Source organism: Acinonyx jubatus, chromosome B4 (assembly GCF_027475565.1).
Source record: "Acinonyx jubatus isolate Ajub_Pintada_27869175 chromosome B4, VMU_Ajub_asm_v1.0, whole genome shotgun sequence".
Taxonomy (NCBI): Eukaryota; Metazoa; Chordata; class Mammalia; order Carnivora; family Felidae; genus Acinonyx; species Acinonyx jubatus.
Genome location: NC_069387.1, coordinates 3,087,467 through 3,159,555, shown reverse-complemented (window position 1 = coordinate 3,159,555; position 72,089 = coordinate 3,087,467). Strand labels below are relative to the sequence as shown.

The following is a 72,089-nucleotide window of genomic DNA, read 5'->3' as shown; positions in this document are numbered from 1 at the left end:
AGGGCAATAGGAACAGTGTTGGACACATCTGGGATGTTGGAAACAAAACCGTTTTCCAACCTTCTGATTTTTCATTTGTGTCTTGATTTGAAAGTACTTCTAGATGAGCAGGAGGGCTGACAACCTCCCACCGGCTCCTTGAATCGGGATGGAAGATATGAAGCTCTTCTCTCTGCCACAGCCAGGAAAAGACGGAACATGATCAGCTGCTCTACGACCGACCTTGAATTAGTCTAGATCAAATAACTGTGGAGCAGATAAATTCATTTGGTTAGTAGGGGTCCGCCTGGCAAGGTATTTATCCTCAAAGGCTCATTGGGAAGCCTCACTGCTTAAAAGTGGATCGTTATGGAGATTAATTTGAAATATTTTAATGCCTACATGAGCACACGCCCTTGACCCTTTAAAAATGCTCCATACTAATTCATCACAGCCATACTCCCGTATTTGTGGGTCACAAACTGTGTCCTGATATATCACAGTATGAAGTTCTTTACACGTAATATCTCATTTAGTTCTTGCAACGCCTAAAAATGTAGGTGCCGATATTATCCCCAGTCAATAGATACAGAAGTTGAAGCTTACGTACATCACTTGCCTAAGGGTAAAAAAGTGGATTCTGAACTTCAGAACTCCATTGCTATGTTCTAAAATGTAGACTTTGGGACCCATATTATTCATTTATTCGTATGTCATGGGGTATACCAACCCCTCACTGGCTTTCAGGATAAATATTTTTGCTGTCTGCTGCATTCTGTTGCTCACATGTATGTAGGAGTGAGAGGTGGCTGTCCACTCAAGTTGGAGTCTTGGATTGGTCCATCGGTTCTCTGAGGGAATATCAGTGATATCTCCTACTTATATGCTCACACAACATTGCTGACACCATAACCTCAGCATATTCTTTCAAGTTACTTCACAAGCCTAATATCAAGAAAGACAATTTCTGGAGGACTGCCCAAAGGATGTACAGTTCATACATTCTTCTTGTCTAGACCTAATCACTGGATCAAACCAGATTGACTGCAGACTGTGAGCTTAGACTTTATCCATTTGGCCCCAGAAGACCCAATTCACTGACTACCGTTGGTATTATGCTCTCAGAGTACATCGAGGGACACTCTGGAAACTCATGGAAACTACAGGAGGCGTTTCACCTCATCATTCAGTATTCTCCCTACAAATACGCAAGGGGAAATTACACATTGATACCACAGTGCCCAGGGGAAAAGGCAAAAACAACAAAAAGGTTCCTTCGAAGACCTAACATGATTTATGGATTATTTATAGACAATGTGAATTATCTGCTTCATTTTCCCCCTTTTCCTCTGGCCACTAGGCAGCAACTTCAATTCTGGAATGATGTCCAATGTGTGGCACTAACTTCTGTGTGCATATTGCCCTTTTAATCTCTTCTTACAGTCCTGCCTTGATTGACCCTTTTTCTTGGTTTTCTACCTAAAAATTGACTTCAAGATTTCTTGACTGCCTCGGAAATTTGCATCTCATATCTCAAGCAGCCTCCGATCCGATCGCAATTGGGTCCTAATCAACCACCAGCACTGATTCACTACAAAGTCCTGATCATGGATTTTCTTTGTCTGGGGCTGGCAACATCCTTCACTGGCCTGGTGCAAAATGAAAATGTGGAGCTGGGAGGGGGGGAGGAGTCAGACTCTCCTTCTCATGGGCTTGCAACCCCAGCCCATAGAGGACGCCAGATGGTGGGGGGCAAATCTGGAGATGGACCTTCCAGGGCCTGTGTGACTGTCCTGGCCCCATGCCCATGAAGCCAGCCCTGCTCCAGCACCCTCTTTCCCCCTGCCCCCCATTCTCCCATACTAATTCTCATTCTTGCTTCTCTTGTTCAACCTGCCTGGAATTCATGGCAAAACATTTCAATCCCATAGTGATTAAGTCAGCCAGCCTAGGTCCTACCCCTCCCATGCCCAGCTTGGGGATACCCACTGATTTCTGGCTGTCCAAGGCAGGAGAAAATCAAATACCTTTCACCTGCAGGCGCCTTGTCCTTTCTCTTCAAATTACCAGGATTTGATATGAGAAGTGTCACAGGTATTTTTTGCACCAACTTGCAGCATCTTGAGATTGTAACTCAAAGAAGTTGGCCATGTGCTCGCTATCTCCTCCCCTATCTGGGCTTCAATTTCCTCCCACTGAATGAGTTTTACCCTTTCCAGATTGAAGGTTGTGGGCTTTTTGATGAAAAAAAGGAAAGCAAAATAGAGGTGAACAGCTTTGTTTTCTGTCATCTGTTCTCTGTCCGTCATCTGTTAATATCACACCATATGCCTGAAGTAGAACTTTTACCCTTCTTCCTACCCCAAACACAGCTAATAAAGCCACGTCTGTCTTTCTTAGGAACACAAGGGGCCCCAGCACCCCTGCTGTTGTCCTTAAACTTCCATCTTTGCTCTGGCCATTGCCCTTGGTCTCCAGTTGGCTTCTCATGTCCCGGTCATGGCCATCGCCACGTGTTAGGGTTTGTTGGGAAGCCATCTTAATCCTCGTAGATTACCCCACCAACCCCATCTGTCCTCATCGAAATCTTCTGTGATTGTATTGCTCAACTATCTTCCCACAACACTTGTGCTCTCAGGTGCAGACCTGAGAGACTGTACAGCCCGGATCTAGGAGTGGGTGCCATGGACTGAATGTGTGTCCTCTCAAAATTCCTATGTTGCAGACTACCCCCCCAGTGTGCTGGTGGTCATTATGACATGAGGGTGGGACCCTTCTAATGGGATTAGTGCCCTTGTAAAAGGGACCCCAGGGAGCCCCCTCACCCCTTCCCACCATGTGAGGACACAGCGAGAAGACATCTTTTTTGAACCAGGAAGCGGGGTCTCACCAGACGCCTCATCAGCCGACACTTCAATCTTGGACTTCCAGCCTCCTGTCTTGGCTCCCAGCTCTGCCACCAATCAGCCATGTGACCCTTGAAAGTCACTTAACTTCTCCATGCCTCGTTTTTCATCTTTAAGTTGGAGCTAAAGAAAACATCTACATCATTGACTTATTTATGGTGAGGATCAAGTAAGTAAGTAAGCAAAATTCTTAAATAGTGTCTGACACGGAGTGTGCACTCAGTGAATGTCAGCTGTCGTCATTATTTAAGGAGGGCACGTACCCTCAGCCACAGGCCACACCAGTCCTAATTGCCTCACCCCTTGACAGATTTATGTATTTCCTGCCCGGTCCTGCAGGTGTCTGGGCTTCCAGCAGCTCCCTTAAGTCTCTGTTGAGTGTCCAATCCTGTCACCCTGACTTCTGCCGGAATAAAGTTCCCACTTTCACAGAACACAACTGTCTACATTTGAACCCATAAATTTTCTATTATATCCACACTTCATGAGGGAAACGGGGTCCACTGGGGGCCTCGCTGTAATGCGTGTGAGGGTGGAAAGCCTTCAGTTGGTGCAGAGGCTGGGGGCCCTCTCCCCAGCCAATCTTCCTGTTTCTACAACTTGCAGCAGCTCCAGTGAAGAGGTCAGGGTGGAACCCAGAAGGTTCCATCATGGCAGGAGAGGTGAACCTTGGGGATCTGTGAGCCAGTGTAATGGCAGATGCCTCCCTTCGTTCACCCTTTGTCTCAGGTCTGTTTGACGCATCTCTGTCCTGTTCTTGCTGGGGTGCCATTGCAAAATTACCATTTTGAGAGGGCAAAGCCCCAATCTTCCAACACCTCACATGTCACCCCTGGCTATATAGCTGTTTAAAATACATGTTTTTCCCTTTCTAACTAATTTAGGATAAACTGGGTCAGCCCAGGAATTCGGGTGTCGCAAAGAGCCAGCTCCGAATGCTAACGCAGGAGGCGATGCCTTCAGCTTAAATGCAAAGAGTCAGACCAACATAAAGAGAAGGATCCTTCACCTCCAACCGGCAGACCTTCTCCCAAATCCAATGCAGCACCAGAAACCACCTGGGAAAGCCGTAGTTGCCATGGAGACGGGACCCCTGGGTGCCTCTGGCTGCCGCCTCAGTGCTCCTGCCTCCTTTCTGGGCCAGGGAGTTTTCAACTGATAATGTTAGGCTGGCGCCTGTCTTGGTCCCTGACAGCGGGGGTTGGGTTTTGCTTGTTTTTTTTTTTTTTTTTTTACTTTCTTTTCCTTTCTTCCCCCTTCCTTTATTCTCTTTTTTGGGAAACTATAGGGACCTTCGTTTAAATATATACCTAATGAGAATTGCACACCACACAAGCCTTCCGCCTATAAACACGCTGTGGGCAGAGAGTACAACCTCGAGCGGGCATAAAACAGTGGGCAACACGCTCACAGATTTAACCGTTCGAGGGGCAGTTTCCCACCTCCCCCGCTGGCTGCTGGGGCCTCTTTCTCATAGGTGGATGGACTTTGAGGCCATTGATGCTGTGAAATTTCCTAGAATGGCCCAATTACAGAGACACCTGTGATCAGTTATTTCTGCTAAAAAAAAAAAAAAAAAAAAAGAGAGAGAGAGAGAGAGAGAGGCCCCAAGTGCTTTATTCAGCTTCAGTGAGATGCGACAGGAAACGGCTCGCAGGCCAAGTCAGGGGTGCACTGCTCAGGGACAACCGAGAACAACGCCTCTAACTATTCCTACTCTCATGCACCATCCGGCAGAATTGGTTCTCTATATGGACTTTATGTTTTAGAGCAGTTTAAGGCTCACGGCAAAATGGAAGGGAAGGTACAGAGATTTCCCATACACCCCCTGCCTCCATATACCCCAGCACCCCCCACTGTCAACATCCCCACCTGACGGGACATTTACTGCAACCCATGAACCTACATTGACAGTTGACATCACCCAAGTCCACGGTTCACATTGGGGTTCACTCTTGGTGTTTTGAATCTTATGGGTTTGAGCAAGTGTATGAAAGCATGTTTCCATTACATCCACTATAGTAACATACGGAGACTTTCACTGACCTGAAAATCCTCTGTGCTCCCCCTGTTCATCCCTCCCTCCCCACCAGCCAGCCCCTGGCAACCATTGAACTTTTTACTGTCTCCATAGTTTTGCCTTTTCCAGAATGTCATAGAGTTGGAATCATACAGTATGTAGACTTTTCAGACCGGATTCTTCCACTTAGTAATAATGCACTTAAGATTTTTTTCATGTTTTTTCATTGCTTGATAGCTTTGCTTTCTTCCTCTCCTTCTTTCTTTCTTTCTCTTTCTTTTTCTTTCTTTCTTTCTTTCTCTTTTCTTTCTTTTCTTCTTTCTTTCTCTTTCTTTCTTTCTTCCTCTTTCTTTCTTTCTCTTCTTTCTCTTTCTTTCTTCCTCTCTTTTTTTTTCCTTCCTTCCTTCTTTTCCTCCTTTTCTTTCTTTCTTTCTTTCTTTCTTTCTTTCTTTCTTCCTTCTTCCTTCCTTCCTTCCTTTCTTTCTTCCTTTTTATATCCTTAGTTGTCTATGACCCGTTCTGCTGGTCTTCCCTTTGTTCTCAGAGAGGGTTGCTCTATACATAGTTGTGGATTTTGGTGGGTCTGTGGGAGGAGGCGAGCCGAAGATTTTCCTACTCCCCCATCTTGATTCCACTGATGGTTCTTTTCATTTTAGCACTGAATAATAGTCTGTTTATCTACTTACCTACTGAAGGACATTTGGTGGCTTCCACATTGTGGCAATTATGAATAAAGTTGCTGTCAGCTTCCTCGTGCAGATTTCTGTGTGGACATAAGTTTTCCACTCCTCTGGGTAAATACCAAGGGGCAACACTGCTGGGTCTTATGGTAAAGGTGTATTTAGCTTCGTAAGAAACTAAGAAATTGCCAAGCTGTCCTCCAATGTGGCGGCACCACTTTGCATTCCTACCAACAGTGAGTGAGAGTTCCTGTTGCTCTACATACCATTGTTATTTATTTATTTGTTTTTGACATCTGTCCGTCCCTTTTCCTCAAAAAAAATATACCTGAAGGGAACTAATTTAATCAGAGTCATCCAAAGAGCTCCCGAATCTCAAGCTCACTGCCATGGTATGAGGAACGCACTCAGAAAGAAATCCCACTTACCTAGGACGAAACATACATTCCTCACCAAGAAATAAAAATATGAGGCAAATTTTGAACATGGGTGTGGCTCTGCCCTTTAATCAAGTTAAGAATCCAATTTACTACGTACAATATGTGTGTTTATAACATTCTCAAATAGAGATTTGGCGTCAGTATAATCAGGGCATCTCAAACAGTAAGCATCCTTTGTGTTGACCAGACAACTCTCTTAAATAGTATCCTAAAAGAAATATGATTTACAATAGCTTATTGGAAGCAATATTTTTTTTAAGGATCAGATTTAAAAATGTTCCCATCTTTGGTTGGTCAGCTATCCTTTAAGGTCAATAACACGACATTAGCACAATGAGGCGCTATGATTGAACGTAACCTCAGAATCTCACACACCTTCCCCTCCTACATCTATTTTATAGTGACAGTTATTGTGATGCTGTATGTGTCTAACCTGTCCTATTAGAGCAAAGACCTCTATACCGGGGAGGATGACCCAGAGCTGTCATTATAGGGGCCCTGACTTTGCTTTCACTCCTTGAAAACAAGACCAGACTCTCCCAGGTTGCAACATACACTTACAGCTGCATTTTTGCTGATTACAGTCCTCAGAACGTGGAACATGTAGGAATAAACAAATGCAAATAGACTGATCTTTGCAAGTAAACAGAATAGCAACCTTTTCTTGGCTGCATTTAGATTCTGCCAGGTCAGAATTTAAAACGAAGCTCTACCCTCACTGGAACATGCGTGTACCCAAGGCATTCTTAAGTGTGTCAAATTTGGGCACAACTGAAATGGTTCGGGCAAAAAAGGTGGGAGTTGAGGGTGTCCTGACTCTTGAGCAGGGGCCCACCTCTCCATGTGCCTCCTCCGATCTCTGTGATGAGGGCGTAACTCCCCACGTGTTGGTTGTGGCCTTTGCTGTGTGAGCAGAGACCAAGCACATGGAGATATTCACCAGAGAGACTGTTGTGATGGTATAATGCTAAGAAGGTGATTTCTGACCCTGCCTGGGTCGGTGGGGTTGAGGGGGTTGCAAAAAATGCCATTTACTTAAAAATTGAAGTCAAATGGGTGTGAAAAAGTATGGAAATAAATTGTTTGGGCTGATGGGGGGTGAAAACACTCCCCAGGTTCCAATATGGGCAGGCACGTGCTTCCAGAATATATGCACACCCACCAGGGAGACTCCTCAGAGAAGCACGTCTCCCAGATGGGAGCCTAGACCAAAGTCAAAGTCATGGCTCTGGCCATGCTTCCACAGTGGGGAAGATCCATCTATTCTAGAAACACTGCCCGACCGGTGCCACTAATTGTCACAATATCTGGCCAATAAGGGCAAATGAAAACCTTCTGTCAACCACCACCCAAGTCTTTGTTAGGAGGTAGCTCCAAGGGGCCAAGACGGTGTGAACTGTCTTTTCAGAATTTACTACTCATCTTTCTTATTTCACCTAGCAAAATTACAAACTTTTTAAGGAATAGAGTGTAACGGTTTTAATTAATGCATGCTTTTATTTTTGGCAAGAGAGAAACTCTTTTATACTCATTAGATCATCCGTCTTAAACCCTTCCGAGATTCTTCATGTCCTTCCTAGGTTCAGAGGGACAGAGTGTTTATTTCCTTTTATAACTCTCTGCAAGACATAGCCGGGAAGGGTGTCGTGTCTCAATTAGCAGCTGGACCAGTGTTTTAAAAGTGGTTGAGTGGAATATAAATGAGGGACTGGGGCGGGGTCACCAAGGGAGGCATTGCACATAGGCACTTTCTCTGGGCACATAATTCCGCTTTTTCCTTTATGTTAACAGTGATCTACTTTATGGTCCTTCAGCTGTTGTGGGCCTCTGACAGAATGCACGCATTTCAGACAATATTAAAATACGAAATGACAGGGGCACCTGGGTGGCTCAGTCGGTTAAGCATCTGACTTCGGCTCAGGTCATGATTTCATGGTTCATGAGTTTGAGCCCTGCGTTGGGCTCTGTGCTGACAGCTCGGAGACTGGAGCCTGCTTCGGATTCTGTGTCTCCCTCTCTCTCTGCCCCTTTTCCACTCACACTCTGTCTCTGTCTCAAAAATAAACAAACATTAAAATAAAATACAAAATGACAATCTTAACATCATCTTTGAACACACCTTCCCCGTTCCCTGTGGGTATAAACACTTTTCTATTTAATCATGTTTACATCTCTCTCAGCTATAGCATCCTCTAAATTTACACTTGACCTTTTACCAAATAGCACTTAAAAGGACCTAGCATAGCCCAAAAGGCAGAAGCAAAGGGACACTGCCCAGTCAATAGTGCGGATGTCAGTCTGGGAACGAAGCCAGCAGGTAGAACCACAGAAATCACAAGGATAGGAAGTAACAGATTCTTCTGCATAAATAAACTTGTGAGAAACTAATTGCTACAGATTTCGTAATGAAAATAAAACTCAGGGAAGGTATCATGAGCATACTGTAATGCGTCACATCTTCACATTTGTAATACAATATCCGAAACGTGCACAGGAAAGTTGAAGTTTGTGTTCATTGTTCAGTTGTCTACATCACTTCAAACAGCTAGCCATGTTCGTGGAATCACATTGACTGAGTGTGGAGAGGAAGGGAAGAAACAAAAATAGACACTGCTCCGCCTTCGAGAATTCGCGTCCCAGAAGATGGCTTCTGCTCAGCGCCCATCAACAGGCCACGGAGTGGAAGAATCTCGTTTCTCAGAGGCAGACATGGCGGCCAGGACGATGAGGGATTGGGCCAGACGACCCCTTGCCTGGAGGCGGAGACTTAGAACTTCTCCCACCCAGCCTCTCAGGGACAAGGAGAGGCCGCTATTAACAATGATCACAAATGACTGTTTATTACTCAGGAGTTTGAAGGAGGCCTGTGAAAGATTACATTTCCTGGGCTTGATCACTGAAAATGTGGTATTGAAGCCCTCATTACCAGCTGCTGTCAGAGACACAGCACCCCCTCTGGGATTATTTGTATAAACTCATGGCCTGGGGCAATTCCTGGAAACTACAGTTAACCTCATGATTATTTTCAGGCAGTGAAGAAGTCTTCCCAAATTAGGTTTTGACATAAGCTTTTTTGCTCGCTAACCTCTGAGTGGCAAGATCCTTATAAAACAAGCACGTGGTACTGTTTCTCTGCCGTCAACTGTAGGAACTCCAGAATAATCAAGAGCGCCAGTGGAGGACACGATCGAGGGCACTTTAAGCCGGGTGGTTTCATCACACGTCCACGGTGGAGATAGCTGGGTTGAATCTGACTTTGTTAGAAAACAGAAGGCGGAGGAAACCAGAGCTGGTGGGGGGTGAACATCAAACAGCCTGGGTTTGGACTCACAGAATCCAGAACTGGCATCTGAACTGCGTGTTGTGAAGGTCGGATGAAATAATGACCTGTTACCAACAGCAGTGTGCTATTGATATAGATCATGCGAAGTCACTAGAGCCTTCAGCAGTAGAGCATGGAGGAGGAGGGACCGAGAACAGTAGGGACTGGGAGAGCTAGAAGGAATTGTCTGGTGGCCCCAACACAGAGAGTAGAACAAAGGCTGACGTTGTCCAGGAAGCCCATCCCGACACGGTGCACGCCTCACTCTGGAAGAGGCTGTGTGTTGCACAGAGCAGCCCGGGGAGAAGACGGGCTCTCGGGAAAGAGGTGGGAAGCATCTCCCCCTTCACCTACAGAGGTGTCAGCAGGGAGGTCGTCCCCGGGTGAGTCCCCTCCAGGCAGGGGCTTCTCCAGGCTAGCATGGTGTCAAATCCCTAGATGCTCTGGGGCTTCCTGTGGGCTTCTCTGGATGAGGACCTCCCACATGTGGCATGGGAAGGCATGTCTATTTATTACAACTCCCTGTCCCAAATCCTGCACGTGGGCACACATGTACGCACACACGGAGCATTTAAACTGACTTTTCCTGAGCAACCCCCCATTCAGAAACCCCCACTCGCTCTCTACATTAATTTGACTTCTACTAGTAATGATTTGCTCCAAACTCAACTTGCCTCTTAATTTCCAGGCTCTTAAGCGTGGACTATGTAGCTTGCCCATCATAAATGACCCATGAAAGCTTCTGAGCTGCTAGATTAACCTTCTGTCTCCAGTCACTTTGCCATGGGAAGCTCTTAGATGACCCTAATGGGTCTACAACAAGTTAATGCGCATATAAATTTACTCTATAAATATACCACGATTAAGGAAAGCACATGGATATTTCCTGAACGAGTGCTAACTCAATTTTTCCAATCAAAGACAGGAAAGCAACATGCACTCGTCTGTACTTTCGTTGGTAATATTATGTGATCGCTTTAAAAGTGTATCCCTAAAATAGCCCATGATTTAGGCTTAAAGCAAAGGAACCCACTGAAAGTTTTCTCCAGCTCTTGGCTGTGGCGTGTAATGAATGACCTCGAATTCTGCACTGCAGTATTTTAATAAGATTTCTCTTCTATCAGCTTTGTTTTTCCAACCATGGTAACTCACGGCAGGTTTTTCAGGTTTCTCTGCAGCCGTCTAATTGCAAACAGGGTACAACAGCAGTGGCAGGTTTTGACATGTCACTAAATGACACAGACCAGACCAGAGTCACTTTTCAGACTAACGTGAGGTAATACCCAAGAAGCAGCTGGCCGTGGGTGAATATTCCTCCACACCTTAGCACCACGACCACAATTCTGCCATCTCTCCCACGTTGGAAACAGATGGCCTGATGGAAGGATAAGTGGACATGACCACTGCCTCCTCTCCTATTCTGGTCACTGCTGTCCCAGCTCAGGCTGCATGGATGTGTGTGTGGCGGGGGGGGCGGGGGGGGTCCTCTGGACACGGTGGTAGACGATTGTCGCTTCTCTCCTTCGTGATCTCTGTGAAGTGACAAGGTCATTGATTTTCTCTCCTGCGAAATGTCTCAAAGAAGCGGGTTGATGTATAGCTTCTCCCACGGAAGAGATCCGTAAAGAATAAAGGCAGCTTGCGTCAGACCTCCACTGACTTTCCTTTGTTTCTACCTCAGACTTGTTCCTTTTGGGATCTAAAAACTGTCCCACCTGAGTTTTCACATTCTTATCCAATTGCATGAGTGCAAACATTCTTAGTTACTAATTCATCCATTATTTCATTTGTGTATTGGCACCGGCTGAATTGTGTCCTCCCAAATTCATTCGTCGACACCCTAACCCCCAGCATCTCAGAACCTGCCTGTATTTGGATAGAAAGTCTTTAAAGAGATAATTAAGGTAACATGATGCCACGAGGGTGGCCCTAATTCATCTGACTGGAGTCCTCATACCAAGAGGAGATCAGGACACACACATGCACATACAGAAGACATGTGAGGACACAAGAAAGGACACCTTCATCTTCGACTTCCAGTCTCCAGGATATGGGACAGTAATGTGTGTTGTTTAAGGCACCCAGTCTGTGGTATTCATTACAGCAGCCTGAGGAGACTAACACAGCACCTGAGTTGTACCAGGCACTGCTAGAAATGATGGGGATACACTGGTGAATAAAGTAACAGAAAGTCCCCTCGCCCTTCCGCCATGTTGAGGAAGCCGCCATCGGTGAATGGGGAGCCGCCATCTGTGAACAGGGAAGTGGCTGTCACCACCCATGGCGTCTGCCCACACCTGATCTTGGCTTCCAGCATCCAGAGCTGAGAGATGACTGTCTACTGGGGATAATACCCCTGGTCTGTGGAATTTGAAAGAGCAGCCCGGGCCGACAAAGGCACCCTCCCGATGGATTTCTTTCAATTCACAACAGTCACAAGGGAGATCTTGAAAATGAAGTCACGGTCCCCTCAGAAGAGGAACTTCTCTGCTTCCCAGCAGCAACCACGTCCTAAAGGGTGATAATCATGCAGGCGTCTGGGAAGGTGGCAGGGTCCATTGAGTTAGTGCTTTGATGACGCCGTAATTCCTCTGTCCCTCCTGCTCATACTGTGGAAAACAACAGTGGTTCTCAACCTCTGCTGGAATCATCTAGGCCTTGCCCCCAGTGACCCTGATCTGTTGGTCTGGGTACAGGCTCGGGCATTAAGGAATTCTTTTTTTTTTAATTTATTTTTATTATTAATTTACATCCAAGTTAGTTAGCGTATAGTGCTTGAATGAGTTTAGGAGTAGATTCTGGTGATTCACCCCCTACGTATAACACCCAGTGCTCATCCCAACATGTGTCTTCCTCAATGCCCCTTCCTGATTTAGCCCATCCCCCTACCCACCTCCCCTCCAGCAACTCTATGTTCTCTATATTTAAGAGTCTCTTATATTTTGTTCCCCTCCTTGTTTTTGTATTATTTTTTCTTCCCTTCCCTTATGTCCATCTGTTTTGTACCTTAAATTTCTTATATGAGTGAAGTCATATGATACCTGTTTTTCTCTGACTGACTTATTTCACATAGCATAATACCTTCTAGTTCCATCCACACTGCTGCAAATGGCAAGGTTTCACTCTTTGTTTTTTAATGTTTTATTTTATTTTTGAAAGAGACAGAGACAGAGTGCAAGCAGAGGGGTGGGCAGAGAGAGAGGGAGACACAGAATCTGAAGCAGGCTCCAAGCTCTGAGCTGTCAGCACGGAGCCCGATGCAGGGCCCAAACTCATGAACTGTGAGATCATGACCTGAGCCAAAGTCAGATGCTTAACCAACTGAGTCACCCACGTGCCCCCAAGATTTCATTCTTTTTGATTGCCGAGTAATACTCCATTGTACATATACACCACATTTTCTTTGTCCATTCACCCATCAATGGACATGTGGGCTCTTTCCATACTTTGGCTATGGTTGATAGTGCTGCTATAAACATGGGGGTACATGTGCCCCTTCGAAACAGCACACCTATATCCCTTGGATAAAGTCCTAGTAGTGTAATTGCTAGATCGTAGGGCAGTTCTATTTTTAACTTTTTGAGAACCCTCAGGGCATCAGGGAATTCTAACATGCAGCCACGATGGGGAACTGTGCTCTGGAGGACCCTTACAAGCATTTCCACGTCCAGCAGACAGTAGAGGATGCTCTGTCCATCTCCTCAAATACCTGCGCTTTGGTGAGTGTCAGGCTGATGACTGTCTTGGGTGGAAATCCAATCCAATCCAACAAATATGGCCGAGGCTGTGCTAATGCACAGGCGGTGAAGCCCTTACAGGCTGTGACCCAGAACCCAAGGCATTTGCAGTTTGTTTCTTGCAGGGTGAAGAGGGTGATAAAGCGTGTGCATTAGCACTCAACAGCTGGATTGTGTCTCCAGAAGGAGACGGGGGCTTCGGGGGTCAGCGTCACCTGCTCTGCGTCACCAGGCTCACCCCAGTGGCATCCATTCCACGCAGTTGCTGCAATCCTCCCCCACGTCACACGTTGGTAAACTAATGCCCGGCAAGTGTCCCAGGGTCACATGGCCCATGATGTCAGAGCTGCACTTGACCTTGGATCTGAGTTGCCTCAAAGCCTGACTTTTCCAATGGAAGACACTGATAAGTCCAGGGGGCTCTAGAGGAAAGAAAGAACAAAATCACAGGCTCAAATAATTTGCCTGTTTTCTTGGGCTTATTTCCTCCCAGTAGCTCACCCGCTGGTCTTGAAAATACCCCTCTAGGGCTAAGACCCAACAGGCTGGAGGCCTGCAGCTCCCTTGGAGTTGGTCTTCAGTAGATTGATGATGTCGTGTAATGGATTATCGATATGCACTCTTGTTACTATGCTCAGTCATCGATGTGATCTATATATCAACATGTCTTAGATGCTCACAGCACAAGCTCCCCCACATTTGTAAACTTGGCACAAATTGGAATATCAAGGGTACCTTGATGGCTCATCCGGTTAAGTGTCTGACTCTTGTTTTCTGCTCAGGTCATGATCTCACGGTTCGTGGGATTGAGCCCCGCTGGGCGTGGAGCCCTCTTGGGATCCTCTCTCTCCCTCTCTCTCTCTCTGCTTCTACTCTCTCTCTCTCTCCTCCTCTAAATAAATAAATAAACTTAAAAAAAAAAAAACAAAACCAAAATTGAAGTATCAGTCAGAGGCCCCACTGGAATCCCATTCAGATCATTCAGCTGAGAGATCTGAACGGAAAGGTTGTCCACACACATATGGGCAGAGTGACAGGAACCAAACAGGACACTGAGGCCCCTAGACCCCAGCAATAGCAGGAAAGGAAAATGTTACTGGCACTCAGTGGGGAACGGGGGCCAGAGAAGGAGCCACCTGGCAGGGGCTGAAAACCCGACAAGGGACACCACATCCTCCTGTGTCCAGGCTCTTGTTGCACAACCCCCACAGGAAGCTGGACGGCGAGGGAGCTGGCCCACACTGTCCTCAGGGTCCGCCTGTTCGGACAAGATGAGGACAGCAGTCGTGGAGAATGAGTGAGGAGCAGGGGTGGGGCAAATGGGAAAAACCAACACAACCCATTCCCAGGACAGTCAACTGGCAAAGCCAAAGGCAACGGAGAGGGAACCAGTTAATCCTGAGTTCATGCTGCAGTCCCCTGACTGTACGTAACTTCCTACTGGAATATGAGCCCCAGGGAGATCAGCTTCTATATCTCTGTCTTCTCCAATACGTGCACACCTTAGGTGTTTAGTTCATTAGTTAATTAAAGCTGTGTCGTATCTTTTAGTGGAAAACCATCCGTCAGTTGTTCTGTGGAGCTTTCCTGAGGAAACAACCAGTTGATTGAAGGACTAGGTGACTCAGAGGCTCGTGATTGAACTCAGAGCAGAGGTTTGTCCACGCTTCTTCCTCCCGTGGAGTCGGGAGCTGTCAAGGATGAGCAAATCCATAATGGCTGAGTCCGACTCTTGGTCTCGACTCAGGTCGTGATCTCACCATCCATGGGTTCGAGCCCCGTGTCAGGCTAAGCACGCAGCCTGCTTGGGATTCTGTCTCTCCTGTTCTCTCTGCACCTCCCACCCCTTCTCAAAAAATAATTTTTTAAAAAAAAAGATTTTTATGGTGGGGTATGTGATACCACAATGTTGCCTCTTCTCTAGACTGGTGTACTCATCAGCTTCTATCTCCTGGTCCCCCAAATATTAAATCAGGTTGCTTGCTAAGTCCTCAAACCTCCTACACCCATAAGACCTGTTGTTGAAATACCTATTTAGAGTTTGAGAGTCATTTGATTTCAAGAAATATTTTTCAAGACCAGCCAATCCGTATCACAAATATCTGTTGGCTTTAACCTTTAGGCTCCGTCACGACATTTCGGATGCTTATACCTCCCTTATGTACCAAGCCTATGGAATATTATTTTATGAAATAGTTCACATAAGCAGGACCGTAGAACTGACTCACGTACTCCTTTGATTGTCGTCCTCCGCCTCCATCCCAACCGCGGCCTCGTTCTACCTAACAGAGTAGAGTGTAAGCTATGGGAGGACAGGATCTGTGACCCCCGTGTTGGATGACGTGTCCCAAAGAGCTGGAACAGCACCTGACCCACCACAGGTGAGCAGTGGATCCTTCCTGCTCCAATGGAAGGATCCCAGTGCTTACCCCGTGTGAGACATCGTGCCCCGGGCAGCGGGTATCACAGTGAGAGACACACGGCCTGCCCTTTACCGTGCTTACAGCCTGGTGTAGGGGGCAGAGCCAGGGTTGGATGCTGGACGAGAGAGGGTGAAAGAGGGAAGTCAGGAGAGGAAGGAGGAAAAGAAGGCTATTTAGGCATTAGGTGATGCTTTGGAGCCCCCGGCGTGTGCATTGCTCACTGGCTGTTGTGTAGGGCCAGTTCCTGGGGGCTGTGGTCATTGCACTGGCAGTAAAGCCCGTGGCAACCCTGGCTGCCTGTCTCTGCAGCACCGGAATGCCCCGTCTCGTTCACATCTGTGTTTCTGCTGGCGCTGTTCCCTCCATCCCAACTCTCTCTCCTCCCCGGCCTCCTGTGTATCCAACAAACGCCTCATTGCTCTTCAGACCCCACCCAGCCACCCTTCCTGCCGTTAGAGTCCCCGTGCTCCTTGCTGACATCAGACCTTTCCTGTGCCACAGACGAGGATAATAATCGCAGCTCATGTGTCCCGAAGACTTACCCTGGTCCGGGCACCGTCTTCCTTCATTTCTAACTAACCCCCTTGGGGTGTAGAAAGTGAAGCACAGAGAAGCCCCCACTCCAGCTCAGCGCACAGCACTGCCTGCGTCATCTCTCAAGCGTCTCTCACCCACCGAAGTCGGGAAGAAGGACCCTGTGCCAATTTCGCTGTATCTTCAGACCCCAGTGAAGTGCTGGGCACTTAGTAGATGCCTAATAAATACTTGTTCAACAGTTGACGATTCTTCTCTGGGACTCTTAGATATCTCTCCCACCTCCAGGCTGCCCGTTAAATTATTTTTACAACAAGATTCTCTCAGGTTTTTGCATCTGAAAGGACACACGAGTAGGAAATTTAACACATAGCCTAAAAGGAATGGTAGAATTTTATTTCATTATTTTATTGTATTTTATTTTATTATTTTTACTTGTTTTCTAAAAGTTGATTTATTTTGAGAGAGAGAAAGAGTGAGCAGAGGAGGAACAGAAAGAGAGAGGGAGAGAGAGAATCCCAAGCAGGCTTCGTGCTGTCAGCACGGAGCCCAGTGCGGGGGCTCCATCCCATGAACTGTGACATCGTGACCTAAGCCAAGATCAAGAGTCAAAGACTTAACCAGCCGAGCCCCCCGGGTGCACCAGAAGTGCTGGAATCTTCGGTGGGAGCCGACCCTGGAGAACCTTCCAGAATCTGTCAGTGCACGTGGTCGAGTTGTTTCCTCGAAGAGGCTGCTGCGGAGGAGTAGGAACCGCCATGTCACTGTGTGGCCCCCACATGGCATTTGGGACCCATCTGCCCCAGGGGATGGTGTCCAGCTCACGTTACAGTGACTGCGGAAGCTGGGGGCTGAGCGATTCCACGTCTGGGACGAGAGAGGGTTCGGATGAGAAGTCTGGTGAAAATCTGGCCATCGATCGAGGGTGAGGGGCCTTTGATCCTCACCCCCAGCACCAGAGGTGGTACACATGGAGCTCTGGCTTCCATTAACAGTTAAAACAGTGAAAGCAGCCCAAGAATGCAAGTCCGCAGCCAGAGACCTGACTCTCGCAAGGCGTAGGTCTAGGTCCTTAACGCGCACAGACTCAGTGAGTCCTCCCCACAGCCCCCCACAGGCCATGTCCTTACCCCCATTTCACAGCTGGAGAAATTGAGGAGCAGACAGACGAGGTAACTTGTTCAAGGTCACACAGCTGGTAGCAGAGATAGGGAAGGAAAGAGACACTGCACAAAAACACACACCACACACACACAGGTAAAAGGACAAAGGTAAGGGCGTGAGATTAAAAGGTACACGTCATCTTGAAACAGAAAATAGAATAAAATATTTTAGGCATGCACGCTTTTCAGAACTGGAGAACTTGGAAGCGTAAATAGGACAGGGCGATGAGCCTGTGTTTAGTTAGAAGTCTGATACTTTGACAGAGGACAGACTGACGGTGGCCGGGGGGTTGGGGGCTGATGGGCACAATGGGAGAAGGAGAGTGGCAGACACAGGCTTCCGGTTATGGAAGGAATTCGTCACAGGAATCGAAGGTACAGCATGGGGAACATAGTCGATGATACTGTCACAGTCGCGTGGGGACAGACAGCAGCTGCTCTTGCCATGAGCCCAGCACATACGCTGCTGAATCACTGTGTCGTCCGCCTGAAACTAATGTTAACTGTATGTCAACTACACTTCAGTTGAAAATTGACTGGATATTTTGGTCATCATGTATGTTTCTGTATTAGTTTGGACTTTCTTATTTATTTTCGAGAGAGAGAGCAAAGCGGGCGAGGGGCAGAGGGAGAGAGAGAGAGAGAGAGAGAGAGTCTCAAGCAGGTTCCATGTTCAGTGTGGAGCCCAACTTGGGGCTCGCTCACATGACCCCGGGATCATGACCTGAGCTGAAATCAAGGGACATATGCTCAACCGACTGAGCCACCTGGGTGCCCCCAACTATGATTTCTTTTTAAAATTGTATTAAAATATTTATTTGAGTTACTCGGTTTCTTAAATTTTAACACTTGGAGGAAATAATAGTCCCAGTGTGACCACACACACACTGGTGGAACATTTCAGACCACAGAGCGTTCAAGAGAACCTCGCAGTGTGGTGATGGTTGTTGTGGAGCAGAGTCCCTGGCTATGGGAGGAAAAGCCTGAAGGAGGAAGACCGAATCCTAAAGGACAATGCCAGGCTGGCAAAGCCACACCCCTCGGACCCCTGTCTCAACTTCGTATGAGTGTAACAATATATATTTTTTTCTTCAGAACTAGAAGTGAATAGTCTCTAAGTGAAGATGAAAATCTTCTTGGGCCAGAAATTCAACAAACCATTTGGCTCAAATTTAAAGGAAGAATTTAAAATCATAGTTCAATGTTTATTTATTTTTGAGAGAGACAGAGTGAGAGCAGGGGAGGAGCAGAGAGAGAGGGAGACACAGAACCCAAAGCAGGCTCCAGGCTCTGAGCTGTCAGCACACAGCCCGAAGCGGGGCTCGAACCCATGAGACGTGAGATCATAAAACTATCATAGTTTAAAAAAAACTGAGATTTAGGATTAAGAATATCCCAGTGGTAGGGTGCCCAAGTGGCTCAGTCAGTTGAGCAACTGACTCTTGGTTTTGGTGCAGGTCATGATCTCACAGTTTGTGAGTTCAAGCCCCACATCAGGCTCTGCACGGATAACACAGAGCCTGCTTGGGATTCTCTCTCTCTCTCTCTCTCTACCTCTCTCTCAAAATAAATAAATAAACTAAAAAAAAAAAAAAAAGGAATATCCCAGCGGGCCACCAGCCCTTAACCAAAAACCTTCCTGTTTTTTTTTTCTTACAAGCTGATCTTTAATTCTTAATGAGGAAAAATTTCAATTTGATCAACTAAAATTTGTAGAAGAGAAGATGTGTCTCACCCTATTATACATGACTGTGTGCATGCTTGGTGCACCTCAAATAACATTTTACTACTTACCCGAATGACAAATTCCTAAATAATTACAAACTAAATATGTCAAGAACTTAAATTTTGCTCCCCCTTAAATTTTGACTTAAAATTACAATTGTTTTGTTTGTCCTTTTCATTTTATTTACAAATTAAAGTAATGCATCTTATTAAACAAAATTTGTATGACACAAAAAGATTGTTCTTTATATATATATATATTTTTTTCTTATTTTGTGGTTGGTTAACGAAGACTGTCACCATAATAGCAGATGATGTGCTTGCTTACCTACAAAAGGAAGGGCTCAATTAACTTATTCCCAACATTCCGGAGATTGCTAAAAACATTGCCATCCGAATTAAAGTCACTGTGCTACCTTGTCTGCAGGTGACAAATACTGAGACTCACCTCTCTCATGTACAAAATAAAACTGTCCCTAGATCATCTCCACTTGTCTCTCCCTCTCCCTGACTCTACAAAGCAAGAATCTGCCTGTTCCAGGTGGTGTGAGACCCTTACCTGCGGAAGGTGGCTCATCTCAAGGTGAGAGATCCGTGCTGTGGGGAAGAAGGGCCGGCATCTCTGAACTGTCCTGCTGACCTGAGGGTCCAGCCGTGTTCCAGAGGACCCTCAGCACCCACACCTCCACCTGTGCAAATGGCAAATGACTGCAACTGTGTCTTCTCAATAGCTTGGGAGGAAAATGAAGAAGTGCTCTGACTTTTTAAAAAGGAGATGTGAATACCGGGGTGTCTGGGTGGCTCAGTCGGTTGAGCATCCTACTTCGGCTCAGGTCATGATCTCACAGTTGGTGGGTTTGAGCCCCGTGTCAGGCTCTGTGCTGATGGCTCAGAGCCTGGAGCCGGCTTCCGATTCTGTGTCTCCCTCTCTCTCTGCCCCTCCCTACCCCAAAAATAAAATAAACATTTTTTAAAAAGGTTTTTTTTAAATAAATAAACTTAAAAAAATTTTTTTTGAAACGGGTGCCTGGGTGGCTCAGTTAGTTAAGTGTCCAGTTTTGACTCAGGTCATGATCTCGTGGTTTGTGGGTTTGAGCCCCGCATCGGGCTCTGTGCTGATGGCTCAGAGCCTGGAGCCTGCTTCGGATTCTGTGTCTCCTTCTCTCTCTGCCCCTCCCCAGCTTGCATTCTGTCTCTCTCTCTCTGTCTCAAAAATAAATAAACATTAAAAAAATTAAAAAAAAAAAAGAAATGCTCAGGGTTTGGAGTGACAGCACATTTTTGTTTGTAACTGACGCACCAATATAAAGGGAGCTTCTGGGTGTCTTGACATTTGTAAGTTGGGTGTATATAAAAATCCAAGTAAATTTTTCCAGCTTATTTACAAATAATTCATTAAGCTCCCCATGACATTATATTACTTTATAATTTAATTTAACTTGAAACGTTTTGCACTCAGGGTAGAGGAAGAGAGAAGCTTTAATTTACAGGAATTCTTTTTTTTTTCCCTTGTAAGAATGACGCAAAAATTAAAGTTTTAATGGAAAAACTTCATTTTACAGATGTACTAGTAAAATGTCACATTCATATTAATATTGCGATTTCACCCTCTGACGCGTAAAAAAAAAAAAAGAAATCCTGATATCATTTTGTTTATCTTTTCATTTGCAACTTTGCCTTGCTGTCTATACATAGACTCAATGCGAACCGCCCCCATAAATACAAGCCTGGTGCGGACGAGGCTTCATCTTCGAAGAGCTGTCCAGTAGTGCTCCATTAAGATTTAAGATGTGTTTGTATGCAGACTTTCGGTTTATACCTTTGAGTCACTAAGACATTCAGCGACTTAATGAGCAACAAGCTAGTTAAGAAAGTAAGCTGTTGGAAGAGGGCTGAATAAACATATTAAGCAATGTGACAGAAAAGCAGAATATGGAAATTCCTAAGCCGTAAGACACTGAATTTGAATTTCACGTGGGAAGAACTCTGCCAGGGAGGTTGTGTGCGTGTGTGTGCGCGTGCGCGCGTGTGTGTTTTAAACCCAGTATGTCGTTTTAATTAAATTACAACTCTGAATGAGACATAAATCAACCAGGCCCGTTTGGGTTTCATTTTTAGCACAAAGATCCTATCGTCTTCAGCATTTCATTCAGAGCTAATTAAATATGGATTTATGGCTCTTGGTACCTTGAAACAGAGGAGGTTTTCCAGCACTTGCCGAGCCGTTGGGAAGGGAGCTATTTTGAGGACAGTAGGCGCATGTCAGACATTTTCCACAGCACTCCGCTTCGAAAAGCTAAATGTATTTTCTGGGTGTGTAAACAAGCTTCATGAAACTCTCATTGTTTCCGTCCCTGGTAACAGTCTAAATGCACCACAAACTGAGTGACTCTGTTTGCCACCAACACGATTTCAACACAATGCTTTCACTCTCACTTCCAGAACCTTCCTCCTTGGCATTCCTGAACACCAGCAGAGCCAGTGTGCACACGATTTCCTTATTCAGGCCGTCTCTGCCCCCCAGCACGCGCACCTCCCCGCACCCCCCCCCCATCCCCAGCAAAAATTTGCTGTTGACTATTTTCAATTCTGGTTGTGGGTTAGTAAATATATTTTAGCCGAATGTACTGAATGCCTTGAAAACCCAAATGCCTGCTTCGTCTGCTAATGACCGTCATGTTTTCTCGGGAGGTGCCCTGCTGCATTTAGCTCACCGTCGGCACGTTGGGGCTGGACGGAAGCAATATACCAAATAGCAGCACAGGAAAAATGCCCTCCTGGAACTCAGGGTCCGGGGACACGAGAAGAAAAACACTGTGTTCAGTACCTAATGGCAATGGAGGGCAGCAAACCACTTTTTTAAAAGGGTGTTTGCTTGTGTCTTGGGAGGGAAGTGACGGATTTGGGACGTCGAGAGGGGACGGTCTGTGTACAAGGACAGGCTTCCTGGCTTCCTGGTGCCTCGTTAGTTTCTGGGAGACAGCAGGATGCCTGGAAGCAAAACGGTTTCAAATTAAAAAAAAACGTCTAAGAACATAATCCAAACACTTTTGAACAGGGAAGAGACTCTTGGTGGAAAAGCCATTGGGTTGGGAGCAAATTGCAAAGTGGGACACATGACGTGGTGTGGAGAGCAGTGAGGACGAAGGATGACGCTCTGGGAGTAAATCTGGGCTTTTCTCAGGGAAGAGCCATCTGGGGTGGAACCCTGTTTGGGACAGTCGGTGGCAGTTACTGGTGAGCCACCGTGGGCCAGGGTCAGGTTGTTTTGAAACTCGACTCTAAGATGCGAGATTACCAAAATGCGTGTGTCAGTTGTACTGCAGTCTTTGACTTCACACACACACACACACACACACACACACACAACACACACACAATCAATCAATCTAAAAATAATTTTGTTGTTGTTTAGTTAAAAAAAAAAAAAAAAGGTTAAAATTCTCTTTTGAAACTCATCATCTACCTTGTACCAGAAACAAAAATCTAATCCTGCCGTTAAGGGTCTGCTGCTATTTCCCTTTCTGGGGCTGGGGGTCAGGGAGCCCCTGTCTGAGGCCTCACTGCCCAGAACAAAGCCTGTCGACGGGTGGGGTGCGGATCCCGGTGGTGGGGTGTCTGGCAGGGGCTGGCTCCCCAGGAAGATACAGCACGGTGCTCACACTGGCCCCCAGCTTCCAGCTCTCCCTGCATAAACACAAAATGCACACGATGGGTAAAGTGTGTGAGACATGGCCGTGGGCATGTGAGTTACTCTTCCTGTTCTCGGAGCTGAAATCAGTCACCCTGAGGAGACATCGCTGTCACGTCTGAGTGGCACGATGGCAAATGAGAAAACCCAGGGCCCTCATAGTACAAGGCCAACGATACCTTCGCATCAGAACTTGGACCACATTTGGCCAACATCTGTTTTTCAAGGTAGTGTCTCCAGCTGGGTGCAGGAAAGGTCTATTTGGCTGGGTTTTTGTTGTTTTTGTTGTTGTTGTTGTTGTTTTTCCTTAGCGACAAAGCAATGCCTTGCTCTGGGTTCACTGCCACAGAAAACCTGTTTGTCTTTTTTTCTCAACAACTGAGGTTTTAGCATCCCTCCCTCCCCTGCTCTGCCCACATCATGCTCAGAGCCAGATTCTTCAAATGAGAGAAGGACGCTGGTCGACCCGGTAGAACCCAACCTTTCCAGAGAACCGGGGACGAGATAATGTTGGACAGTGGCGGTGTCACAGAATGGCCCCTGTGGGAGCCGGTTCTGTTCAAGACGGGGAACAACAGAATGCCTTTGAGGACGGAAGCAGGGGACCCTGGATTCCCACTCCTTCTGGACTCCGGTGGACAGGGCTGGCGAGCAGCCCTGAAGTATTAGCCTCGCTGCGGTCTGACCTGCCCCAGTCTCTGCAGAACTTTTTGGCCGTTTGCAACAGCATAATGAGTCACGCGTTTACAAGCGTTGTTTGAAAAGGGGAAACCCCTCCCTCCTTGAACTGGGACTCTCCTATGAAAAGAGACAATGTCAAAACACCCAACAACTCGTCCCTGTGCCCCTTGCATTCTTCCTGACCGATCCCATTTTGAAGAGCACTGTTAACTGTTAGAAGCCTGAAGTCCAATCCTGTTATAAATCCAAGAGCCAAATTCTCTTTTGGGCTTGCATAAAAAACAAAACGCATTTGGCATCTCGTCTGACCTAACAGGTCACAGGCCAAAGGAAACACAAATGCTTTGTGGATTTCCATGTGAAATGTGCTAACCTGAGCTAAAAAAAAAAAAAAAAAAAAAAAAATAGAAGACAAGCAACAAGCTTGACCTGTACCTTGTGATACGAGACCTGGAGAGAGAGGTCTCCTCCCCCTAAACTGTCCTGTCTCGCTGTAGATTCCTGGGACGATCACTCTTCCACAACAGCATCTCCATTTGGGTGTGAGTCTTCACCTTTCAGAACACCTGCAGCAGGTGGCCGCTGACTGTGTCACCTGTCCTGTCCCCTCCCGGTGAAAACATCCTCAGGATTTCAGTGGTCGGAGGCTGCTTGGGCTCTCTCCTCAGACCCTAGATCATTCTCTGCATTCTCGTTCTTACATGTAACTGAGGTTGAGAGCATTCTCCCAAGAGGAAAAAAAAAAAAAAAGCAAGATTCAGTCAGATGTGGCATGGGCTGTTTTTGGTTAGATGATTCAGCCCATTTTTGTGGATTTCCCAAGATGCTTTCTGCAACTCTTGAAAAATAGCTTGTGTGATCTTGTAACAAATTAAACAAAAGGCGAACCACCGAGTGCCTGCCCGTTTCAATAGAACAACCACAAAAACTCTGATTCATGGTGACCCGCTGTGGGGGAGGAGACACCGGGGGTCTCCAGTTAAATTGCATCATTCACAAACTCCAGGGCACCGCGTTCCTTTCGGGGGCTTAGAAGGATAGACGGAGGCTTGGCGACATTTGTAATAGCCTTGAGGATCATCCCACGAAAATACTGGTAATGGTTGTACCAGGGTTTTATTTCCCCCCCACGTTCAGGTTTCATTGAGTTGGTCCATGCTTGCTTTTTAGTTGTGTTTTAAGTTCAGGAGCTAAGTAATCGCTTAAAGTATCGCGTTGAAGTATTTTCTTTAACAATTTTAAAAAAAGGATTCCCACATTTTTAAAAGTCTGTTTTCCTCCTGACCGCACACACCCACATTTCTTTGCTGACTTACTCACGGAGCCAAACAATGAGCGCCCAATCTGTTTTTCACCAGCTACGGTGACTGGCCAGGCTTTTCCCTGCATACTTCATGCAGATGGAATTTCCAGGACACCCACTCTTTGCAGCCTTCTTGTTGGTGTTGACAGTGTTGTTGGGCGTCTTCCTCTGGCCCGGGGAGGAGGGAGACTCACTCTTCGCTTACCTCTCAGGGAAACATCGGAACAAAGAAACATATATTTGGAAGGTGCGCAGCCCTGCCCTACTTAGTGATGTGGTTCGTGCAACCCTCAGCTCGTCCACACACTGAGCTTCCTTTTCTGAACAAAGCCTCCGTCCCCCAGGGGAGGTGTCTGGGTGATGCCTTGTCCTGCAGGGTGGGTTTTCGAGTGTGCAGTTTTGCCGAGGGACCACAACAGCACTCTCTGCTCCTTCTCCTGAAGGTTGTTTCGTGGCTGTTGTGGTTGTTGCTACTTCCCTGCCTGGAATGGGGGATTTCAGCCCTTGGAGGATTCCCGAGTTAGAAGGAACGCACAGATTTGGGAAAACTTAGCACACTCCCCGGGACACTGCCGGGTACTGTGTGTTTTGCCAGAAGCATCTAGAATTTCCTGTTTTCCGAGTCTCAGATGTAACTTTACCTTTCGGGGTCAAGTTTTCTCTGCTCCTGGGAATCTGGAGGTTTCTATTCCTGATTTCTGTAAGGACTCTGAAAGGTATTCAGTGGGCTTATAAAAAGTGCGCAAATGACTTTTCATAGAACACAATTCTTTGTGAGTTGGACTCAATGGATCCGAAAGCACATGCATTCACTTTCCCTTTAAGTATTTATCACCTTGTCCTAAGGAGGGAAAAACCCCAGCAAGTATACAAAGGATTTCATTCTATTCTTACAGCAAAATAATTTAAGACGTTTAATAGTCTATGAACAATTAAACAGTTGTGCTAAATACCTTGCATTTGAATGGCTTCAGTCAGTAGAAACCTAAATATCACAATTTGCGTTTCATATGATCTTCAGCCACATATGAGTGTTAGAATATATAATAGAACCCTTTAATAGCCACAGAGGGACAAGTAGCCAGTGGATACTTTTATATTTTTAAGAACAAAGTCTCTAATTCTCCTTAAAGATTATATACACGCACACACACACACACACATATATCTCGTTAGTTGTTTTTCAATAGAGATACAAAGGCAAACACAAACTCTCAAATGATGGAAAGATGATGGATTCTATAGAAATTTTCAAAGAAATCAGTATCAAGTCCACAGCCTGCTTTCTCTTTCCTTCAGATCTCCAGCCAACTTTGTACTAATTTTAATTGAAATGCAGCCCTATGAATAAGATCGTGTGCTCAGAAAACGTCCTCCATGAGGCTCAGAGTCTAAAATAGAAACACAGCAAACCTTCCCTGAAAAGTCATCCTGTAATTGTTCTGGAAAGTGCTCCGACGTGTCACCTACTGTTAAGGATGCACCATGAAGGCTGGTGGGACTCTTCTCCCCACCTCCCCACAGCTGCTGAAAAACAGAGGAGATTGGAATACGCTGTGACAAGACTATTAGCCGGAATGACCCTGAATTTCTCATTTGCATCCCCCCATTCTTCCCTCCTGTACGAGATTCTAGTGTAAGCTCTAATCCATTTCTACAGACACCCTATTTATATACATTCATGTCCCTCCTGTTGAGTTTTTATTCCTGAGGTTTAACACTGAAGTTGACTTTGTCTAAGCAACAATGACATTTCAGCTTGCCTCTGTAAGGTCTACTCCTGGGGTAAGCTGCTGCACCTTTTACTAAGCGGGCCCCGTCTTCTGGAAGCTTCTGAGGGTCAGACTGCTTGTAAATCTACACGGCCAGGAGAGAGTTTGTCATGACACTGTTTTTTTAAAAAGGCATATCGACTTGACAGTTGTTTTTAAGACCATAATATTCATAAATTCACTTTGTTGACAGAAACCCACAATTAAAAAACTCTTGGGGTGCCTGGGTGGCTCAGTTGGTTGAGCGTCAGACTCTTCGTCTCGGCTCAGGTCATGATCTCACAGTTCGTGAGTTCGAGACCCGCATTGGGCTCTGCGTTGACAGAGTGGAGGCTGCTTGGGATTCTCTGTCTCCCTCTCTCTCTCTGCAACTCCCCCACTCACTGTCTCTCAAAAATAAATAAAACATTAAAAGAATCTTTGTTAACATGTTCCACACAGTCAGATGCCTAAACTAATCCAAGTAAGCTCCAAAACTCAATTGCTGTTATGATCTCCACGCTGCCTTCGCAAGAGGTGGTGTGTAGTTTTAAGCTCGGCACAAGGCCGGGATGGGGAAGGCAGGGGGAATGTCCATCTGCTGAAGGGGCGTGAAGGATGGGAAACTGAATGGGTGGTTAAGAGGTGATCTTCAACTTTGTACTCATTTTTGTACTAAGTACAAAAGCTTTGTACTAACTAAGCTTTGCTTTCCAAAGAGACAGAAATGCATTTGTGAAGCTTCTATGGGTCACACTTTCCTCCTTAATGAAATTTTGATAATCGTTTGTCTTAACAAAGCCTAGAGACTTGTCGAAAGAAACAAATGAGCTAATGGTTTTGAAAGCCCTGTTTGAAAGCGCTATGTAAATACAATGCCGTCACCAACTATTTGTGAGATTGGAGAGGGCAGGACTGGTTTCACACACACAGGGAAGTAACAACAGACTGAGTTCACCTTCACTTAGAACTTCATTTCAAAGCCACTGATAACTTTTGATCCCTAATCACATGTGCAAACTAGAAGAGAATTTGCAGACAAAGGTAAAATCATCACTCTATATAGATTTCAAATGAATGCATGTTAGAGAATTTCTTGAACTCCCATGATACGAGGGAACCAGGCTGATGTGACAATCCATTCCAAGGAAAAGGGAATAGAGCACAGCTGTCTGTAGAAGAAAGGAAGGTGCAGTTCAGTTGCAAATGGGCACAAAATTGGAGGGGAGGGGCTGGGGGAAGGAAGTCAATTAAATCACCACCAGGAAGGATTGAATTTCCATATTTATCAATTACCGATGATAACTGACAACGAATTGCAAAAAAAAAAAAAAAAAAAAAAAACCCTTCACAGGCGGTGCACAGAATTAGATGGTGCTACTCCTGAGGCATGTGCTCTAGCCGATGCACTGTTTCCCATGGATCCACAGAACTTGTCTACACAGAGAAGAGCACCGAGTCTCTAGATCAGGGGTTGGCCAACTCAGGCACACATGCCAGATCCAGTCCAGATAGTCTCCTTGTAAATAAAGTATTATTGGAAGCCAGCCACGCCCACTCATTCGTTTCCTCTGCGTGGCTGATTTTGGTGCCAAGGCACAGTTAGGCGGTGTCCATGGAGACCATCTGGCCCACCAAGCCTGGAATATACTGTTTGGCCCTTTATAGAAAGAGTTTGCTGACCCTTTGCTTTATATCAATATAGAGAGTTCTAAACCATAATTAGCTGCTCAGCCATTTATCTCCTGAAGAGAATCCAGGTAAGGTGCTGCTGTCCGCACATCAGTGAGGTTCTTCTTTGCAATGACCGTTTGTCTCCAATAAGCCAAATATTTGTGTTTATCAATAAATGTCATACACCACACAAACCTAGCTGCCACCAACCTCTTTATTATTTTTGGGTTTTTAAAAATGGTTTTTTTTAATGTTTATTTATTTTTGAGAGAGACAGGGACAGCGTGAGCAGGGGAGGGGCAGAGAGAGAGGGAGACACAGAATCGAAAGCAGGCTCCAGGCTCTGAGCTCTCAGCACGGAGCCCAACACAGGGCTCGAACCCACGAACCATGAGATCGTGACTGGAGCGGAAATCAGATGCTTAGCTGACTGAGGCACCCAGGCGCCCCTAAAAATGGTTTTAACGAGTTAGCAAACAAATGTATTACAGTCTGAGATCTGTGGAGATGTTCGCCCGACTGTAGGCTCTGCACAGTGAATGGGCATAGTAGACAATCCCTCCGTCTTAGGATGGCACAGATTCTATATCCTCAAGTGCGAGGAAGCATTTCCATTATCTTCATCTCCCTGTATCCTGCACTTTAATCAACGTTATGTTCTGAGATGCGAGAGAGGAGGACTCTGAAATTTCTGTCGGAGGTGTCGCCCAGATTATGAAGGTCAGGACGGAGGCTCTCTGGGCAGCTGAGAGACTGTTCCACGTTCTTCCAGGATGATTCCTGAACAACACAACTCAGTTACATGAATTAAGCTAAGCTGGCTGCCACAACGGGTCGTAGCTCCCAAACACAGAATTGCTTACGCACGGGAAAGTGACATAACGGAATTAAGTCAGTGAGTGAGTTCCTGGATGGCCAACTTCTACACAAGACTCTGCCATCTTCCTCACTTCGCTTCTAAGGCCACCTCCGACCACCCACACTGTGGCTCGCTGGAAGGGAAAACAGCCCAGAAGAGCGCCTCGTGGGAAGTTCGCGTAAACCCAGTTCGGAGGCAGCTCTCGTCCCTTCTGCTGCCTTATCTAAAACTCATTAGTGTGGATGCCTCCAGCTGCAAGATGGGGCAGAAAACATGGTCTCAACTGAGAACAATTTCCTTATGTGGATCAGGGAGCACGAATTCTGGTCCGCGATTACCCGCCTTCTGCTGGCTCTACGTGCCATACAGGCAGGTCTCCTGGCGCCCAAATCCATTTCCAACGTCACCAATAAAGCTCGAGATTTCTCCAACAGCAACACAAAGTCTCCTGTTCTGCAATTAGCAATGGTGCTGATTTTAAAATATGAACATGCCTGACGAGGAGAGATAATGATAGGGAAATCATTCTCATTATGTGCAAATAACTTATTTTTGCTTCACGTTTTGTTGTTATACAGTGGATTTAAAGGGGAAGAAAGCCGTGCTGGAAGAAGATTCTCGGGGGTCCCTGAGTTTGTGTGCACGTCCTGCGAGCAGAGGCCTTGACGGTGTTTGTTGTGGACACTCTTTAAGTTTATTTATTTTGAGAGAGACAGAGACAGCGTGAATGGGGGAGTGGCAGAGAGAGAAAGAGTGAGAGAGAGATGGAATCTGGAATCCCAAGTGCAGAGCCCAACACAGGGCTCGATCTCACGAGCTGTAAGAGCCAAAATCAAGAGTCTGACGCTTAACCAACTGAGCCACCCAGGCGGCCCTTTTGATGAATGTTTGTAGCGTGAAGAGCCTTGGGAGTCAGGAGCCGTGTCTCCCTCTGAGGAAGAGGTGGGTTTGCCGACAGCCTTGCAAGTTGGATAGGACCTCGCTCTGGAGCACAGGGTTGGCATGACCATTATAAAAGGTTGCGGACTCCAAGCTTTGGGGTTCACTCTTGGAATGCACCTGTGATGCTTAATTTTGCATCCATGTGACGGACCGTGGGGTGTCCAGATTAAACATGATTTCCGGGTGAGGATGCTTCTGGGTGAGATGGACATTTGCGTCAGCCGACCAGGTAAAGAACATCTCCCTCCCCGGTGTAGATGAGCCTCCCACAGTCCCCTGAAGGAACCAATAGGACAAAAGGCAGAGGAAGGAGGAATTCGTCCCTTTTTCTTCCTGCCTCGCTATTGAGTTGGGGCCTCTCATCTCATCCCTCAGACTGGGATTTACACCATAAATCCCCTGGTCCTCAGGCCTTCAGACGCAGACTGAATTAGAGGCCACCCTCTTTCATAGCTTGCGAAGGGCAAATCGTGGGGCTGTTCAGCCTCCGTCACCACGTGAGCCAGTTCCCGTCAGAAGCGTGTCTCTGTCACGACGCAGCAACTGATGCGAGTGCCAGCATCAGCCAGGCCCCTCCAAGCTGCTCCCTGAGGGCCGGGACTTTGAGGAACCAACACAAGGAAAATGATGTCTGCGCAACTGTGATTTCTGTGAGTAACGTGGTGTCCTTCGCCTCTGACCCGGGAACGTCACGTTTGCCAGCGGCCAGGAAGCAGCAACAGGCTAACAGCTTGGCTTGAAAGTAAAGGGAAATCGCCAACGCTTCACAGCTCTTGACAAGAAGAAATCGTCACAGAAATAGAGAGGAGTGGTGCGCAGAGAAAGGCAATCTTTTCTTGTGTCTCTTGTCTTGGCCTGGAGTCAGACTGGACAGGCCTCACTTTTAGAATAAATGTGCCCGTGGCTGTTTAACCTACACCCTTGCGTAGCCCTGGACCCATCTTCTTTGCATAAAAGGGAGTAGAAGGAAAGGATGTTGCAGACGTGTTCTTTGTCATGTCTTCCTGTTTCTGAGGCAGCCAATTATACAAATTACTTATTCAGACTAAGTCTGTTACTTTCATCTTTATACTTCTCTATTATACTTTTATGTGTATGAGCTACGCAGATGATTCCAGACGATTCTTTAGAAGCTAATGACTGTCTCCCAACCAGGATGCAACTTACGCATGAGCCCGCTTCAGCATATATAAAAATATACAAGAACCCTAAAAGCCCGGAGTGGCTGCAGAACTACCTCTCCCACAGAAAGAACCAGACCGTGGCCTGAGATGTGTCATCGGACGCCATCAATGTTCAGCTTTGTCTGAGGTGTGGCAGCAAGCTTTTAAACTACGTTTCCAGGGGCGCCTGGGTGGCTCAGTCGGTTGGGCGTCCGACTTCGGCTCGGGTCACGATCTCGCGGTCCGTGAGTTCGAGCCCCGCATCGGGCTCTGGGCTGACAGCTCAGAGCCTGGAACCTGCTTTGGATTCTGTGTCTCCCTCTCTCTCTGACCCTCCCCTGCTCACGCTCTGTGCCTCTCTGTCTCAAAAATAAATAAATGTTAAAAAAAATGAAAAAAAAATAAATAAACTACGTTTCTAATCCTGATCATACCAGGTGTTGATAGCATCACATCAAATCAAGGATCTTGCTAATTATTAAGAGTGGAAATGTAAACTTGGAGTTCAGAAAAAAATTAAAAAGCAAATGTCCCCAGGCTGGGTACAGAGAATGTTATCACACCAAGGTGACTCCGTGAAAACTCACGGGCTTCTCGCGATGGAATTGGTTGGTTTAGGGTAATAAAAGTAAGTAACGGCTTCTTGGAGTCTTGTGCTCTCCGTGAGTTAGTTAAATGGACTTCCTGCTGGGCTTGCTTCCCTAAGAACCCACTTGATACGTGTAAGGACAAGAAAGGTCATTTTTCCATAAGCAGTTTTACTGTTTTGAATCTGAAGCAAATTATCCCTTCTTCAGTAAAAGTGGAGACGTTTGATCACGCAGGGTACTTTTCAAAGTCAGAAATATCCTAGTATGCCAGCATATTAAAACCACACTCAGCTCACATCTTGGTGTATTTGGTTAGAACGTGGCCCTTTTCAGGGTATCCACTTGCTAGCTAACACACCTGTGAACATTTCAGCAGCTAAGGCAGCAGAGCCAGAGTCTGTGGATTTGTAGATCTGAACAGGAACTAAGACCTCAGCGTACATCTGTCTTTCCATGAACATGCCTTTGGCGTCTCCAGAAACAGCAAGCATCCACCACGACAGGTTCCTAGCAACGTCCCCTTCGATGGGAAACAAGAGCCGGAAAGAAGGCACTCCGGTCTTCCCAAGTCTGCGGTCTAATTTCTCTCCAACCTGACGCAGCATCCCCATCTGATGGGATCGTCTATCACCATGAAGTAGAGGTTTCTCAATAGGCCCGTGTGGTGAGTGCTGGGATTACCTCATATCCGCCAGTGGAACCCGAGACGCTGAACAGTTGACAGGTGTCAGAGGCAAGGTTCACATCCACGTGTTCCGGACGGGAAGAGCAGGACACGGGAATGTGGTCTCACAAGATGCCAGAGGAGTAACAGGAAAATGGGAAAGGTTGGGGAAAGGACCTCGTAGTCATTTGCTGTCTCTGGAGTTGACACATCTCCCCAGTTTGCTCTTTGAAGATTACCCTGTGTGGAGAGAAGGCATGGGGTCATCAAAGACCAAGAACTCCCTGTTTGGGCAGGGTTCTGGTCTATGGGCCTCACTCAGGGCATTCTTCAAGCGTTTCGAGGGCAGGGAGAAGCAACATGGACCAGGTTGAGTTCTTTAGGAGTTCAGTGAAGCGTGGACAAGTGCAGTCTGGACATACATCTGATTGGGATGGAGAAGAGAGTTCTATTTGGAAGTCCAGTCAAGAAAGCATGGTTCCTTGGCCACCAGTGAGCGGAGAGCCAACTCTTGTCATCCCCCAGAGCCTCTCCAGGGCACCTTCCAGTGGGGGGGCAGAGGTGGGGCAGGGAATATTTAGCCAGAAGAGCTCTTGAGTACCTCCATGTGTGAATGAACTTCAGGAATAAAGACAAATGTTTAGCAGGTGGACGCCTGTTCTGAAAATACAATACAGCAGCCTAGTACTCCATCAAATTCTGTCACATACTTTGAGAGTGACCTGTGATGCAAGTGGGTTACAGGTTGAAAGTAAGGAGCAGGGACCCTAATGGCAAGGTTGAAGCCAGGCACAGGAAGGCCCTGCTGTTGGGTGTAGGGAAAGTGGCCCACGGCAGGGAGCTCCTGTCTGGACAGAGCCCGGAGTTTGAGTCTGAGTCACAGAAGACACGAACGGTGTGTCACATCACGGCGACAGGCAGAGGATGTGGGACTGTGCCCCATTTAGCGCTTTCCCGTCTCAGGATCAGCCGTGATTTGGGGAATCATGGGGTTGCATCCAGTCAGACACAGAACTGACCCTCTGCAAGCCTCACCCGAGCTGCCCAGGCACCTTCCCTCACCCCCTGAGCCCCGTGTGGGACGGGAGAGATGCCCCACGATGGGGGACTCTTTCCTAACCACGAGGAGTGCTCAGCTGCTCCAGTTCTCCAGAAAATAACATCAGAACTACAGTTTCTTTGTTAACTTAGTTTGCTTAGTTTCCCTAAATCCATTTTTCTTTGAATTAAAAAAAAAAAAAAAGTCTACAGATATGAATAGCTCAATTTGTCCCAAGAATGTTCTGAAAACACGTCCCCAGGGGCAGCGAATTTATGGGCCAATAACCCTTTGATTCAATGATCTCAAGTCGGTTTAAAATGTTTAAGTGAATGGTTACGTTTCGAACAACCATCTGAGGGACTGAGGCTGTCATATGGCAGCGTTCCGGGGATGAGTGTCTGTGGAGTCCGCATGCTGCTGGCTCGTGAAAGAGGGGAGCCGAGGGGACGTTATGGAGACACAGTGACCTACACGGAGGGAGCATTTTCTTTGTTATTTTGTCTCTCTCTCTCCGTCCCCTTCCTTCCTTCCATTCTCCTATTACCTTCAGGTGTACAATATAGGGACAAGCTGAACGAGTGGCTGTCACAGGTACAGAAGGGGTTGCTTTTCATTGAGAAGAAAGTGGAATCGCATTAAGTTAAAGGTTCTACTCAATTTTGATACTTCAATGCATGTGTGTTATAACATGCCAGCTGTATCATCGGCATCGCTTTCAACCTTCTACATTAAAAGTATCTCCGTACAGGTCCACCGTCCCCGAAGCAAAACCCTTGACACCATATGTGTGTCAGAGTTCATTTGGGGTCTAATTTTAGCAGGGGTTGGGGTAGCGTTCCGTTGTCCAAATCCACTCGTACGTCTATTCCGATCCACAGACCCATTCAGAATAAACGGCTCCTAGACTCCTACAAGATTACGAGGGACATAACACAAATCCTGGTTAGTTTTCGCTGCCAGAGTAGGCTGGACGTGATATGACTGCGTTTTCAGACCTCTTCCGTTTCAGACCTCTTCCGATCGTAGGATCGTAGACAAGCAGATCGTAGACAAGGTTCCAGGCTTAAAGTCAGACACTCCCAGAGTTCAACCCTCGCCTCCCCAGTGAAGATCTATGTGGGCTCCTTCATCAGTTTCCCTGCAGGAAAACGGGCGTGACTGTCTCTTGAGGATGTTTTGGTGGGAAAGGCTGACCTGTGTGCCCGTGTGGTAACCGCTGTCCACACCTCCAGCTGCAGGTAAAGTGCTATGGTTTGGAGCTCACCAGAGGACTCACACCTTCCTGCACAGAGCAGCTTCCATGTGGTCTCATGTCTATCCAGTGACGCGGACTCTGGTTTCCTTAAATAAGGAGATTACTTAAATCGAGTTATGTGGAAGCAAGAGAAATTCAGTTGAGAGACGAAAAGGCTCCTGAGCGTGCCAGAGGCTCTTAGGAAGGGAGGCAGGGAGGACCAGGCCTCTCTGGCCTCCGAGGGCTCCTGGCCAGCGGCGGGCAGGACAGCACCACACGGCGGCCACCGCTTTCCCTGGTTCTCACGCGTTCACCGTTTCCGGCCTCCGCGGGGACAGATGGCAAATGAATAATAGTAATAGTGAAATAAGGTGTAATAAGATAATGACGATGGCGATCATGGAACCAAAGACTTGCTTCACAGGACAGAGATGCCTACTGAACGGTAGAAACATATATCCCAAGTAGCTTGTGTCGAATGAGTTGAGTCAGTTTGCACAAGTTTCAGAATATCCTGTTAGACTTGTCTGCAGACTCTTCCCGAAGCCTCGCATTTGTACCGTCCTACAACTGTTGCCATAGGGGAGAGAGCGCTGGCGGGAGACGGGCTGGATCCCCTGTGGGAAGGACAGGATCCCTGCATCGAGAACTTTCCATCAGAGAGAAAGTCGTGCCACTTAGGAGATGAATTCAGGAGCTGAAGGCAGACGGATGGTCTATGAAGCGGGCTTCCTGGCCGGATTAAACACTCAGCAATGCAGAACAGCACACAAATGTTATTGTAAGCAAAATCCTATTTTAGTCTGCCCTCTTGACTCTTGGAATGTTCCATTTAATGGCCGTTTGGAAAGCTCCATGCCTTTTGATCTCCCCTCAAAGCGGGCTTGCCCTTGAAGCAGAACCCTTGACATCTCCAACATCATTTTTAAGTCAAGTATGCGAAGCATCCTCGCTGAGAAGTGAAAAGGCAGTGTTTTATTCCCTTGGGGTCGTGTGTTTGTACGAGGGCACCGCGGGCAGGGGGGGACCACGTCCAGGGTATGGGGCTCGCGGGTACCTGCCCCGACCCCTGGTGATTTGGTGGCATTGAGTGTATCTGCGGGGGTGAAGCGAGCCAACCACAGACCCCGCGTGCTCAGGGACTTGGTTTTGTATAGAACCCACCACAGAACAGCGGTGAGAACACACACGTGCCATGGCGTGTCCTGTGCTTTCCACAGCGTGGCCTCTTTGGATGCTTGTGTCTTTGCTGAGATCCACAACCGAGTCCCCCCCTCTTCTCTTCAGGCCTGGGGAGAGTTGTGTCCCACAGATGGCCTCTTGGAAACAGGCAGAAGCAGATGTGGGAATGGGAGGAGCAGAGTCCGGGGCCCCTACGTAGAACAGCACGCTGTGTGCTGAGCTGTGTGCGCGTACCTGTGCATGGTGCCAGACGGGCTGAGGTCCAGCCTGGCATCTTTGCAGAGATCAACAGATTCTTCAAGGCCTCGCAGGTCTTTGCAAGGAGATGCAGGAAAGACGACAAATTCCTCTCGATCCTCAAAGACCCCCGGCTCCTTGTCCCTTCACATCCTGACAGTTAGGGTACGTGCCAGGGGCTTCGGAAGGTGAGCCCCCTTGTCCGCCATGTGAGTTAGTTCAGAAATTTGTGACCTTCAGAGAAAAAGTGTCTGTTTTTGCAGCTCTGATTACCGTAATGATTCCATGGTCCTCCATGGAGACTTTCATCTGAAGAACTTCAAGTACCTTTCAAACCGTAATTAGCCACACCGCTATGTGGCCTTTGCAATTGAATAAATGAGGCACAATCAAGCTGAATTCTCTGAACGCTGAAGATTCGCCCACAGTAGTTAGTGACAAACCAAGAGGAACCTAAGAATGTCAACGCCCAGTCCCTTACGAGCCTGTGAACAATAGTGAATTGAATAAAGAACAGTATTATGTGGATCCTATGTAAAAACAATATATATGTATATACATATACATATATATATACATATATATGTGTATATATATGTATATATATGTATATATATGTGTATATATATATGTATATATATATTCTACTGACACCGTTAAGAAAAAGCTGATTGGCTGATTTTTTTTTTTTCTATCAGTTTGAAATGGGGAAGAAGTGAACGTGCACGGGGAAAGCAAAGCAAACAAATGATCGGAGGAAGAGAAGAATGGGGAAGAGGTGCATGTAAGTTGAATAAAAGGAAGGAAGGGAGGCGAGGGGGACATAGAAAGAATATATAAAGAGACGTAGAAATAGAGAGAGGGACAGAAAGAGAGAGACAAAGAGAGGGAGGGAGCCGGGAAAACAGAGCGGAGGGCAGTGGTCTGCAGAGGGTCTCCGAGCCCAGCAGGCAGGTCTGTGGAGTCCTGGCTCTTTGACCAAAGGAGCAGAACCTTCTCCTTACTCTGCATTTTCATCGTTACAGTGAAACTGAGAGCAGATGAAATGAGGTGATGCGTGATTCTTAGCCTACTGACCGGCACACAACAATTCTAACCGCTGCCTCTCTTCCTATTAACCAGCATAATTAAATATTACAATTGCTCACTGTGTCTTACATTGAAGATTTTCCTGGCGAGTAATTTTTTAACAGTAAGCTCCTCCAACGACCTAAAAGAAAGAACTGACTACAGGTGCACCTACAGCCGAGGCAAAGAGGCAGATAAATGGAGAAAATTTTTTGATTTTTTAAAAATTTTTTCACGTTTATTTATTTTTGAGAGACAGAGACAGAGCGCAAGTGGGGGAGGGGCAGAGAGAGAGGGAGACACAGAATCCAAAGCAGGCTCCAGGCTCTGAGCTGTCAGTACAGAGCCCGAAGCGGAGCTCGAACCCACAAACCGTGAGATCATGACCTGAGCCGAAGTCGGATGCTCAACCGATGAGCCACCCAGGTGCCCCAAAAGAATTTTGATTGAGGAAGACGTCTTTTTAGCATCCCTCAATTCCCGGCAGATATAAGGTCTGTCCCGAGAAGGAAAATAGCATTTAATCGGTTCAGTAGGCTGTGTTTAATACCTCCAGCCAAAGGTTTGATGAGCTGAAATTGTACATTATCAACTAAAATGTAATTCTGAGATTATGGTAGATATTGCATAACCTCTGTGTCTCTGAAAATCAGAAACCAGGCAGGAATTCAGTGTGTGTTTCTGTTGTTGATAATGATAAAAATTATCTAGGGATTCCGATATTATGAGCATTTCTCTTACTGTAAAGCTTTCCTAGAATAAAATATATATATATTTTTTTCCTTATTTTCCTTCCCTGTTCTTTAAATACCCCCAGTACTATGACCTCCTTGGTATACAGGTGTTCTAATTGTCCAGAAGAGGCTGAGGCATTAAGTGCCCATCTCTAGAGGATGCCCCCTGGGATCTCTGTGCAGATGTGGGGGTCGCTCTCTATGCCTCCTCCCTGGCTTCTTCCCACCCATCTTGCATCTTAACGTAAGCTTTATAGCACAAGGTATACAAAACTCAAAGGAGGGACACGGTCGGTATTTCCCAAAAATGGATTAATTAGAGCTTCTGCACATAAAGAAAGCTTAGCTATTCATCAGTAGCCCTTTCCCTGAATTTGGGGTAATGTTTTTCCTGCTTTGGGAAAGGATGGTGAGGTTGATACTCACTCCCCTGCCAACTGAAACGTCGTTTGGCTCCCAAGGCTATGGCTTTCTCTCAGCAGGTAGCCTTCGTGCCATGCTGTTTTCATCCAGATGTGAGCACTTGTGTTTCAGAATGCCAAGCCCATTGTGGGCTCCACCGCGGTTCCTGCCTGGAACTGACAATTATGAAGTCCACAACACAAACCTACAAGTAGACATTTTCCTTTTAAATGCAGTCTATCAGCCTCCTTCGTTAGAGTCGATTTTTTTTTTCAGTTTGAATAATGCCATTATGAGCAACGATCAGTTATACTGAGGCTATTTACGATGTTTATAAAATGCTCAAAGCCGCCTCTAACAATGCATTAGCACTTAGCCAGCTGGAGTCCCGTTGACAGCATGAATTAATGGGAATACCTTGAATGAACGACAGACCCTCCTTCTCTCCGCACGTATGGGAACAGGCTATTAGTACCTTCCCTGAAACCCTATATAAACCACGCTACAAGCGCATGTTTGACATTGGCATGCCATGTTTTAACCCCGGGGGACAGTCTTGGGTGTGGAGAGCTTCATGTTTGTTTGCCTTTAGGAAAAAAAATAGTCTGACATATTTTGGTCGCTTCAAAAACATGACTATTCCCGCTTCCACAGGTCAAGGGGGTGGGGAGAAAGTGTGATGGGAAAGTACATTCCCTTCGCTGCCTGGAGATCACGGTCTCTACCCTTGGTCCATCCTTTCTCTTAGCCTTTGTCATCAAGTGCCTACTTCCAGTAAAAGCCCAGGACGGCTAGCACCTGCTCCGTGAGGGTGAGGGGAGCCCAAGGAAACCAGGACTGCGGGGGTTTTCAGAGCAGATAGTCCTCTGTGAATAATGAGTCACCCTTTGAAAGCACCCCACCCGTGGGCATCTGTGGAAAGCGGAGGTGACTGGCGCCCCGCTTTGCTCACTCATCCGCTGACAAAGGGCGTCCTTGAACCAGCACGCGGCTCCCCGAGGAAACCATGTTGCTCACATCTTGGTGGTGCATTAACACATCCGTGTCAGCTTGCTTTCCAGTGTCAGAGGCCCCAAAGGAGTAAAGACTCCTACCATGTCCCTCTTTTTTCTCCGTCTGCATCAGCCAGCACAATGCACTGAGCCATGGCGGACACCTCTGAAGTCATTATCTTGTGCTCCATTTCAGCGTAGTTTAAAAGAAGTGTTCTCGGTCTTCATTGTAGACAGCGCCGTGTTAGGATCCGAGGCACCTGGGTCCTAAGCCTCATCCCTGCTTTCTGACCTCAGCAAGCCCCGCTTTTCGGAGCTGGAGGATAGAAAGAATGACTGACGCCTTCCGGCTCAACCTCACAGGCCAATTGTGAAGGGGAAAATGCAAGAATTTATGTTCAAGTGCTTTGAAAAATCATCAGCCACTGAAGATGTGCAAAGTATTATGTCCTTCTGCAGGGTGGCCGAAGTATGCCACTTTGGCATAAGAATTATTTAGGTTGAAGGCACTTAAAAAACTCCAGGTCCAAGAAGGGTGCCCGGACCTCCCCTCTTTCTCTTTGAACCCGGAGAAAACACCGCACATGGACGACATCCTCCTATGCCCAGAGGACAGTGATGTCCTTGTCACCAAGGATGAGGAGTTGAAGTAGAAAGAACTGTATACAAATAGACCTTGTTAAAATGACCCTGTTTTCCTTTAGCACCTTTGTATCTTTACTTTTCCAAAATTTCCTCTCTTTGTTCAGCCTCGTAGAAAAGCATTTGGGCTTTGCCTCTTCTTTGGGTGTTCGGTCCCAGTGAGAGCTCCACATCACCTAAAACTTAGCACTAAATGGATGCTTCTCTCCTGCTGCTCTGTCTTCGTCAACTTAACTTTCAAGCCAACCCTGAGGGGACAGCTACAGTTTTGCCTCCCCGGCCCCTGACCCTTCTGACACTTCCTTCTGTAAGTTTCAAACTTTCATTAAGCCAGCCTGCATCCCTCTTCCTCACAGAGACACGTCCGCTTTTCCTTCCCTCCCATCCCAGCCCTACATAGACGTTAAAACAGGAAGGGGCACCTGTGGGGTGAGACGGGCAGAGCCGAGACCCCAGACCACCCCCCCACCTCCCCTCCCGGAGCTCTGTCAGTGCAGCCAGCCCACCCTCGGGGCTCTCATTTCTCCATGTAGGTCAGACGCCCAGTTCGTCTGAGGGCAGATCCATCAACCCAACTCCTAGGGTTTGAGGTGGGTACTTGGCTCATCGCCATAAATGCCATCTGTGGGACTGGGCTCCTGCCGGGCTGGAGGGGCACGGACATGTACATGACAGTCGAACAGTGGTTTGGTGGGCACAGAGTCCAAGCAAGATGGTGCTGGGGGGTTATGGTTCCATTATTAATGGCCTCAGGTGGCCCTCCGGGACTCCACCCGAGACATGGCTTCCACCAGAAACCAGCCTACTCTGCAGCAATGGCAGCCAGCCTTCCCGCTGTGACTCACCTGCCCTGAGGGACCCCCAAGGGACCCACGAGCCTTCCTACTGGTGCCCTCTGTCTTAGGCCACGCTGCAGGTCACGGGTGGTGGGGTCCGTGCAGTGTCTTCCGGATGGCTCCTCAGTAAAGGGTGGATTCCGCATGTTTACTTCTAGGGGGCAATTTCAAATGTCCTGGGAAACCAGGACACGGGAACTGCTTATAAAGTTCCAAGCTGTCAATTGTTACTTGACAATACAGGAAGGGCACACTGCAACATAACCTTGAAATTCTGACCTCACATCCCTTTTGCCAGAGTTCTTCCTATTCTTCTTCCCCTGCCTTATCCCACCTCACCCCTCCTCCCTCCCCTCCCTCCCCTCCTCCTCCTCCTTCTTTTTCTTTTCTCTTCCTCCTCCTCTTCTTCCCCCTTCTCCCCTTTCTTCTCTCTCTCTCTCTCTCTCATTTTCCTTTTTGTTTACGTCTCAGTGAAATCATACAAGTGTTGCTCAAGGAAGACGCATTGTGCTCTGGGCCCTTAACCACCCACAGGTCCTGCCCTTCACTGAGCTGAGCTGGGAGAATATTTCCAGGCAGCTCTGCTCGGTTAAAGACATTCTCTGATAAACTGAAACTGGACTTTACTGGATTCTTCACCCATAAAATTAAGCGGTTAGACCTGATCATCTCCAGGGGAGTTCCCAGCTCCCAAGTGGTACAAATCCATGACCGCACCGTGCGGTGCTGAGATTTTCCATTCAGTTTTGTTCAGCGAGGATTATCAAGAGTCATCGTGACTTGTCACAAGAAAGGGGTGTTTTGTCATACCCAGGCCAAGCTCAGCCTCTGGGCTTATTTGTTTCTTGCTAATTTACTCAACATTTCCTTGCCTCAAATAGTTCCCCACACACTTTACGTGAAGGGATTGATCAGTGAAACTCAAAATAATGACGGCCCACAGTCAGTCTTACTGTTGTGTTCTTTTCGCTCACCCCCCCCCCCCGAAAATAAAGAAATCGTATTTGGAACGTGTTCCAGGTCACAGGCAATTGTGCAGTTTTAAAATACATATAATGTAAAATCAGCATATAGTACACCGTATTTATCTGTCCTGAGGAGCTAGTCAGAGAGACGTGATTCTCAGGTGTAGACCTATTCCCTAGCAACTATAAAGTCTTTTGAGAATCGGTAACATTAGAGACAGATGGTTTACCTGTTGCCACGATATACTGGTGTTTAATTTGTGCCCTTGGTGGTTTCTTTCTCTCTCTCTCTCTCTCAATTTAGCAAGAAGGGGCCACCAAAGTCACTCGACTCCTGTTACATACACATGTGTCACACTCGGGTGAACGTGGGACCTATTTAAAGAAGTCCAGAAATGAGCAGAGGGTGTGGGGTGGGACTCATCTCTGGTTCCCCAACTCAACTGAAGGTCGGGATCTCCTGGGGAGCGTGTAAAAGTCCTGATTATCCCAAACAGCGATCGATACCAATTAAATCGGTGTGTGAGGGAAGTCAGGCTTTAGTGGTTTTGAAGACTAGATTATGATCACTCCCATTTTACAGGTGAGGAGGCTGAGGCACAGAAAAGATAATTGACTTTCCCAAGGCCACACAGTGAGTATAAGGGAAGCTGGAATTCAGATCAGGAGACCTTGCAATGCCACACCGCTTCTCATACGAACTCGCAGAAAAATCAGAAAATGCAAACCAGCAAAATGCCCCAGTAACACCCCCAATCACACACACACTGAGAGGAAATCGGTGATCCTATCTTCTAGAATGCCATTTCTGAATTATTCCCCTTTGGAGGGCATCTTACGTTGTACATGTAATATGTTAGTGACGGGAGCCAGGAGGATTCCAAGCTGGTGGCTACTAACCAGACATGCAGAGAGTGACGTAGCGGACATTTTGCAATGTACTTTCATAACCACACTGCCTAACAGATACTTTTCATTGGGTGTATTTCTGCAACACCCTTTCGCATGAGCCTAATGCCTCTTGTTGTATGATGCTGGGGCTTAAAAATATTTCTTTAATTCTTGGACACGATTTGCTTTCAAAAGAAGGAACCTACCTAATTGCCACCCCCCACTCAGGTGCAGCTGGACCTAGTGCATCCCTCCTAATGGGCAGAGTGTATTTGAAGTGATGGGGACTGACCTCCATGTCTGCATCACCTTGGGTCACTCTTCCTGGGGAGGCCAGCTGCGGGGTCATCTGGACACTCGGGCAGTCCTAAGGAGAAGTCCACGTGGCTTCTTGACAAGAACCAGCGCTGACGGGCCAGGCGTGTGAGTGGGATGCCATGATGGGGAACCTTCCATCCATACTGCAGCCCATGGCATCTTGACCTCAAGCTCATGAGAGAGACTAAGACAAAGGCCCTCAGGTGAACTGCTCCTGGATGCCTGACCCTCAAAACTGGGTGGAAAAGTAAATGTTAATTGTTGTAAGTTGCTAAGCTTAGGAGTGATTGCTCAAGAATAAGTCACTGAGAGCAGTAGATACACCATGGTTTATTTCACCAATTGTTGCTGTTAAACACGTGTTTTTTTCCTAACCGCTTCTCGTGTCGAAAGCACTGATATGGACAACATATAAATAGTCACATCCTAGGATAGATTTCCAAAGAAAACTTGTTAGATTAATGCCTTACATATTTATGAGGCCTTTTCACTCATGTATGTCTGTAGAGAGATTTTAGCATTTTACATTCCCGACAGGGAGGGGTTAGAATAACCTCCTCCTCGCAGAATAATGCCCTCGCCAAGGGACTTCACATCTGGAACCTGTGACTATGTCACGTTACCCGGAAAAGGGGAATTCACACGTGTATGTAAGTTAAGGACTTTGAGGCTGGAGAGTATTCCGGATTATTCATTCCCTATTGTCCTTGTCACCTTGAGTGGCCGTAACAAAATTGCAGACTGGGTGGCTTAAACAACACACCTTTATTTCTCATGGTTCCGGAAGCTGGAAGGCCAGCAGATTTGATGTCTGGTGAGGATCTGCTCCCTTGTGCATAGATGGTACCTTTTCACTGTGTCCTCATGCGGCAGAAAGAGAAAACTCTGGTGGTTTTTTTCCTTTTCTTATAAAGACAACTATCTTATCATGGGGGCCATTCATGGCCTCATGCCCTCATCTAAACCTAATCACTTTCCAAAGGCCCCACTGCCAACGACTATCCCATTGGGAGTTAGAACTTCAATATATGGCTTTGCAAGGGACACAAACATTCCATCCATAGCATCCAAGTAACCCGGTGTAATCACCAGTCCTAAAGAAGTGGAAGAGGAGATCAGGGTGATCCAATGTGCCAAGGACTCACCCATCGCTGTTGGAGGAAGGGGCCATGAGCCAAGGAATGTGGGCACCTCTACAAGCTGGAAGATGTGAGGAAGTGGGTTCTCCCCTGGAGCCCCCAGAAGGAACAGGTGCCTTGCAGACACCTGGACTGTAGCCCAGCGGGACCTGTAGTGAACGTCTGAATTCCTGAACTGTAACGCAGTAAATCGGTGCTGTTTTCGCCACTACATCTGGGGCAATTTGTTACAGCAACGATAGAAAACCAGTAGGCTCACCAAAACCATATCTGAAATTTTTTTCCTGTTCAACTTTGATAGGCAAAAGGTAGGTTTTTCCTTTTGCCTTGATTGGCAAATTGTCTTGAATTTCTTCCACCATCACTGTTACTTTACCATACTGTTGAATTAATGGAAGCATCTCTGGGTTCTTCACGTCTCTTCCTGTCTTCTATCTGCCCACGTAACAGTCCTCCACTGTGCATTTTGTTTAGAGCAATGTGTCTACGACCTTTGGTACATTTTTGGTTTGTTGCTCGTTTTGACTCCTAAGGGTCATTTTTGACTCTAAGACTCCTGGTCGATGAGCATCTGTTGCAGAAAATGAGTGCCAGAATTTAAAACAAGACTTTGCCTTTTCTAAAGGGTGTCTTCTCTTGTTGAAATGTTCACATGCTTTCTCTAACATTGCTATGTAGTGTTGGGGAAGCAAAACAAAACATCCCTGTACCAACCTAGAAAGAAAAGAGAGAGAAGGAATACTCTATTACAGAACAGTTGATGATCAAATGTACAGGCATGTGGGGCAGCACACTAGTGACCAGACCACAAAGTCTGGACAGAATTTGCACAGCCGTTTACACAATAAAGTACGAGAAAAATGATGAAAAGTCTTATCTCTTGGCCACATGGAAGGATGGGTATTGGAGGGCGGTCCTCTGGAGAGACCTCTGAACTGATTCCAGGGTTCCAAGCTGCAGCCCGTGGGGAAGGAGACCCTTCACTGTAAAATAGAAAGGTTGCCCTTTTATTGGCCCATTGCTTTTTTCAAGAACACAGGCTACACATGGAGAAAGAGGCCACGACTCCTGCCTCAAACGGCACTCATAGCCCTGCTTTATGATGGAAGTGTTGATTTTCTCGTTACTGCCTGAAAACCCACCTTTCTCTTCCCGGATTTATGCCACCATCCGGCTTCACTACACCTGATCCCTGAATAAAATGAGCAATGATGGATCTGTGAGTGTCGAAAGTCACCCGCGTCCCTAAATTTCGTATTGATCTCTGAGTAACTACTCTCTGAGCGGGACTTCCTTGGCAGTTCTTCTAAACACAAGCCTGTATTTCTCTAGAGAAGAGAAGAGCTTTAGAATGACCTCTATGTAATAGGAGACTGGGTTCAATTTTAATTAGACTCTAAGTGGTAAATATTTGCTAATAGACTTTGGGGTGAATAATTAATTAGTAAAAGACTGCTATGCACTGACAATTTATGTGACCAAACTAATAGATTAGGTCCACTAAAGTCTTCGTGAAAGCAACCCTTTCTAAACGAATTGTTGAAAATTTAAGATATCTACAAAACTGCTGTTTAAAAAAATTATTGTGATTTCTTTTTAAAAATTTATTGCTATTTCAATAGTTTAGATGAAGAAGGTATTATTTCTGCATTGTTTCATTACCCCAAACAGCTATCTATCCAACCATAATAAACTAGAAATCAGACAGATTCTGATTTTTTTCCCTTTCTGGTACTTGACCATGTTTCTGCTATGATATTGTTTCGGGGAAGCTAGTTTTATTTTATTCTTCCAATGGGTAAAGGTTGTACGACCTGGAAGTCCAATTATTTTGTTAACAGCTGTATGGACGTCTAATTTACGTACCATAAAATTCACCCATTGAGAGCGGAGCATTCAGTGATTTTTAGAAAATTCAGAATTGTGAAATCACCACCACAACCCCGTTTTAGAATCACAGAAGGATCCACTGCCTCTTGCCAGTCCCTCCACATTCCCACTCCCAACCCTATGCAGCCAATTTTCCATCCCTGTTGATTTTCTTTTCCTTGGATATTTTATATACAGGGAATCATAGTTGATGTGGTCTTATGTGACTGGCTCCTTTCACTTAGCATTATGTTTTTCAGGTGCATCCAAGTTGTAGTGTGGATATGTAGTTCATTTTTTTAATGCCAAATAATGTTCCATTATATGGATGCTGTGCATATTGCTTGCCAGTCAGCATTGACGCACACTTGGATCGGTTCCACATTTTTGCTATTAGGAAGAAAGCTGCGATGGACATTCGCGTGCAAGTCTTTGTGTGAACACTTTTTTTTTTTTTCAATATTTCCCTTGGGTAGATTCGTAGGGTTGAAATTCCTGGCTCTTATGATAAATTTATGCTTCACTTTTAAAGAAACTGCCCAACTTTTCCACGATGACAGTAGCATTTATATCCCACCAGTAACACGTGAGAGGTTCAAGCTTTCCCACCTCCTCTGCAACATTTGTTCTTGTCTGCCATTTTGATTGAAGTCATTCTAGGGGGTGTGCAGTGGTCTCTCATTTGTGGTGCTAACTTTCATTTCTCTGATGACTAATGACGTTGAGCATCTTTCTATGTGATTGCTAGCCATTGATATGTCTTCTTTGATGAAATATGCATTCAGTTATATTTATGTAGTATTAGATATGCAATACTTGAATAGCACCTCATATATCCCAGATTTTAAATATTCATTTGATTATATCTGAATGAACATGTATGATGTACAACCTGCTGGGCTATTTGCTTTGTAACATTAAGTGAGCACCTTCTATGTGGAATGTATTGAACTCATTGATTTGTCACGTACTTAAAAAAAGAATTGCTAAGCTCTTGAGGGCTTTCTTGACATAACCACGTCAAAAGGTACATGATTCATGAATGTTGGACACTAGAAAGCATCATTTTACTTAGTGTTTTGGTGGTTTGAAGGAAGAAAAAAATCCCTTCCATCTTGATAGGAGAGAGGAAGATTGTAGAAGGAGACAATATTTACATTCTATTTGTAGAAAAGTTAAAAGATCAGATGTATGGAAAGGGAGACAGAAAGTATATTTTAGGTTGAGCAAGTGACAAAGGCCTAGGGCAGGGAGAAAGTATTGAGCATATATGAAAAAAAAATCATGAATAATTTAGTGTAACTGTGCTACAGAACATAGAAAGAGAAGTCAATAGTCAGACAGGATGTGATCTTGAAGTACGTTGAAATGCTAAGCAAAGGAGCATGTATTTTCTTTTTAAGAATAAAAATGGAGACATTTGGGGTGCATGGGGGGGGCTCAGTTGGTTAAGCATCTGACCCTTGATTTCAGGTCAGGTCATGATCACATGGTTGGTCATGGGATTGAGCCCCAAATCAAGCTCTGCACTGGGTGTGGAGCCTGCTTAAAATTCTCTCTCTCTCTTTCTCTCTCTCTGCCCCTCCCTCACTCAAACTCTCTCTCTCTTAAAAAAAAAAAAGCACGGGGAGCCATTCATTTTCAGCAATTGAGGGTCATTATTAAAGCTGTTTTCTGGAGTGTTATTGTATAATTTATATATAAGTAAAACCGGAGGAAGAAGAGAATGGAGGAGGAGAGAAACCACCTAAAAATACTTATGAGAACATTGATGGAAACTAGCAAGGAGACTAATGACAAGTGAGGTTGTAACTGCTGAATACACAGGACTCAGCAAGTGATAGGAAAGCCAAAGAAGGCCTGGGGTTTCGCATCCTGGATGAGAAAGTGAGTATGGCCTTGTATTCATTAACGGAGACACCATCAGTTACCACTTACTGGTTCACACCACCATTAGAGGTTTGAAAAAACAAGGAGGGAGATGATGAGTTCGCTTGGGGTTCATTTCATTCATTTTCAGCAATTGAGGGTCATTATTGAAGCTGTTTTCTGGAGTGTTATTCTATAATTTATATACAAGTAAAACCGGAGGAAGGGAAGGGAAGGGAATCACCAAGTCTCTGAGAGTGACGTTGGAGCCGTGGAGCCACAGTTCAGCGAAGTCATCATCAGGTAGGAGACCTTATCGAGAGGAAGTCCTCGAGCCAGGAGATCAGGAGAGGATACTTGGATGTGTAGCAGACCCCCAGCTTTCCCTTCACCTGGCATCCCAACTCCATTTACACCAGACACTTCTGTTACTTTCTGCTGGAATTGTACATTCTAGGACATATTTTTAATTTTCATGATAATTTTCCTCTCTACTTTCCCCCCTGAATTCATTCACGGGGGATTTGGAATAACCCTTGAATCCTCATTGATTATCCCTCCAACATCATTTGCTAGCATTTCCCCAACCTCGTCTGTTCTAATGACCTCCATTTCCTTTCTACTTCAGCTGCTCATTGAGCACAGAACCTTGGAATTTTTATCATATGCATTTTCTTCTATTCATGACAGCTTTTCCAGGACACAATCTTCTAATATCTCCTGGGTCCACATAATCAAACTATAATTCTCCGTGGCTTGTCTGTATTTGGCATATAGCTATTTGTCTTAAAATATTCATTGCCACTCACCCCAGATATGACAAGGAGCATCTATGAGTATATGTATACTTAAGGATCCACTATGTGCCAAGAACAGTGGTACTTTTTTTCACAACTATGGCCTCCTTTGCTCCTCATTTCAATGAAGATGTGATGTGAATGCCTTTCACAACATGGTAACTTAGACCCGATGTCACAGGGTATTGCTTACTGAAATTGATTTTGGCTTCAAGGTAGAATACGATCTAATTTAATCCTTAGTGAAACCTTGAGAAATCAAAGGGGAAAATAGCCTTAGGAAGTTACTGTGATGAGTCCCCACAGAACCCAATTCAGCTGGTGATGTAGCTCTGAGCACACAGATGAATATTTTGTTGGCATTTGCTTTCTCGGGCTTTAATCCATTCTAGGCAGCTCTTTTTAGGGTTTACTATGTCACCAAGTGTAAAATGCATTTGATTTTTTAGAGAATTTGCTAAAAACAGCTATATAGCTCACGCCAAAATCCTCTCTACAACAGCCAAAAAGTTCCATGAAAGTATGTCATTAAACACATGTTCCAAAAAGATTTTTGTGTCTCATTTTGCCCTCTGGGGTATGTATTTTGAAGTAAAATACCTTCACTGACTTGGGCACTTGATGTTAACATATTAAAAATAAGAAGAAGAATTATGACATGGAGAAAGCAAGGTTGGAACTGGCCAATGTGAACAACCACCACAGAATCTCTCTTCCCAAATCCAGTCCCTCGCTGATTCTGAACATGTTTGTTTTCCACCTTGGCTCCATGAACAATGATCCCAGTTGTCTCCAAAGGACAGTGATGCCGAACTGTTTCAAGCCAAACATCCCAGGAAACAGTACCTAATATTAACAGATGTCCTTTATCACATAGGGAATATAAGCAACACATTTTCTGTTGCAAGTGACAGGACACCCAAATCAAGCTAAAATTTAAAAGGGGGAGATTTAGTGGTTTTCATAAATAAATCCCTAGATAGGTCTAGATTTGGATAAAGTGTGGGCCCACAGCTAAAAAAAAAAAAAAAAAGAAAGAAAAAAAAAAAAAAGGCACCAGAGACCAAGTTCTTCTGTCTTCTGTTGTGGTAGACTTAATTTCAGCCTTATGCCTACATGTCTAACCCCCCGCCCACTTCTGGTGGGTTTCCCATACTCTGACCTCCCCAGATCTAGAAAGTTCTCCTCTAGTCATTCCTACAGATGAGAGAGGAGGTTTCTCTTTCCAGAAACCCCCAAATTGTCTTCACAACTCTCTTCCTCTCAGCAGGTCATGTCCCCATCCAAAGACCAACACCTGTGGCCAGAGCTGTGGGCTTTGTTTATTGACTGCACCCCTCAGCACCCAGTCCCAGAGCTGGTGTGGGTGGGCACCACCCCAAACACATAGACAAAGTACAGAATGCCTGCTCCCTCCAGGTCAAATAGTGGTGCTGTACCAGGAGCACAGGGAAGGGAGGTAAGCAGAAAAAGGACAGCAGGCCTCTGAAAGTTAGCTCATTCACCTCTGTGGCCGACTAATGCCATGAAAATGCAGAGAATGGAGACGAGGCTGAAGGGAGACTAGTAGATTCAAAGTGACACTTCCAAGCAGTAACATAATGTGATTTCAAAGCATATGGAAATCTTTCAAGAGAGAATCAGTGTAGATTTAAGAGATTATGAACCTTGGGGCCAGGAACATTCTCTATGTCATTTTTATCTGGTTTTTTTTTTTTAAGTTTTATGTATTTATTTTTAAGAGAGAGAGAGAGAGCGCGAGTGAGAGAGAGCATGAGCAGGGGAGGGGGAGAGAGAGAGGAGGGAGAATCCCAAGCAGGCTCTGCGTTGTCAATGCGGGGCTCAAACTCATGAACTATGAGATCTTGACCTGAACCGAACCAAGAGTTGGATGCTCAGCTGACTGAGCCGCCCAGGTGCCCCTGTCATTCTACCTACGAAAGGCCCAAATAGAATACCACATCATTCAATCAGTCCTTAAATATTTATTAAGCATATTACATGTGCTATGCCTGTGTGAGGTTCTGAGAATACTACAGTAGAACAGACATGACATGACATTGCACTGGACCTACCTCTACGAGGTCTACTAAAAGTAAAAACAAGGTGTTCAGGGAGCCCCGAGTTGGAGGGCAAAAAGGCACCTCTGTTCTGAGTCAGGCATTTTGCAAATACGTTGCACTTTTTTATTTTCACCTTGTCTCCCATTGGTCACATGAGATAGTGAAGTTATCTCTACTTTGCATGAAGGCTAGGTAGAACGAGGTTAAGTAACTTGGCCAAAGATGTGCGGCTGGTGAGGAGCAGGGGGATGGGAAAGCCAGTCCTACCAGTTTCCGTAGCCCAGAGGGGTGGGCAGACAGATAGGGTGGTTGGAAGCGAACTCAGGACAGGCCGGACAGGCTGGGGGACATAAGAGGTCTTTGGCTGCCAAGCGGTGGTGGGAGCCCTGGTCACATTAAGGATATTCAGAAGCAGGTGTGTGGCTGAGAAAGGTCACTTTGACTGGAAGATTGGACGTTAGATCATTTGGCCGGACCCTGAGGCAAGGAAACCATGAGTATTTTCAATGTCTAATTACTAACATTTTCAATACTCATTTAAGACACAGTAGCCTTAAAACAATCTTCTAAAATACACATAACGATATACTCTCTGTAGCCTTATTTTCTGTCTCTCAACACTTCAAAAACAAAAGTTAACCACGTTGATATTTCTTAAGATGTTTAAGTAGACATCAGTCTGCGGGAGCTCTTTTCCACGACTGAGTCTTCAAGCTTTGGGCTTCATTCTAGCACTTCAGTGATTTATGCCCATAATTTGAAACTGCAGACCATACCTATTTATTCCTTCTTTCTTTTCCTCCAAATTAAGGAGAAAAAAAGAAATAACCTCTTCACTGCCTCCAGTTATACCATTTAGGAATCTGCCTAATCCTAGAGACCTTGAGTCAATAGCTTTTTAACTAAGCAGTTTGTTTTCTGTTCCATGCAACTGAACCTTAAAAATTCTTTCCTTCGCCTTTTTAGATTTCCTCCTCCTCCTCCTAACAAACCCCGGAGAAAAACCAAACCAAACAAACGCAAACCAAGAGGGACTTCAGAGTCCAAGTCAAGCTCTGCCAAGGTCTTCCAAATAGGGAAAATCATGGCAACTCGTCCACTGTTCCACTGCCTTCCTTGTCAACGTCAGGTTCCCGCTGGCCGATGCAGTGTTGTGCTTTATAGCACCGTATCTGGCTCTTTGCCGTCTTTTTCAAACCAATTTCCTGGATCAAAGTATTGATCTTTCTTTTCACCTGAGCCGTGTGTACTGCCTAGGTCAGAAAGCCAATGTGGGGATTCTCATCATGGCCAAGGACATCTTTCCCAAATTCAGCCCAGTGAGTCCTTGGCAAGGCAGTCATGATTTAAAATTCCACTTATCACCTGATCCACCACGGAGCCCTGCTCTAACAGGTGAACCACAGTGTGGTCCCAGGTACCAGGGACTAGTCCTAATTCAGAATCCCCGTACATGATTCCCAGAACATATTTGCCCCAGAGGATGATTGCAGGTCTACGTAAGGGAAGGCTGGGATGAATATTGTCAGAATACATGTGTGATGTGCTCTCAGATTCTTCCTTATATATATGTAGTGTTTATACACATGGCCCAGAGTCCGTGACCTGATTCAGGTCTGGGAATTGAGCATGAGTGAGCCTCTTCTACTGAGGGCCCTGGAATCAAGCATCAGCGTGTCAGAGGGAAGCATTTTCATCTACATCAATTGAATGTGACTCCATGAGCTGTCCATCTCTAGTTGATTAGCCACAATCCAAAATCCCCAAAGGTGAAACCATTCTCAATGATTCTGGTCCCGCTGCTGATGTTGGGATCTTGCCGTCTACAACACTGGTGGTTAGGTATCACTCCTGGTTCTGCAGCTGGGAGTCCTATCACCCCCAGTGAAATCAGAGAGTACGTTTCAATGGAAGCACCCCTGCCACCCTGCTCGTATCTCTGGCCATCAGAGAAAGCCTCTAAAGAGCTTTCTTAAAATGCTGAACTCCCCACTGCAATATATTTCTCAAGACCTTTCCAGAGGTATTGTCTCTGGGACTGTTGGTAGGTTATAATGAAGGCATATTGGCAAATCATATATGATAACCCATTGCAACATGCCTACTGTAAAACATTTTGATTTTATATTATATGAAGAACTTTCTGGCAACTGACATCTGTTTTGTGTGAACCACTGCTGAGTCCAGCACTTAGATACTTAAATAAGGACATTCTTAGAATGATTTTCTCCTACTCAGACTACCACGGTGACTCCAGAGTTGCTGGAAAAGGCCCCTTTATGACTCAGTATAATCCTGTATTCAATTATGGTTTGCCCATCCTGGTCTAGCATCATCGGGATCTATTCTTAAATACAGCCTCTAGATTTTTGTTCATGGAGTTTTGCAAATCCTTTGATCCACATGCCTTCCCTGTGAGCGGTTTGTCTTTGTAAATCTACACTGGATAGTACAAGGCTGGGCTCCAAATGTAGATCTGGAGATAATTAGATGAGGTGTGAGTGAGGTGTAAGTGTCACTGGCTTCCTCCTCACTGGTAACTCTTCCAGGTGTGAGGGTCATAGTCTCCAGTGAAGAAGAAGCCCCATCACATAACTTTATTTAGAACTACCAAAGCTTGGAGGCAACTGGGATGTCTTTCAGGAGGTGGAGGAATAAATAAGCTGTGGTCCATCCGCACAATGGAACATTATCCAGTGCTAAAAAGAATGAGCTATCGAGTCATGAAGAGATATGGAGGAAGCTTAAATGCATCTCAGCAAGTGGAAGGAGCTAATTTGGAAGGGCTCCATACTGTATGATTCTAACTCTATGACATTCTGGAAAAGGCACAGCTACAGAGACTCTAAAAACATCAAGTGTCACTGGGGCAGGGGGTGAGGAAGGGGTGTATAGGTGGACACAAGGGATTTTTAGGTCAGTGAAACTCTTAATTTTGCATGATATTGGAATGATGGATACATATCGGTCATTGTGCATTTGTCCAAACCCATAGAATGCACACCTCAAAGAGTGACCCCTAATGTAACCTAGGGACATGGTGGTGAAGGCTCACCGGTGTAGGTTCATCAGTTGTAACAAACGTCCCACTCTGGTGGGGATGTTGATAGTGGGGGAGGCTGTGTATTGTGTGGGCAGAGGGTAAATGGGAAATCTCTGTACCTTCACTTCTAGATAGATAATTTTTTAAAACTTTTTAGTGTTTATTTTTGAGAGAGAGAGAGACGGAGTGCCATCAGGGGAGGGGCAGAGAGAGAGGGAGGCACAGAATCTGAAGCAGGCTCCGGGCTCCGAGCTGTCAGCACAGAGCCCGACGTGGGGCTCAAACCCGTGAACCGTGAGATCATGACCTGAGCTGAAGTTGGCGCTTAGCCAACTGAGCCACCCAGGCGCCCCTAGATAGACAAAATTTTTAAAGACTTATCAGGGAAGGGAGGAGAGTGAATGTGGCTGACAGGAAGGCTCAGTTGTGTTGCAGGACACCAGGTTTTCCAAAATGCAAAGGACTTATTTCTGTACGTCTCCATGTCATGGGTTACCTCTCTTATACATAGAGCACACTGGGTTATTTGGAAATTTAGCAAACACTGTAATGTGATAGTACAAGGTGAAAATGCGCTTTGGGTTCTCCACCATCATAGCTCAGCAACTACAAGAGAAAAGACTTTTTTTAAAAAGTAATTTGACTTTTTTAATGTTTTAATGTTTTTTAATGTTTTTTAATGTTTTAATGTTTATTTATTTTTGAGAGAGAGAGAGAGAGACAGAGCGCAAGTCAAGGAGGGTCAGAGAGAGAGAGGGAGACACAGAATCTGAAGCAGGCTCCAGGCTCTGAGCTGTCAGCACAGAGCCCGACATGGGGCTCGAACCTACGAACCGTGAAATCATGACCTGAGCCAAAGTGGGACGGGTAACCGACTGAGCCACCCAGGTGCCTCGAAAAAGCGTTCTTTTAGCACAGACACCAAAATCTCATAAGTTTCCTCAAGATTTAAGGATTGGGCTTGTTGTCCTCTGTCTCCAGGTATAAGAAGTCAACCATCTGACCCCGGCTGTCCTCAAATTCTTTACGACCCTATTTCAGTTCTACGGGAGCAGCACTGGCCCCCGCCTTGCCTCCAGTGGATCCGGCACTCCAGGTGACACACACAGTCTTTTACTCAGCTGTTTTGTCACTGCGTGCCCTGGGTTGCCATATTCATGTCTGTGATACTGTGACATAATGACAAATGTACATATTTTAGTCTTTGTCCCTGATCCCTGGGATCCACTGTGATGCCCTAAGCAACAAGGGCACCTTTTGTTATAAGATTGGGGTTTGTCCTCAGTTGCTGAAGTAGGTCCAGAATGATAAAGGGGGAAGCCGCATCTTTTGTTATTTATAACAAGCCCTTCCGATCACACCTGATTTATGCCCAGGTGACTTTTGGAAAGCCTGTAAGGATGGGGGCTGGGCCCAGGGCAACCAGCCGAGTGGTCAGAGAGCCTTCCAGCCTCCAGGTCCAGGGAGGGGAGGGGGGGCTGGGGGCTGAGTCAGTCACTAATGGCCAACGATGTGTTTAATCATGCCTACATAATAGAACCTCCATAAAATCGTAAGCAAAGGGATTCGGAGAACCTCCGGGTTGGTGAGCACACCCATGCACTGGGCGGGGGGGGGTGGGCCTCAACTCCTTTGAGACGGATGCTCCCTGCCCTCGGGACCCGCCTGGACCTCACCCTGCGAACATCATCGTCTGGTCATCTGCACCCTTTATGTAAATACCTTTTATAATCAACCAGTGAACCTGTTTCCCCCAGTTCTGGGAGCCGTTAGAGCCAATTATGGAATCTGAGGGCGTTGGGGGCGCCCTTGACTTATGGCCCGTGGGTCAGAAGCCCAGGTGACAAGCTAGGACTTGCTATTGGTGTCTGCAGCGCGGGTGGCCTTATGGGACCCCATGGGGTCTGTGCCAAGTCTAGTGAGGACTGTGTCGGGGCCGAACCGTGGGGGCTGGTGTCTGGAGAGCAGGATAATGAGCTGGTGCGGGGAACATCTCACACAGAAGTGTTCTGTGAGGGGAGAAAGCTAGAGTCGCCTCCTTTAACGTCCCCTTAATACCTGTCATGTTCAGGTAAAGGGTCCCAAACTCCCCAGATTCCCCTAGAGCCTACTGGCTACACAACCACCCTTGGTTCCAATTTCTGGTTCAGTCAGAGTTGTCAGTTGTCAGTCCCAGCCAGCAGTGACCTTGAGTGGTTTGAGAAGGCAATAAGTTTCCGAAGGACTATTGGGTGGTTAGAAAATGGGCAAGAGTGACCAGAGGCTGCGTACCGGGGCCAAACTCGTCCCACAACACTGGTCCGTGGGGTCTCTACTGACACCGTCCCGCCCGCCAGGCACCTTCCAGTGGCTCAGCACCACCAACGCTGGTGACTGGAAGCTGCTGGTGGTGCTGGTGGCCCTGCCGATTCCACTCCTAACGGCTGGCCTTCCTTCCCCGCCTTCCAGCTTCTCTTTGTCAACTGGGTGTCAGTTAGCTGGGGCTGCCATAACATAGCACCACAGAAATTTACTGTCTACACCTGCAGCCCAGAAGTCCACCCTCCAGGCGTTGTCAGGGCTGGTTCTTCTGAAGGGGGGTCTGCTCCGGACCTCTCCCTTGATCTGAAGCCATCCCCTCCTTGCTTCTTCCTTCTGCCTCCAAATCTCCCCTTTCTATAAGGACACCAGTCATCTTGGAGGAGGGCCCACCCCAGTGACCTCATTTTAACTTGACTATCTCTGTAAAGACCCTATCTGCAAATGAGGTCACATTTCAAGATACTGGGAGTTAGGACTCCAGCACATGGAGTTCTAGGGGCCACGATGCAACCCCTAATGCTAGTTCCGTTTACGACCTGTCACACAGGGTTTATGGAATCCCCGGTCTGCTCCCCACTTTGGGGAAGATGCGGGGGAGAGAGGGTGATCTACCCTTTGGATCCTCTTTGCTGGAAGTCTGACTTTGCCTGTTCTCAAAACTCACACAGTGAGGGATTCCCCGGCCACGGGCAGGGGTCAAGATCCCAGACGGCTGAAGTTTTTACGTGTGTGTGTGTGTGCATGCAATATAGCTATCATCCTAGCTTTCACATGCATGCTTACTGTCTAAGAGAAGGCTCTCAAGTAAAATTCTCAAATCCGTATTTTTTTATTTTGAGAGAGAGAGAGACAGAGAGAGAGAGATAGTGAGAGGGGAGGGGCAGAGAGAGAGGGAGACAGAGAATCCCAAGCTGGGCCCACGCTGTCAGCGCAGAGCCCAACACGGGGCTCGAACCACAAGACCATGACCTGAGCCAAAGTCGGACGCTTAACCGACAGCCCCCCAGGTGCCCCTACAGAAAAATTTCTGCTGGCGGGAAACAGCAGCTCTTCAGTCTCAAAATCCAGGCGCCATGAAGTTGCTTTCCGCTGACAGTTGGCAAAATCAGTGAGATACACAGGAGTGAGATTTATGAAGCCGCTGAACATACAGGTATTAAAATAGAGAGAGGAAAGCAACGTCGCCTAATAAAATGTGTGCTTCACAGTGAAAAGTGTGAACTGACCTTAGGGATGCTTCATAAATGTCATATTATTGTTTGTAACTGTACTGTCCGTAGCCCAAATTTACTGTGACCCTAATACTTTTAAAGAAAAGCATATTTAGGTCCTTTTTATGTGTCCGGTGTTCCTGGCAATCTCAGCCTGAGCTGGGTAGTCTAGAAGGAATCTAGTCCCCTAGAGAGTTTTCAAATTGCCATCGTAGTTTTTTTTTTTTTCTCAAAATATCAGAACACGGTGCTTCCAGCGAAAGCATTGTTTTGCCAAAAAAAATAATGCAGTTCGTCGTTTCTTCAGGAAGCTGGTGTTTTGCGCTCAGCCCTTCAGTCCTTGCCTTGGGTTAAAGAGTGGAATTACCAGAGCAGGGGTGCAATGCTATGCCAGTGCCCTGTAACCGAGGCTTTCATCAAAAATGGACCTGATGCATGACAAAAATAAGCACGAGATCGCATGTACCGAAAGCCAGTCACGTGTCAAGGTCAGAATAAATAACAAAAATAACCAAGGAAATGTAGGGTCGGTCCTGGAAGACTTGCCAGAAGTTTTGAGCTGGATACAAGAAAACATGACGGTCATTGATCACGAGAAAATTCACGGCTTTGCAAGGATAACTCCTCTTGTGACTGTTCCAAATCCCACCTGCTGTGAGTCTTAAAAAGGCACGTTCTCAGGCTCTTCCTGACCTAAGCGAAGCAAAATCCCAAAATACCTTTTGATATTTACAGATTTCATAATCCGGCCAGTGCCCGGACAAATATTGACCGCCCGTGGGGGAACTGTAAACTGTGCTGTGCAGAATTCTGCTCTTGTCCACAGCCTCCCAGAAACGCCTTCCTTGGGGCCCTCTGGAGAGTGACACACAGGCCACCTTCTCTGTTGCCCGAAATCGGCAGGAACTGCTGGGGTGGTAACCGAACCAGTTTTGAGAAATTCGACGCGGTTCCATCGTTTGAGGCTAGCCCCAAACCTTCCAGTAAACACCGACCCTCCCAACTCCAAGAGAGATACAGACACACATCCAGAAAAATATGTAAACATGTTTTTTCCCTAAGATCGCTGTACTTCCTGTGTCCAGCCAAGCCAGAAATACAGCAAGCGCAACCTTTCTCAGGGTATTTTTCCACTTCCTGGCTGGGTCTCAGCCAGAATGCAGAGTTGCAGCAATGAGCTGTAAGAAAAATCTGGGCCTCCTCCAGGAGATGTGTCAAAGAATTCAGACTATTCTCACCAGCTTCATTAGCAGTGACGGTCACAGCGCCGGTCACGGATTTTCCTGCCCGTGTCGTGTGAGTGACGACGGCTGGGGGAAACGGTGGCAGGGAATGGAGGCCCTCCCCTGGCTCCTTGGGTCCCACGTAACTGCGATCTTGGGGTTCGTAGGTTTCTGAGTCTAAGCTGCCCGTTCTGGGTAAACCGAGGCCCAGGTCCTGAGAAGAGCCAGGGAAAGAGGCAGGGCTTCCTCGTGGTGTCCAGGCCACTCTCTGCTCCCACACTCGGCTCCGGCCCAGACCCTTCAGTTGCCGCACAGGGGATGCCATGCCTGTGGCTGGCACCACACGGCGGCCTCGCCACTCTCCCCACGGCTCTGCCCCCGGCCGATGCCAGACACAGGACGGGAGCTGCACGGGCTCCGCTTCCACTCTCCACGAGGGGCTCAGCCCACGGGAGGGGAAAAGCGTGAAGCAGACAACTGCGATGGCCTACCCTTCCCCGATCCCTTAGAAATTAGGAGTTTGGGAGCAGGAACGAATGTTTGAACACGTGTCTGTTTTTCTATTATGATCGTGCCATTCATTCCTCAGAGCTTACCATGAACCCCGGCAACAGATCTGTGAGATCTGTGATCTGTGAGCAACGGAACCTGCTTCGTGCAGGTGAAGTGGCTTAGCTCACATCGCTGTTACTATTACATCGCTCGCCGCAGAGCAGTGTTACAAGTCATTGGTAGTTTTCCACGGATAGCATTTTCGGGGAGACTGTGTGGAACGAATCAAAGCTATCAGTTCAGGGAGCACAATTAGGAAATGAGCGGGAGGAACCCGCCATCCTGAGCTCACCCAAGGGGACCACAGTCACTAGGAGGAGTGGGTAATGTTCCCTTTGTCCTCGTTGGGCTTTGGGCACCTTCTGGAGAATCTGAAATGCTTGCAGTCCGTACGGGACTTCAACAGCAATCTCTCCTTCAGTATATACTTTTGGATTTCTGACATTTAAAAGGGAACAGTTATGAAAACCGGGTTGTAGAGAAACCACACACTCGAGTGCTGGAAAAAAATACCACATACTCTTTGCAGTCTTAAGAGCAGGAAGGAAGAGCAACTCAGGCAAAAGAAAATAAGAAACTGTGGAACTTACTAGCACTGTGTTCGAGGGTATTCCCTTGGCAAAAACTTTGAAATGCCAGCTTGGAGCGGAAGAAAAGCCACCGTCGGTGAGGTTCATCGACAGGCACCAAGCTGAAAAAGTCACGTTCTTTCTCCCATAAAGTTCTAAAACAGATGATTAATACACCCCAGAACTGAGTTAGATGAATTAATTTGGCTACTTCGAAGTAACATGGCATTCTGACGGCACAATCTCGGCTCGGCTCGGTGGCGGGACCCAGACGCGGAGAGATCCCGCCCCCGAGTGCTCCAGCCTTGTATCACTTTAACTTGGCCTTGGTGTAGTCAGCGATTCCAGGCACGGGAGGAAGGAGAGGAGTGCATTTCCTCAAGTTCATGGTCAATAACTCGGTGCCCGTGTGGACAGCGCTCTTCCGTCCTCACCAGGGGCTGGAATGCTGCCATCTGATAATGGATGATAATGGATGGATGGATGGTCTCCATCCAGCGCGTCGTCCTCGGGGGACGCAGAGGGGACGCTGGCCCCACAGATGGGAACGCCACGCGGCACAGCCCCCCCTCCCCCCGCCACCTCCCGGAGCACTGCCACCCGAACGCGGGCGGCCCGGCGACGTTGTCTGTGGCCAGAAGGGACTTTTCCCACCGGCTGTGTCGTTGCTGGGGCACCAGGCCAGGCAGAGACCCTGCCGTGATCTGGGAACAGGAAACTGTGTCTCACCAGCCTCACCCGGTGACCAGAGGCACGGGGAGGACGACCTCCAGGACTGGGGCCGCGCTCCTTAGAGGAAGGTGTCGGCGGATGGCAGGAGTGTGGTGAGGACAGGGGACAGGCGGCCCCGGGGTATTTCAGACACGGCCCGGATCCTGTCCTCCCTCTGTGCCCTCCGGGCACTCTCGGGGCTTCTCAGTCTGCTCCTTCTGCCCTGCCGTGAGTGGCAGGAAAGTGCTCGTTCCGAGGCAGATTTAGTAAAGCGTTGAGAACTGTTGATGTCGCAGATATACTGCGCAGCCCAGCCCTCCCGTTTTTACCAAGGACGCGGAGGCCCCGGGGTGAGTGAGCGCACAGAGGCGTGGTGTGGTTACCAGGAGCCGGGATGCCAGCACCGCCTCCCAGGCAGGGCTGATTCCCCGCAGGTGTTTGCCTGGGGGGGGGGCTCCTGGGGGGGGGGGGGGACAGCGAGAGCAAGCAGAGAAGCGTCACAGTCGGGAGGGACCGGGAAGTCGGACCGGGAAGGCGCAGGGCGGTGGGCTGCAGGTGCGGGCCTTGACCGGTGCGGGAGCTGCTGGGCGGTGGAGGGGCGTGTGCCCCTGGAATCCCCGGCCCCCTCACTCTGAGCTCTTGGCCCGCAGTGAGCACCCCCCACCCTGCAGGAGGCCCTTCCTGCTGCCCGCGGCCTCCCCACCCCCACCCGCCTCCAAGAGGGTCCCCAAAGGCTTTCATTTGTGGGCTTAGCGCCCTGCCCTACAAAAGGCTCTGGCCGTTCTGAAGAAGCTGGAAGGATACTGAGGACACCGACGTGTTTTTCCTGTTTGTCACCCTGTGTTCGTTGATCTGGCTGTCATCAATCGGCCTTTCCATCCCCTGGCATGGCCCGGGTGGCTCTTCCTACTTGAGGAAGGAATTGCCCTCCCTTCTCTCTGCCCGCCCCGCCCCGCCCCGCCCCGCCCTGCCCACACCTGGGGCCAGATGGCCCTCTCCCCACGCCCCTGTCCTGCAAGCCACCTCCCCGTGGCCCCGATCAACGCCTCGCACGGGCTCCCCGGCACTTAGCAAAGTCAAGCCTCTTCCGCGGGCACTCAAGCCTGGGCCGTGTGACTGTCGGCCACTGTCCTGAGCAGTGACAGCCATCCCAGCCAGCGGGGCCCAACACTCGCTTCCCCCTCCCGTCCCCTGCCCTTGAAGATCGAGGTGAGTGGAGCACACACCTGGCCTGTCGGGAGGACTGTCACAGCAGAGGTGGCTCCCAGAAGCAGACTGTCCTGTTCCCACAGCTCGCCTGTCCCCCTGGCCTCCCCTCTCTCTCTCTCTGTCGGATGTCCCAGTAGGTAGGGCTCCACCCCCCATCCCTCAGGAAAGAGCTGGCATCCCGGACCCTCTTCCGGGCCTCGCCCCTCCTTTGCGGTCTCCCAGCAGCAGCCTGACTTGGCACACCGAGCCGGTGGGGTCTGGGCCCCCAAAGGGTGCTGCACACGGAGCTTTCACCCAATCTCACCATCTTTTCCCTTTGCAGCGTCAGACACAGAGTGACTGAGGGCGGGAACGAATAGGTGATGGTGAGACAGGGAGCGGGCAGGGTCAGGCTCAAGGGAGCATTGGGTAAAGGAAGCCAGAGGAGTGTCCAGAGCTGCGTCCAAGGGGACTTATCACGCCCAAAGGCCACGCTGCTCGTCAGACGGGAGGGGGCAAGGAAGGAGTGAGGAAGACGGGAGCAGAGCAAGGAAGAGGCGGAAAGGTCCTCAATGAGGGCTGGGAACAGGGCAGAGCGCCCGGCACCTGCCCGCTACCTAATCCTCGTGTTGTGTCGGTCAGGGCTCCCCAGAGAAACAGAACCAGGAGGGCGTGTGTGTGTGTGTGTGTGTGTGTGTGTAGGGAAAGAGTTATTTTTAGTAACTGCCTCCTGGGATTATGAAAGCTCAGCAAGTCCAAAGTCTGCACCGGTCTTTTTTTATTATTATTATTTGAAGGCCTTCAGCTGATTGGACGAGGCCCACCCACATTACAGACAGTAACCTGCTCTACTCAAAGCCTACTGATTTATTTTATTTTTTATTAAGTTTTTGATTTTAATTTCAGTACTGCGACCGTACAGTGTTATATTAGCTTCAGGTGTACAACACAGTGATTCAACACTTCCTGGGGCGCCTGGGTGGCTCAGTCGGTTAAGCGGCCGACTTCAGCTCAGGTCATGATCTCGCGGTCCATGAGGGCTGTGAGTTCGAGCCCCGCATTGGGCTCTGTGCTGACGGCTCAGAGCCTGGAGCCTGTTTCAGATTCTGTGTCTCCCTCTCTCTGACCCTCCCCCATTCATGCTCTGTCTCTCTCTGTCTCAAAAATAAATAAATGTTAAAAAAAAAAATTAAAAAAAAACAACACTTCCATACTCAGTGCTCATCGAGGTAAATATACTTACTCTTAATCCCCTTTGCCCATTTCACCCATCCTCCTACTCAACTCCAATCTGGTAACCATTGGTTTGTTCTCTAGAGTTAAGAGTCTATTTTTTTTTAATCTATTTTTTCCCTTGTTTTTTTTTTTCTTAAATTCCACATATGAATGAAATCATGGTATTTGTCTTTCTCTGAGTGACTTATTTTGCTTAGCATAATGCTCTCTACCTCCATCCACGCTATTGCAAATGGCAAGATTCCATTCATTTTGTGGCTGAGTAATAGTCCATTGTGTACATATAGATACCACATCTCCTTTATCCATTCATCAGTCAAGGGACCCTTGGGCTGTTTCCATATCTTGGCTATTGTAAATAGTGCCGCTATACACACAGGGGTGTGTGTATCCCTTTGAATTAGTGGTTTCATATTCTTTGGGCAAATACTCAGCAGTGGAATTGCTGGGTCATAGGATAATTCTATTTTTAATTTTTTGAAGAACCTCCATACTGTTCTCCAGAGTGGCTGCACCAGTTCACATTCCCCTCGACAGCGCACGAGGGCTCCCCTTTCTCTGCATCCTTGCCAACACCAGCTGTTTCTGATGTTGTTAACGTTAGCTGTTCTGACAGGTGTGAGGAGATAGCTCATTGTGGTTTTGATTTGCATTTCCCTGGTGATGAGTGATGATGAACATCTTTTCATGTGTCTGTTGGCCATCTGCATGTTATCTTTGGAAAAATGTTCATTTCTCCTGCCCATTTTTTAATTGGGCTATTTATTTTTAGATTGTTGAGTTGTAGTTCTTTATGTACTTTGTATACTAACCCTTTATCTGATATGTGATCTGCAAATATCTTTCTCCCATTCCATTGGTTGCCTTTTAGTTTTGTTGATTGTTTCCTTCGCTGTGCAGAAGCTGTTTATCTTAATGAAGTCCCAGGGGTTTATTTTTGCTTTTGTTTCCCTTGTCTGCAGAGACATATCTGGAAAGCAGTTGCTGTGGCTGATGCCACAGAGGTTACTGCCTGTGTTCTCTTCTGGGATTTTTATGGTTTCAGGTCTCACACTTAGGTCTTTAACCCATATTCAGTTTATTTTTGTGTGTGGTATAAGAAAGTGGTCCAGTTTCATTCTTTTGCATGTTGCTGTCTAGTTTTCCCAACACCATTTGTTGAAGAGACTGTCTTTTTCCCATTGGATATGCTTTCCTGCTTGGTCAAAGACCAATTGACCATATAATTGCGGGTTCGTTTCTGGGTTTTCTATTGTGTTCCATTGATCTTGCGTCTATTTTTGTACAAGTACCACGTTGTCTTGAATGTTACAGCCTCGTAATGTAATGTGAAGTCTGGAATTGTGCTGCCTCCAGTCTTGTTTTGTTTTTCAACATTGCTTTGGCTATTCAGGGGCTTCTCTGGTTCCATACAAATTTTAGGATTGTTTGCTCTAGCTGTGTGAAAAATGGTGTTGCTATTTTGACAGGGATTGCATTGAATCTGAAGATTGCGAAGTCTATTGGTTTCAATGTTAATCTCACCTAAAAAATACCTTCGTGGCAGCATCCAGATTCACGTTTGGCCAAACCTGTGGGCACCTTGGCTTGGCCAAGTGAATGCACAAAATTAACCATCACAGGTACTAATCTCCTGACACATGGGCGGGGTGGGGGGTGGGCAGGCTAGATTAAAGGACTGCGTCCGGACAGCACCTGTCACTCCTGTCTGGGCCCTCCCCCTCCCCTTTCCATTTTCTCAAGCTGCTGCTCACACACTTCCTCTCAAAAGCCCTCCCTCCGTCTCTCCTCCGATCCTCTGAAGAACTTACAACCTGTGCCACTTCCAACGTTCTGGCCATTTACTGAGTGACTTCTCACCCTGTCTTGTCTCTGTGTGCACAGACACTTTGTCTCCTGTGGGAGGGGCTGTTCTGTACCTTTGGTGTGTGTATGAGCACTTAGCCCCTTATTCTAGCTCTTGGATGTAGTGTTCCCCTTACCCATATTTGGGCTGAACCACTTGATTCTCAAACCACCCATAAAAGTAAGGGGGAGGAGCCTGTATTGGCCTGCACTGATCACAGTGTTCATTTTCCAGAAGTATTAATGCACAGTGGACCCCCGGATCAACAGCTTAGAATTGCTGTAGGTAATTCAGATATGGTAAATTATAAACCTCAGGAGATACTAAAGTGCAAACTAAAAGGAGTGTGCCATGGGGAGCAAACAAGGACAACTGCCATTCTTTCTTTTAGTTTATTTATTTATTATGAGAAAGAGAGAGAAAACACAAGCAGGAGAGGGGAGAAAGGGAGAGAGAGAGAGAATCCCAAACAGGCACCCAGCTGTCAGCACAGAGCCCAACCAACATGGGGCTCGATCCCACAAACTGTGAGATCATGACCTGAGCTGAAATCAAGAGTCAAATGCTCAACCGACTGAGCCCCCCAGGCGCCCCAGTATTTATTTCTCAGGAGAGTCCTTTTATCTATGGGCTACATGGATATCTATGGATCACATGGAATTTGAAGGTGTCTCATTTGCTCATAAAGATCGAATTTAGAGAACCAGTAGCCACCGTCTGGGACAAGAGTGCAGCGCAGATGACGTTTGCTGGGGTGCATCTGTGAGCCCCGCTCGTTCAGGGGCACTAGGACCCGTGAGCAGCAGGAGAAAGACAGAAAGGGAGTGCCCTGTACAGCCTCATCTGCCGCGTTGGCCAGGAGGCGGGGGGACAAACCCGTCTGCAGAGAGGCGTGCCCCCAAAGCCCTTGCGAAGCCAGGACCTGCTTGCATAAACGCCTTATTTACACACTCCTTGTAGTGTTATCCACTTTCCTTTTCCCTCTTCCTCTAAAACTTAAAATAACATCTCAGCTAACATCGGTGCCTTTTCAGTAGAAAACATTCATGCATCATCCTCCGGTGGATTTTCAAGGATCCTGTTAACGCAACGGCCAGATGAGAATGGTCCTGCGAACGCCAAGCCGGGCTTGGCAGTCCATTTACTTCCCATTTCAAAGGAGGAAAAACAAAGCCAAAGAACCCGATTCCTTTGGTCGAGGACTAAGGATTTCTTTTCATGTCTGTTCAGTGTGGTAACACTTCCCTGTCATCTTGGTGTCACAAAGCGGAGTGAGAGGAGAGAGAGCAGTGGACCTGTTAAGGGTTCAGGGCAGACACAAGCCTGACCCCAGGACCCCCGCACATGCTTCTGGCTTTCCAGACGTCTGGGCAGGGTGGGCTCCAGGCCTGGGGCTTCTGCTGTCCCACCCTGCATGCCGAGGGACCCTGATCACACCGAGGACAAGCCGATGGTCCCTCATCGTGGGGGTGAAGGGTCCCCAGCCTCATGGAGCCCCATGTCCGCTGGGCCCTGGGAGGCCTGTCCTCCTGTCCCGCGATGTGTTCCCAGCACCACACACTTTTGCTGGCCTCACAGGCATTTCCCAGCCTGGAGGAACCCTCCCTCTCAATCTTCCGGTGGCTTTCTCTCTGAAATCAGGAAGGGAAAGCAAAGGAAGCCTAATCAGGTGCTTTCAGGAATTAGATCTTATTTTTATCTTCGCATGATCAATGAGGTAGGAATAATTATTACGCTGATGTCTGCTGACAGTCAGGGAATTGAGGCCCAGAGAGGTTAAAGAATTGGTGGAAAGCTGCATAGCAATTAAGTGCCAGAGCTCGGCTTTGGGCCCAGGACTCAGTGACTCCAGCGTCCCTGGCGTCTTTCCCCGGAGGGCCGTCCCCTGCGGGGCTGTGCGCAAGCTGCAAGATCCCAGAAACCCTTGCGTCTCTTCTAAGACGTGACCCGATGACCTAGAGCAAACAGGGAACCAGGAGTGGCAACAGTACCGGAGACGGGCAGCGTCCCCCCGAGGGAAGACACGTGTGAACCACGCCGGCCACGCATGGTCGCCTCGCTTGAAGACTGTGCCGCAAGGTGCGGGAGGTGTGTGCCTCTCCGTGGGTCCCGGGAGGCTTTCCCCACAGCAGCACGGGGACCCCGCTCAGGACCCGAACCCGGAGGGCTTGGTTGCTCCGACCTCAGCGGAGTGCCAGTCTGTGCCATGCTCCGCCAAGGGGGCTCCCTCCGGAGAGCCCCAGCCAACCACCACTGGACACGCAGTCAGATCCCAGCCCCTTTACCTGGGTGGGCGCTCCTGGGCTCCCCCGGGGGCAGTGGCACCTGCCTCTCCCTCTGTTACTTCCCTCGGCCCAGACGTGGCCTTTCCAGGTGCTCCGTCCAGGTGGCCTCCCCCAGAGCCTCCCCCGTAAGCCCCTAACCTGGTCGCTGTCCTGGTCTGAGCCTGACCTAGAGCAGGTCCCGTCAAAGACACCTCATGTGGTACCCTGAGCCCTCCTCTCCTCTTCCGCAGCCAGGAAACCCGAGCGAGCGCAGAAGAGGGTGTGGGGGCGATGGGGAGAGGGGCTGTAGCCTGGAGGCCTTCCTCATCTCCAGCGGGACAAGCCTACCTCACCTCCAGTGGGACTGAACAAATCAGGTCAACAGCTGGTCCTGAGTTAGAGCAATGGGAACACCATGGGCTTACTATACACACACGGCTCCAGGCTACGCTCGGCGGCTGTATGGGCTTACCTGGATGGATACAGGAGTACGGGACTCGTTTCCTGTCCATCTAGACATCCGTCTATCTACTTGTATCTGTATCTGTACAAACGTGTACAGATATGTGGGCAACGTGTGCGTGTGTGTGATAGCTTGATTCATTACAAAAATATGACCGTACAAAGTACGGTCTCTTTCTCTCTCTCTCAAAAATAAAGAAACGTTAAATTTTTTTTTTACGTAAAATAGGAAATTTTAGGTTATACATTGTGCCACTGCCCCTAAGTGGTGAAGGTGCTGACCCACCTCCGGGTGGATCCGCCTCTGACGCTTCCGGCTGCAGAGGCCCCTCTGTGTCCACCACACGGGACACGCTGTCCCAACTCTGCACTCGGACTCACTTCCGAGTCTAGGTAGCCGCCAACGAGTAACTCGGCAGGGCGAAGTAGGAAAGGAGCTGTCTTAGCAAGAGCAGCCCCATCCAGTTAGCACTGGATTGGGTTGGGGGGGTGGGTGGTGCGAAGCCAGCCCCCTCCCCTTACTGAGGACGTCCCAGGTCATGGCTCCCTGTGGCCTCTGCTACCCAAAGCGCAGCCTGGGGACCAGCAGCACCACCTCGAGCTGGTTAGAAGTGCGGATCCCAACCCTCCCTCCGGGCCGACTCAACCAAGATCGACATTTTAACAAGATGTGACTTCGGCCACAAATTGGAGTTATTGAAACGCACCCTTGAAAAACGCCAAAAATAGACCAAGCTAGATAAAATAATGATGGTGTCAGGTGTGTTTTTTTTTTTTTTTCAAATTTAGCATCGTCTTGAAGAACACTGTTTAAAAAGTGTAAGTAAGGCACAAAAAGCAGATTATGAAGGTTTTCTTGATTTAAATGAAATCTCCATGTAACTTTTTATTTGTTTGTTAGCCGTTCTGACCTGCCGTAATTTTTGCTTGGCTTGGCTCTTGCAGCAGAAAATACTGCTGGCGGAAATTAGAAGCTTTTAAAATTCTGTGCAGCAAGAAAGGAAAGCTTAAGGATAATAGATACTTGTTGCCATCATGCCCGAAACATTGGTCAAGTCTGATCACGCTGGGGATTTGCAGCCTCATGACCATGGGGACTTTGGGTCACGTTATGAGCTCCCAAGAGGGGACTATCCATGTGATGACAACTTAAGGCCATCAGAGCCATCTTGATCCTGGAGGAGAGTCTTTGGCTAGCAATGTCTTTGCCCAACTATTCAAAACCTACATATACGAAGTTCAAAACCAAAATCCACGGTGTGTAAAATGGAAACTCATGGAGAGGAAAGAGAGAGACTTACTTGCCCCTTCAGATTTTATTCTTCAAAACGTATCTACATTAACAGCCTCTTATGAGGGTGTCTGCTCTTATGACTTTCCATTCCTAATAGCCGGTAGGGCAGGGCTGGGGCCCTGAGACGAATGACGCCCTTGGGAGAAAATGACCCTAATATGACAATATTTACCCGTCCCTGCCGCTGTCCGCTGGCTCAATCCACAGATACAGGAGTCACTCTTAATTTCTCTTACTCTCCCCTCTCACCCTCCACTCCACGTCAAAATCTCTCTCTAACCCTAGTTCTCCCCTTCCATGTGGACTCCCGGTGCCCTGGGCTGCCATAGTCAGAGTTCCTGAAGAGTGGGGACCTGTCTCTCCCACCTATGTCCCCTACAAGTTATTCTTTATTCTTCATACAACTGTATTTTTACTTTTTTTTAATGTTTATTTTTTGAGAGACAGAGACAGAGCGTGAGTGGGGAGGAGGAGAGAGAGAGGGAGACACAGAATCCAAAATAGGCTCCAGGCTCTGAGCCGTCAGCACAGAGCCCGACGCGGGGCTCGAACCCACGGACCGCGAGATCGTGACCTGAGCCGAAGTCGGACGCTCAGCCGACTGAGCCACCCAGGCGCCTCCTATACAACTGTATTTTCAAAGTGTATGAGGAAAACCCGATTGGCTACTCCTTCAAAACGTAGTTTAAAAAGACAGACTAGAAGAGACAATAATTCTGTTAAGAAATAATTCACTGACTGGCTAATCAATCCCTGCGAGGCATGGAGGGGAATTTTCCTAAGTTGTGCCTGCAAGACGTGTCTGTCCCTTTAGGAGGCTACAATCGTGTTGCTGGGGAAATATTACTCTAATTCAAACAAAACAGATTCTAAGATAAAGTAAGTGCCATAGTTAAGAGGAGCTCAGGGGGCGCCTGGGTGGCTCGGTCGGTTAAGCGTCCGACTTCGGCTCAGGTCACGATCTCACGGTCCGTGAGTGCGAGCCCCGCGTCGGGCTCTGGGCTGACGGCTCAGAGCCTGGAGCCTGTTTCGGATTCTGTGTCTCCCTCTCTCTCTGCCCCTCCCCCGTTCATGCTCTGTCTCTCTCTGTCTCAAAAATAAATAAACGTTAAAAAAAATTAAAAAAAAAAAAAGAGGAGCTCAGAAGGGAATTTCTCAACAGGTGTATGAGAAGTTCCTGCTAATGTAGTGGGGTCAGTGAGGGTCACGTTGGGGTCCCCCACCCCCGGTCTCAGCACCGAGGGGAGCAGGGTGCTGCCCCTGCCTGGCTGGAGCCTGGCCTCTGAGTCAGAGTCTGTGCGTCTGCACATCACATCCCGAAGAGTCAGCCTTCCACCTGTCAGAGGTTTAGCTTGGAGACACGTAGTATGTTCAAGTCCCCGAGTCTGGGACAGAGGCCTGATATGTCACATGTCTGTGCTTCCTCGGGCAGGAGGCTGATCTCAGCTGACTTCCTGTGCCGCCCTTTCCTCTACCCCCCCAATCCCAGCAGCTGCCGCACCCCGAGCAGGTGGGGGGCATGGGAGGAGAGAGGGGCCGGGAGGGGGCTACGGCAGGGTCAGATGCAAACCAGGTCTGACGGCCCGAGACAGTCACTTCAGCAGTATGGAAGCCCTGCCATGTTATCACCCCCCACACTTGTGTGTCTAGCTGAGAGATCATCCTCTTCTGCCCCTGAGGCTAATGGTTTTCTGAACAAAGCAGCCCCTTCTCCAAGCTTATGACAGTCGGAAGGACCAGTGTGACCTCTTCCCTTTTCTACGGTCACTCAGCGAAATCGGGGAGTAGTTGTTGAAGGTCTGTCGTGTCCTTTGCGCCAATAACTGACTAACCCCGCCCCAACTACACCAGTATAAGCTATTGAATCAGGAGACTGGGAGACTGGCCCAGTATCAGTATTTGTCATGGGCCTGGACAGGAGTTCCGGGTGGCACAGGGTAAGGACACAAGTCCTTCATGGCCCCCTCAGAGAGCGCCCCCCAAAGTCCCATGGCTAAGTCCTGCTCCCACGAGAGCTCAGGAGAACCTTCCAGAAGCAGAGCCCACGTTGGAGGATACATCTGGCTGTACAGCTGGCCTTCTGAAATGCAGGCTTTTCCCGAGTGTGGGAAGTCATTTCATAACAGCCACAGAAAGCCACACGTGGTGGCATCAGGAGAGGCAGCCTTATCTTTCGGCTGCGTGAGAAAGGAGATGGCCTTTGTCTCCTGCCACCAAAGAGTGTGAGGCCAGGAAAGGCGGTCATGGCATGTTGCCAGTGCCCTGGGTGTGTCCCCGGGAGACGTGGCCCCGTGGGGCTTCCCCGGGCCACCGAGGAGCTGCCTTCCACGTGCAAGATGGAGACACGACCATGCTTGTTCCCAGCCAGTCCCTGCTATCCTGAGTCTGTGTCCCAAGGAGGGAGAGGAGGAGGGTCTCGTCTGATGAGGGCCTAATGCCCAAGTGGAGTGTTCCCTTCATCGTGGTGGCTTCCAGATGTTGGTGATGAGTCCTTTTCCCAAACGAAACGTCACATCAAACCCGACCAGGAAACACAGGCAAACACAGAGGAGCTCTTTTTAAGGTGAAGGATCCATGTTGTGGGCTCAGTCGTGCCCCTGAACCGCAGTGCTTGAAGCCCTGACCCGCAGGGCCTCAGGATGTGACTGAGTTTGGAGATGGGGTCTTTATGGAGGTGACTAATGAGGTCACCGGGTGGACCTAATCCAATCTGAATGGTGTCCCCAGAAGAAGAGGAGATCGGGACACAGACACGCGCAAAGGACACAGGGAGGGGACGGTCCCTGCACGCCCCAGAGAGAGACCTCGGGAGAAACCAGCCCTGTCCCCACCTGGACCTTGGACTCCCCGCCTCCAGCACGTGGGACAATAAGCTTCCGGTGTGTCAGCCCCTGCCCCGGCCGGTGGTGTTTGTTACGGCAGCCGGAACTGACTCCTGCAGGGGCGTGGTGAAGAGATTCGGAACCCATACTCCTCCATCAGGAGACCCCTGATCTAAACCCCTTCCTCCTTTAGGACGTCCAGACTCGGGCCCAAGGATCCAAGTGTATCTCGGGTGGCCCAGCCCGTGGCAGAGCCATCTGTGGTCCTGAAGACTGAACCACGGATTCGTCTTCTTCCTGCCGCACCGTGATGGGGGGGTGTCTCGGCCGCGTGTGCGGATTCTGAAGCCGTCCTTCCCGGCCGGTGGCGGGATGTCGTGGGGAGTCAGGAGGCATAAGGAAGCCTGCTCCTTGCCTCTCCCACGTCAGAAGTGGGGCCTGGAAAGATGCGTGTCAGATTCGGATTCACGCTTTATAATGTGGTACATTTGCACGCGTGATGCTCGTCATCTTCCTTTCCAACCACAATGGAGCTCTAATGCTTATCTCGCTGATGACCCTGATGACGGACCCCGACGGTGGGATTTCTTTGTGGGAAGAACACAGGGACAGAGACCCACACAATCCTGACACAAGTGCCCGAAGAGGCTCCCTCCTCCTTCTGTTTCCGGGGTCCGTGGCAAGAAGGAGCAGGAATCACGCAGAGCGGACGTTCGGCTTGGCCAGCTTGGCCGCGTGTTGAGCTTCCTTTCATGGAAACACCATCAAGAATTTATGAGCCACATAAAGGAACAGTTAGCTGCCTGCTGTCACACAGATAGTTTTGTGAGAAGCAGGTTC

General features: G+C 47.6%; 1 long non-coding RNA gene across 1 annotated transcript; it reads right to left on the bottom strand.

Annotated features, from left to right (window-relative positions):
- Nucleotides 1-16,128: 16,128 nt before the first annotated feature.
- On the bottom strand, nt 16,129-24,952 carry LOC128316263 (uncharacterized). Its single transcript, XR_008299863.1, has 3 exons — nt 23,731-24,952; nt 20,498-20,539; nt 16,129-17,267 (listed from the first exon to the last, which is right to left on the bottom strand). It is a non-coding gene; the product is annotated as an uncharacterized LOC128316263 (long non-coding RNA).
- Nucleotides 24,953-72,089: the final 47,137 nt, after the last annotated feature.